General features: G+C 43.7%; 3 protein-coding genes across 3 annotated transcripts; all 3 read left to right on the forward strand.

Moving 5' to 3' along the window:
• Positions 1-7,914: 7,914 nt before the first annotated feature.
• On the forward strand, positions 7,915-9,227 carry LOC139646878 (E3 SUMO-protein ligase KIAA1586-like). The gene is given in 7 exon segments (XM_071522658.1): positions 7,915-8,129; positions 8,131-8,261; positions 8,264-8,537; positions 8,539-8,695; positions 8,697-8,933; positions 8,935-9,019; positions 9,022-9,227. Coding segments are annotated over 7 exon segments (1,305 nt in total).
• Positions 9,228-22,469: 13,242 nt separating this feature from the next.
• LOC139646890 (scavenger receptor cysteine-rich domain-containing protein DMBT1-like) lies at positions 22,470-38,118 on the forward strand. The gene is made up of 8 exons (XM_071522669.1): positions 22,470-22,570; positions 25,190-25,491; positions 26,529-26,892; positions 28,965-29,105; positions 29,829-29,890; positions 31,337-31,657; positions 35,381-35,704; positions 37,757-38,118. The coding sequence occupies exons 1-8, from the start codon at positions 22,470-22,472 to the stop codon at positions 38,116-38,118; spliced, it is 1,977 nt and encodes a 658-aa protein (XP_071378770.1).
• Positions 38,119-41,362: 3,244 nt separating this feature from the next.
• LOC139646899 (scavenger receptor cysteine-rich domain-containing protein DMBT1-like) lies at positions 41,363-57,065 on the forward strand. Its single transcript, XM_071522681.1, is given in 9 exon segments — positions 41,363-41,375; positions 42,193-42,513; positions 44,688-44,709; positions 49,004-49,311; positions 51,084-51,095; positions 53,964-54,026; positions 54,029-54,274; positions 55,327-55,647; positions 56,707-57,065. Coding segments are annotated over 9 exon segments (1,665 nt in total).
• Positions 57,066-58,272: the final 1,207 nt, after the last annotated feature.

Genomic DNA, 58,272 nt, shown 5'->3' on the forward strand with positions numbered 1-58,272 from the left:
ACGTTTAGTTATGAGCTGCAGCCACTACTCTACCACTTGGTGACTGCTTTCTCTGCATTGAATTGCTGTACAGGAGGGCCATGAACTGAGATGTGCAGGAGGAAGCTAAGCGTCTCGTTTGACAAGCAAGACCTCCAGTCTGACTTAATTCTCTTCATGCTGGAGAATCCATGCTCGCAGCAAGATGAACTCATGGGGAACACTTGTGTGATCTCCACTATGACCTTCATGTGCTCAAACTGGTCTTCCCTTCCAACAGCACCCTGAAGTAACCACTGCCACAGCACCTGGGATTCAAGGTGCCTGTAGTGACGCTGAACGAGGACTTTCAGGTCAAGCCACACTCTCTTAGCTGCCGCTACAGAAGTAAAGTCCCCACATGCTGCAAGGATGGATTGGAAATGCTCCATGAATTCGATGAGCTCGGCATTGCCAAATGTTGCCAGTTCAGCTGTGTCTTCTGGCCAGTTAGACAGATCAAAGAGGGTGGAGGATGCCTTCAGAATTCCCGTCTCCAGATTCCCGAAGCGTGCTGACAGAAACCTACACTGGTCGTTGATGAGGCTGAGCTTTAGTGAGTTGAAGGTGGAATTATCCGTTTCACTCCTATTGAGCTGGACATTCTGCCAGGTGTTTCCAGGTCCAACCTCATCCAGTACCTTCTGGAGCCTTGGGCCTGGGTCTCTCTAGGTTTGTAATACAAGGAAAAAAAGAACATTTTACTCATTGTAATCCATAAAAATGAAAAACTTTTAAAGTATGTTATATTGTGATTATAATAATAAATATTTGAAATGTGTATTATATATGAAATTTGGAATATTTACTATGATGTTGAAAATGTGTAACCTTCCATATTGCATAGGCTTACATTATTCACATTTAAAATATTTCTTATATAATCACAGCACAATATACTTGTATAGTTTTTCAATAATATAATCACAAAATAATAATAACAATTACAAAATATAGTTTTTCATATTTAGGGCTTATATAAATACCAGTTTTAGCAATTCAAATACAAAATAATAATGTTCAACAGTTAAACAAAATAAATGTTACTGACCTGCATGGCTACAAGTGACAGTGTTGTCGTTTGTAGTCCATCAGAGACCATCTGCAAGGTCAGTCCATCCCTCTGGAACAGCAGGCTGAGCTGCTTCAGCTCCTGAAAAATGTCCAACACCAAGTGAATGAACATCACCATCTTGTACTGTGTCAGGGACCGATGAATGGAACGTGCTCTCCCTTTCATAACTGCACTGGCCTCCCTGTCATTTGGATCACTAGCATGGTTCTCAAAGTGAACCAGGGTAACTTTGAAGTTCTTCACCAAACCTTCAAGGGCCCTGGACATATGTGGAAGCCATCTTGTCCCATCGATGTTGCCTGGTTTGACCACATCTATTCCCATGGCTTTTCCCAGTGCATGGAGCTCACGGGATGCTTTTGCAGAGTGGGAGTAGTGCTTAAACATACTGTTACGCCCGGCCTAGGGGAAACCCGGGCGCAACATAAAAGGATGGCTCCCCTCTTTCCCCGCTCCCAAACACAACCAGCAAACACGTAGTTTGAGCCCCAAACAGTTTATTGTTTCAGGGAGAACAGACGTCAGGGTGGGTAAAAGGCCAAAATAACAACCCAAAAGAAAACTAACACAGATTCCCTAATCTTACCTGCTTAAAGAAAAGAAACAAAATGACATGAGGCTTACCTACACTCCTAACCAAGGAAACACAGGAGAAAAAGGATCTCAAACAAAAAAGGCCACCCACCCCTACAACTCCCAGGGCTGTAACAAAGCAATGAACAGAACTAACACAGAGAACTAAGATGCTGGCAGGTTGGAGGCTGGCAAAGAAAGGAGGCGATCTCTTGACAGGTGGCAGCAGCTTTATACTTTGGTGTCTCAGCAGGAACCAATCACCGGCCAGGACACACCTACACAATCACACAGCACAACCAATCATAGCACACCACCTGCTGCTCATCAGACACACATGAGAGAGGGAGAGAAAGCACAGAGCAGAAGAACACAACAGTACATGGAAAACCACACATATGACCAAGGGTCATAACACCTCCCCTCCTGAATATCAAACATCCCACCCCTAAAGAAATGTTTGATACTCAGGGATCATACGAACGAGATAAAGCGTCGGCCATGACATTATCTTTACCTCTCTTATAACGGATTTCCATACAAAAATCCTGCAACAGCAAAGACCAACGCATGAGTCGCTGGTTGCTATTGCGCATCTGTGATAGAAAAACCAAGGGGTTGTGGTCTGAGAACACTACAACTGGGTCAGCGCTGGAACCGACATACACTTCAAAGTGTTGCAGGGCAAGTAACAAAGCTAAGGCTTCTTTCTCAATGGTACTGTAATTTACCTGATGTACATTGAATTTTTTTGAGAAGTAGCAGATTGGGTGGTCAATACCGCCGTCATCCTCCTGCAGCAACACCGCACCCGCGCCTCGGGCACTCGCGTCAACCTCCAACTTGAACGGGCGCGCAAAGTCCGGGGCGGCAAGCACTGGCGCGCTGCAGAGGAGAGCCTTAGCAGAGTTAAAAGCATCCTGACAACAAGGGGTCCACACAAATGCCTTGGTGGGACTGGACAAACTAGTTAGGGGAGCCACAACATCAGCAAAATTTTTACAAAAGCCACGGTAGTAGCCACTCATCCCCAGAAAACGGCGAAGTCCACGTCTGGTTCGTGGCACCGGAAAATCAATTATTGCCTGTACTTTTGCAGCAACAGGACGCACTTGACCTTGGCCCACCTGTTTCCCTAGGTAGGTGACAACCGCCTTCCCAAACTCACACTTGGCCAAGTTCAGTGTGAGGGAAGCTTCTTTCAAACGACCAAATATCTCAGACAAAGTTGCAACATGATCTGACCAGGAAGAGGAGTAGGCCACCACATCGTCCAGATACGCCTCACAGTTTTTGACACCTGCTAAAACCTTATTCATTAATCTCTGGAATGTGGCTGGGGCATTCCGGAGACCAAAAGGCATGACAGTATATTGCAAAAAGTGATCTGGAGTGACAAAAGCTGAAATGTCTGAAGCACGAGGGGTCAGGGGCACTTGCCAATATCCCTTCAACAAGTCAAGTTTGGTTACATACGTAGCTGACCCTACACGATCAACGCAATCCTCCATCCGAGGAAGAGGGAAGGAATCAGGCTTGGTTATGGCATTCACTTTTCTGAAATCGTTGCAAAAACGAGGCGTCTGGTCAGGCTTCGGAACGAGGAGCGAAGGTGAGCTCCAGGGACTGGAGCTGGGGACGGCAAAACCATGTTGGAGGAGATACTCAACTTCCTGTTTTATCACAGCCCTCTTCGTAGGATTAACCCGGTAAGGATGCTGTTTTATGGGCTGATGATCACCTATATCTACATCATGAGCAAGGACTGTTGTCTGAGTGGGGTTGTCACCGAACAAAACTAAATGGTTGTCAATAAGCAGGGTTATGTCACCTCGGGCTGAAACAGGTAAATGAGACAAGTGAGCATCTAAGTTGGACAGAATCTCGGAATTTTTCAAACGTGCGCAGGGCACCGAACCACGTTTGTTGCGCAACCCATCCACCTCAGGGCTGTACAACGGCGGCGAATCCGAAACAACGGCAGCGGGGGCCACCAACGAGGGTGAGGCATCGGGGCTGTCACGAGTGAAATAGCTCTTTAGCATATTAATGTGACATACACGGAATTTCTTTGCACGATCAGGTGTTTTTATCTCATAATCAGTTTCACTGAGCCTACGCTCAACAAAATATGGGCCATGAAACTTGGCCTGCAAACACGAACCGGCAATTGGCAACAGGACCAACACTTGATCTCCAGGCTGAAAATCTCTTACAGCTGATTTTCGGTCATAGTTACTTTTCATTTTGGACTGTGCGGTTGAGAGAGCACTACGAGCCAACTCACATGCTGAATGTAACCTCTCCCTGAAGGAACTCACATAGTCCAAAATATTATGGCCGGGCCTGGGTTTCTCTGCAAGCCACCTCTCTTGCAGCAGGCGCAACGGACCACGCACGGTATGGCCGAAAACCAGCTCCGCTGGGCTGAAACCCAGCGACTCCTGTGTGGTTTCTCGAACAGCAAACAACAGAAGAGGTAAACCCTCATCCCACTCACGACCGGACTCTAGGCAGAATTTACGGAGCATAGACTTCAAAGTTTGATGAAACCTCTCCAGTGCGCCTTGACTCTCCGGATGATACGCACTGGAGGTGTGGTGCTTAACAGACAGTTCTGACATTACCTGGGCAAATACTTTCGACATGAAGTTGGATCCTTGATCACTCTGCACACGTTTAGGCAACCCAAAAGTGGTGAAGAATTTCACTAATGCCTTCACTATTGCACGGGCCTTTATTGTGCGTAATGGCACAGCCTCTGGATAACGCGTCGCGGCGCACATGACGGTGAGGATATACTGATTACCCGACTTTGTTTTTGGCAAAGGCCCGACACAATCAATGATGACATGCTCAAACGGTTCTCCCACAACAGGAATTGGTTTCAACGGAGCGGGTGGAATTACTTGGTTGGGTTTACCCACCATTTGGCAACGATGGCAAGTGCGGCAGAATTTGGCAACATCTGATTTTAACCCAGGCCAAAAGAAATAGCGGAGGATGCGATGGTACGTCTTTCTAATCCCCAGATGACCAGAGAGACTGTGATCATGGGCCAAACTCAACACTTGGGAACGGAACTGTACGGGCACAACAACTTGTTGAACAGCTTCACCTTTCAAACCAGATACAGGAGACCAGTTACGCCTGAGGACACCACCATCCAACCAGTAAGTAACAGGGTTTTCATCAACTGTCTGCGCAAGGGCGGTAGACAAGCAAGTAGCCAGAGTGCTGTCAGATTGCTGAGCCTGAATAAGTTGGGCTTTATCCACTGATAAAGTCAACTCTGCATCCTCTAATTTCGGGCTAGCAGAAACAAACACCTTCGAATCAGTTACCACAGGGGTACTTTCTGAAGAGGTAGTGAGTGGATCCAACATAAACGAATCACTGAGATCCACTACATTACCAAATTTGGTAGTCTGCGCTCGCGTAACGGCGCATGCAGGAAAAATAGGGGGCGAATTTGGCACAGTGGGGGCAACGTCACACAGATCCAAAACAGGATTTTCGATTACCTCGGGAGGAGGAAACACTTTTCCTCCTGCCAGGTCGTTCCCGAGGATAAGATCCACTCCCGACATGGGTAGTTGAGGGCGCACGCCAACTCGCACACGGCCCGACACTAAAGGGGAGGAGAGATAGACAGTGTGTAATGGCACGCGTAAAACACTCATTTTAATTCCCCACACCAAGATGTCGGAACCACCATAGGTTTCGGGCGAGAACGGCAAGACACCACCACGGATAAATGAGTATTTTGCACCGGTATCCCGCAGGATAGTGATCGGAACTCGGTCAGCCTCATTGTCAGTCAAAGCCAAAAACCCCTCAGAAAGGAATGGTCTGAACTCATCATCCAGCTTATCTGGAGCTTCTACCGTTTGGTCATGCTGACTAGGTTTCGCTTGAACGAGACCAACGGCAGATGGCCCTTTGCCAGGTTTGATTTGCTCTTTCCTCTTGAGTGCAGGACAGACTGCAATGAGGTGACCGGTTTCATGGCAATAGAAACACTCGCGGTCTCCGTTCGAGGCGGGCGCGTTACGCCGAGTCATTTTGGGGGATTTTCTTCTCTCTGTGGAGGCAGAGTAGTCACGGTGCGCCGGCGGGGAAAAAACATTTTTGTGTGTTAAAGCAAATTCATCGGCCAGCACCGCGCCTTCCGAGAGAGTTGTGACTTTTTGTTCATTCAGATACAACACAATTTTATCTGGTAGGCGATTTTTTGCACAGCTGCTCCCGCAGCTGTGCAAAATCTAGGGCCTTACTGGCCTGACACCATTTATCAAACAGGATCCCCTTCTCCCGCGCAAACTCTACATAGGTCTGGTTGACAGTTTTTTCACACATTCTAAATTTTTGCCTATAAGCCTCAGGAACTAACTCATACGCACGTAAAACAGTGGCCTTCACAATCTCATAATTTAAACTTTGTTCGATTGTAAGGCTGGCACACACCTCCTGTGCTTTTCCCACTAGTTTACAGTGCAATAGGAGAGGCCACACATCCTTTGGCCAATTCAAGGTGGCTGCAATGCGTTCAAAAGCATTGAAATATGAGTCTACCTCAGCCTCCCTGAATTGAGGAACAAGTGCAATATGCCGGCTTACATCAAAACTGTTGTGGCGGCTGGAAAGAGGTGCTTGGTGGTGACTGGAGGATAGGTTGCTGGATTGACCCCGCTCTAGCTCTAGAGCCCGCAGCCGCAGATGCATGGTCTCAGTTTCCAGCTCCCGGTTCCTCACCTCTGCCTCTTTAATCTGAAGCACCAACCTGAGCTCCTCGGCATTCATGCCTTGGAAACCCAGGGGGTCTCCGCGAGGCGATGGAACACGGTTCTCTGCATGGTGCTTCTCCTCACCACCTACAGCCATTGGAGGCATAGAAAGCAGACCTCCTTCCCCCAGCCGCTCACACAGGATCAGCTTGATTTCAGCCTTCTTGGCATTTAATGGCACCTGTACATCAAAAAAGTTAGCAATAATGAGTAGATCAGCTTTCTTACATCTATCCAATTTCTCTGCAGTTGGATTTGTAGTGAAATCATCCAGCTGGAACTCCATACTGCCACACTCACGAAAGAAAAAACTGCCAACCAGAAACAAGAAAGTAGAGACATACGTTACCGTACCCAACAAACTTACCGAACGAGCTACCACCGGAAACGGACGGACGAGCCCCCAATTCATGTTACGCCCGGCCTAGGGGAAACCCGGGCGCAACATAAAAGGATGGCTCCCCTCTTTCCCCGCTCCCAAACACAACCAGCAAACACGTAGTTTGAGCCCCAAACAGTTTATTGTTTCAGGGAGAACAGACGTCAGGGTGGGTAAAAGGCCAAAATAACAACCCAAAAGAAAACTAACACAGATTCCCTAATCTTACCTGCTTAAAGAAAAGAAACAAAATGACATGAGGCTTACCTACACTCCTAACCAAGGAAACACAGGAGAAAAAGGATCTCAAACAAAAAAGGCCACCCACCCCTACAACTCCCAGGGCTGTAACAAAGCAATGAACAGAACTAACACAGAGAACTAAGATGCTGGCAGGTTGGAGGCTGGCAAAGAAAGGAGGCGATCTCTTGACAGGTGGCAGCAGCTTTATACTTTGGTGTCTCAGCAGGAACCAATCACCGGCCAGGACACACCTACACAATCACACAGCACAACCAATCATAGCACACCACCTGCTGCTCATCAGACACACATGAGAGAGGGAGAGAAAGCACAGAGCAGAAGAACACAACAGTACATGGAAAACCACACATATGACCAAGGGTCATAACACATACGTACAACGTAAACACCATTTAGTGTCTCCTTCAATTCAGCCAGCAGAGGCACTGATTTGATGTTGTCAAGCGCTGACAGCTCCAGTCTGTGAGCCACACATCAGATTGGTACAAGTGAAGGACACAGTTGTTTCAGCTTGGCTGCCACTCCATTGTGAACTCCCATCATCACAGATGCGCCATCACAGCCGATGCCAACCATCCGGGATTTCAAGTCTTGCTCCGTCAGGCCCACATTCCTCAAACCAACAAGTGTGGCGTCAATGATGCCTTGGCTGTGGGCATGCTCCAATGAAACAATGTCCACAAAATGATTGACGGGTTTGCCATCTTCCACAGACAGTATGTCATGTAGACCATCTCCAGACACTGGAATCGGACATGACAGAGAAGAAGCGTGTGTTTTTTAGTTTCTCCACCAGGTCATCCTTCATAGATTGACCTATGGCCTATCGGCCCCGGGACGACGGGAGGTCCTTAAGCTCGAGCCCTGATCACATGATTCACCAGAGAAGACAGGACAACAAACACCTCATTGCTGGACAAGAGAGCAGTGGCATGGCTGGAAGGACAGGAACCCCTTGGCTGTACACAAAGAATGGTAAAATGGGATGCAGCTCATGCAGAGATGCAAAGACTTTGTTACTGTCCGACCTGGAATGCACTTTCTGATGAATGGATCAATGGAGTAGTGGGCGGTAGTTGTAAAAAGACACTGGCAAAGAAACTTTACAAACACAGAAATAGTGCATCACATCAGAGGGCTACTGAAATAGCCAGCCAGAAACAGAAACGCTGCCCAAAAAAGTGATGGAAATGAATGCAAGTTTAATCCAGGAAACAGCAACCTCATTCAGAACTGCATATGCAATTGCAAAAGAAAGACTGGCATTTAGAAAGATGCAAGAACTGCAAGAACTGAATGGAACTGTAGTGGGAAATGTGCACCGCTCAGACCACTCCTGTGCTGAAACTTTGGACCACATAGCAAATAAAATGAAGAAAAAAGTGGTGTCAAATATAAAAGAAAAGAACTCCCGCATTAGCTTAACAATTGATGAGAGCAGTGTTTGGTCTAGCATACATGATCATATTCCTCGGATGCGATGTAACTGGAGATGGTGACATTTTTATAGATCTGGTTGAATTGAAAGAGGGCACTGATGCTAATTCCATTTATAATGCATTTAGAAGAAGTTTACAGGAAGCTGGCTTCGATGATGATTTTTTTGCACAGAAATCTCATTAGCATTGCAGCTGATGGAGCTTCAGTTTTGACGGGCTACAAAAATGGAGTCATCGCTAAACTAAAACGTGACTTTCCCAACGTAAAATACATTCACTGCTTAGCTCACCGATTGGAGTTAGCTGTACATGACTCATTGAAATCTGTGTCTGGCTGCAATCATTTCGAAATGTTCATCTCAAATCTATACAGCTTGTTTCATCAGTCCCATAAAAACTGCACGGTTGTTAGAAGCAGCAAATGACCCAAACATTCAAATTCTGAAGATTGACCAGGTCTTCACCATAAGATGGGTTGCCAGTAGTTAGCAGTGTGGAAGAGTTTCCCTGCTCTGGCAAAACATTTTAAAACTGAAAGTGAGGACCAATCTCATTCTGACAGTGTCAGGAAGAAGTACACTGGGCTGTTGAAGTACCTCACCAATGCAAGTTTTTTGTGTGATTTGGCTTGCATGAAAGATGTTTTAAAGGAACTGCCCGCCTGCCAAGTCACAACCTTGTTCAGTTACTGAGGCCACGTGAGTCCAGCTGGCCACAAACGCGTGAAGAGCTTGTCTTGTTTGGTGAAACTGAGGTGCACAAGATGGCCAAACTCCTTGGTGAACCAACCAGAGAAGCAATCGAGGACTTCAGAGAGTTTAAACTACAAGGGACACAGTAGGGAGAGACTCTGAAGAGACTTCTGATTGCCAGTAAGACCTACTTGGCTACCTCTGCCGAATGTGAGAGGGAATTTTCGGCAGTTAATGACACGGACAGGAAATCTCGCAACAGGCTCTGTGCAAAACGTCTGTCCTGTCTTCTTTTTGTGAACATCAATGGACCACCTTTGGAGATCTTTGACCCTACTCCATTTGTGACGTCCTGGGTGAAAGCTGGCCATCGTCTTTCAACATTGTGGGTGACAGGGAGGAAAGCCCAGGAGAGTCAACCCAAACCTCTGTGGTCAATTTTTTAAAGTAAGACTAAATTGATAGAATCTTTTGCATTAGGCTACTTTGAAAACTGAAACATTAGCCTAGCTACTACTTAAAGGTATCGACCACCCAAAAATCTAACTTTGTTAGCTGTTTTCTTACCTTGAAAATAGTCTATTAGAAAAAATAAATCCATATTCTACAGGATCTTTTCCATAGGAACCATATGTTTCTCACTTCTGAATGAATGGAAAGATGGGAGTCACTCTAGCTTAGGCTTTTGAGCCTATAGACTGAGTCCTATCTTATCCATTCATTTTGGTATTGGGACCAGTACAGGATCTACAATGAGGAATGTTGATTTATTTTTTCTATTAGACTATTTTCAAAGTAAGAAAACAGCTGACAAATTTAGATTATTGGGTGGTCTATGCCTTTAATGTTAGTCAGACACAGGCCTAGATGCTGTATGGTAGTAACACATCTGCCCACCTCTTTGGCATGTTGATAGTGTCTTTGGTTCTGGTACAGCATTGTATAGGTCTGTGGTTGAGTGGAAATGATGGTCTGCTGTTGTGTGTGTGTGTGTGTGTGTGGGTCTGACTTGCTGGCAGTTTTGCTCTAGAATACTTTGTTGGTGACCCCTGACTACAAAAGTTGTTGTGTGGTACGTGCTCCATGAGCTGGTGTAATGGATTTGATTTATCATCATCTACAGACTGCAGACATTACGTTAAACAAGCGAGATACTGTAAGGATTGTAAGACTTCAGTTCACTGAAGCACGCGCCTGCGCTGTAAAGGGTTCTCTTTACGCCCTGGAGAAAAAGTTGACCCCCCCGATTGTCATTGTATAATTCGCACTGTGGAGGAACGTATATCTGTTCTCCTGTTATTGTACCAGAGTAACCATCACCATAGCAGTACAGACTCCAGGACTTTTCATTCCCTCCAAGCCCGCAGTCTTCACCCTCTCCTCTCCTGATTCCTCTGTAAGTCACTCCTATATAAACCCCTCTTTCCCACTCAACCTCCCAGTAACAGCGACCAGTCAGACCATTTGTACACAGCAGCTGATGCCAGAAGTCAAATCTCTCTGGGTGATCAGGATATGGCTGCTTCTCTCTCACCTCTCACCTTTCTGTTGTCTTCAAACAGGAAAAGGTTTCTGTGTGCTGTGTTTGGGTCCAGTGTGAGTTCACAGGCATCTGATGGAGAGAACAAGACATAATACAGCAGCAGTTTCTGATCTAATAGACCTGTTGTATTTATTTATTTATTACAGCTTGGCTGTTAAATTGCTAAACAGTTTCAAAATAATGCATCAGCCATCATCTTTTCTCACAGTAAGATTTAAAAGAATGGCTGTCACATACTGCTGTGTAAATGGGGTTTCATTAGTTGATTGTGTGCTGCTCTGTTTTCATGATTCAAGCTAAACACACGCTTGCACTTCCTCAGACCTGGTTTCAACCTCTGCACTCCACCATGGTCCACACTGGGCGAGTGAACACACAAGAGTCACAAGAGCATATTCTCTTTGATGATGGAAACATGGAAATTGAATAACCTTCCCTATGAATGATTTTCAAAGATTGTCATAACTGCTGCTAGACATTAATCAATATTCCTCAGCTTCTCAGTGTGACAGAGAAAATGTGTGTGACTCTCAGCCTTCTAGCAGACATTGCCTCTCCATACCTGAGAGAGTCTCCAACATTTAATGTATTTACCTACAAAGGTACCTATTACCTACAAAGATTTATTGGAGGCTTTGACCACTGGCAGCAGCTTCAGAAGAGCCTCCTCTGAAGCAGAGTATTTATTCAGGTCAAACACATCCGGCTTCACTTCTGATGACAGTAAGATGAAGACCAGAGCCGACCACTGAGCAGGGGAGAGTTTGGCTGTGGAGAGACTTCCTGAACTCAGGTACTGTTGGATCTCCTCCACTAGAGAACGGTCATTCAGCTCATTCAGACAGTGGAACAGATCTCTGGAGATGGATTCTCCCTGATCTTCTTCATGATGTACTGCACTGTTTTCTGATTGGTCTGTGAGCTGTCTTTTTCAGCAGACCTCGTAGGAGAGTCTGATTGGTCTGCAGTGAAAGACCCAGGAGGAAGCGGAGGAACAAGTCCAGGTGTCCATTTGGACTCTGTAAGGCTTTGTCCACAGCACACTCGTAGAGGTATGCTACTGTCGATTTGACTCTGAATAGTGTAAACAACCTGGAGGCTTCTGACAGCAGATTGACACCAGAGTCGATGAATGAGACGATGACATAAACAGCAGCCAGAAACTCCTGAATGCTCAGATGGACAAAGCAGAAGACCTTGTCCTGGTACATCCCACACTCCTCTTTAAAGATCTGTGTGAACACTCCTGAGTACACTGAGGCTGCTCTGATATCAATGCCACACTCTGTCAGGTCTGCTTCATAGAAGATCAGGTTGCCTTTCTCCAGCTGCTCAAAAGCCAGTTTTCCCAGAGAGAGAATCATCTTCTTGCTCTCTGTATTCCAGTGTGGATCTGTCTCATCTCTCCTATGATACTTGACGTTCACCTGTTTGGACTGAACCACCAGGAAGTGGATGTACATCTCAGTCAGGGTCTTGGGCAGGTCTTCTCTCTCACTGGTTTTCAACAGATCCTCCAGAACTCCAGCAGTGATCCAGCAGAAGACTGGGATGTGGCACATGATGTGGAGGCTTCGTGAAGTCTTGATGTGGGAGATGATTCTGCTGGCCTGCTCCTCATCTCTGAATCTCTTCATGAAGTACTCCTCCTTCTGTGGGTCAGTGAACCCTCTCACCTCTGTCACCATGTCAACAAACTCTCCAGGGATCTGATTGGCTGCTGCAGGTCGTGTGGTTATCCAGAGGCGAGCAGAGGGAAGCAGTTTCCCCTTGATGAGGTTTGTCAGCAGCACATCTACTGAGGTTGACTCTGTAACATCAGTCAGGATCTCGTTGTTGTGGAAGTCTAGTGGAAGTCGACACTCATCCAGACCGTCAAAGATGAACACAACCTGGAACTTGTCAAACCTGCAGATTTCTGCTTCTTTGGTCTCAGTAAAGAAGTGATGAAGAAGTTTAACCAAGCTGTACTTTTTCCCTTTCAGCAGATTCAGCTCTCTGAAAGTAAATGGAAATGTGAACTGTATATCCTGGCTGGCTTTGTCTTCAGCCCAGTCCAGAGTGAACTTCTGTGTTAAGACTGTTTTCCCAATGCCAGCCACTCCCTTTGTCATCAATAGTCTGGTTGATTCATCTTCTCCAGGTACGAGTTAAAAGATATCTTCACTTTTGATTGTGTTTTCTGGTCTCACTGATGTCCTGGATGCAGTTTCAATCTGTCTGACTTCATGTTCATTGTCGGCCTCTCCAGTCTCTTCCTCTGTGATGTAGAGCTCTGTGTAGATCTCGTTCAGAAGTGTCGACTTTCCTGATTTTGTGATTCTCTCAAACAAACGCTGAAACTTCTTCTTCGGGTTGGATTTGAGTCTACGCTGGCACTCTGCAAGAGTCTCTGAATGAATAAACAAAAGATGACATCAGTGAGAGGATGTTATAGTAAATATGAGTAATGCAAACACTTCCTGATTCCTTAAAGACACCTTCACACTGCTCTCTGCTGATAATTCCCACAAAGCTCAGCTCAAGCAGGTAGCTGCAGTCATTCTCACTTTCTGCTTTTTATTGTGGTTCTGTACAGTATGTAAACAACTCTGGAGAAAACTTTTCAGACAATACACATGCATTAGTAAAGATTGTATAAAAACCCTGATACTCTTAAGGACCTTCATCACTGGGATTTTGGATAAAGTGGTGACATAACATGTACAAGGCTGTCTCATACTTGTCTTAAGGAAGGCACTGTCAGCTATTATTGTTATATTGTGCACAACTATGACCAGCCTTTGAGAAAGATACTTAATCCCAACCTGCTGCAGGGGCTTCGAACTACCTGGCACACTCTGCACCCCAACTATGTAGAACTGAAATGAAAAACTGAAATGAGAATTTCCCCACTGGTGGATCAGTAAAGTGTATTAAAATGTCCAAATATTAGATAATTGCAAACTTACAATGAACACAATCCCTAAAAAGGCAGAAAATACATATAAAAATGACAAATCTTGTAATCCACAGCCGAAGTTTGGAGGGGAGCAGGGGGGGCACTATATATTAATATGGTGTGATTCTCTTGCTGAAAGTGTTTCAGGAAGAGAATCACAATCTGTTTAAAAAAAAAAACAATAACACAAAACTTCAGCTCTTCAGTGCTGCCCCTGCTCCCCCCCAAACTCCGCCTATGTTAAAGCAGTCCAAAAAAAGCATGCCCCTGACCACTTTCCATTTTTTGTTTCCCACTGAAGTAGATTGCCATTTTTTCAAAAAGTAAATCAAAACGGCCTTTGTTCTTCTTTGTTTCACGTGTGAAAAACCAAAGATAAATATCTGTTTACTGAAACTCTCCAAAGGCCAAAACATGATAACAGTGTTCCCAGTGCTCCAAATAAGGCCAATAACTAGGACATTGGAAAAAAACTGTGAAATATAGTCTGTCTCAGTGACTGGAAAGGACAATAATTGCCTGAGAGAGAGAGAGAGAGAGAGATCCCTGCCTCTAATGGTGCTAGAAACTCACGACTGAAACAGTGCAGGAATATTACCAGAATATTGCAGTTATTATTCGTCTCACCTTCCCGGCTGCCCAGTGCGCTCAGCAGACCTCTCTCCCTTCACCCAGCTCAGTGTAGGTGAATTAAACAGACTGTCAGACATGCAGACAGCCTTTCAATAAATTCCTGGGAAATTCACTTGTTGGCAGCTCAGGTTTTCCCTCAGGACCAAGACGGATGATTGGATGATCCAATTCAATTCAGTTCAATACTTTATTTGCCATTTCAACAGAGTTGATTGGAAATTAGTGCAGTGCGGCTCACAGTACCATACAATACAATCTTGCACACACATGATTTACATTCATACAAAAAGATAAAATGATAAAAAAGGCTAATAAAAATGAACACAAGAGGACTCAATATACAATAGTAAGTTGAAAATATAAAAATAAGTGAGGTAGGATGTCACAGAGCTGTAAAACGCGGTGCAACGGTATTTAATAAAAGTACAAGATAAAAAGGATGTACAAGTACATATTTGAAGCAGGACAACAAAACAGGACACATTCATCATACACATTCAAAATAGAAATTAGATAAGTAAGTGAAATGAATAAATACATAAAAAATATAAGAGAATCTAATACTTCTTAAAACCAAGTTAATAAATTGGAGGTAGAATCAGTTAGAGTTAAGCACAGGTGCATGTGTGTTGCATAAACTGGTCTAAGTACTGACTCAGGTGAGCATCTCTTTAACATTTGGGTGTTGAATGAGGGAACAATCCCTTTTACATTTACTGTTTACCAGTCTAATTGCTTCAGGGATAAAACCAAATGTTCTCCTATTTGTACTGCAAGGCATCTCTGTGTTTCACCAATAATTTTTGAACTAATATTGACAACTCGTTGCAGTTGGTTCCTGTCTTTTTGACTGAGGATGTAAACCAACAAATAGAAGAAAATGTTAAAATACTTTCAATAAATGATGTATAGTATGTTTTCAGTATTGTCCTATCAACTCCAAAAGAGTTACGTTTGCGTAGACTATACAAACGTTGCTGGGCTTTTTTTTTTATAATAACTTCTGTATTCTCATTAAATCTCAATCTATTATCAAAGAAGAATTGTTTGTGGACTATTGTTACTTTTTGGAGAAATTATCATTTCCTTTGTCTTTGACACGTTTAAAACCAGGAATGAATCACACCAATCTACAAATTCTCCCAGTACAGGCCCATGTGACTGATTTGCCAGAGTATCAAAACACTGTCATCTGCACATTTTACTATATGGTGGTTTTTATAGTTACTACGAATATCATCTGCATATAAAATAAAGAGTAGGGGAGAGAGAACACAACCCTGTGGAGAGCCAGTGGATAGTACAGTACAGATAGCCGGTACAGAGAGATCCAGATAACGCCATTTATGACTACTGTCTGTGTTCTGTTTGTGAGAAAACTAATGTAGTGGTGGTAGGTATTGATGGTGTCTGATATCAATATAATTTAGAGTTAGCTGCAATGAGAATTAAAGCCTCTGGCAAGGCAATTCTGTGATTTTTTTGTAAATATGTAATTTGTGGTCTTGAATGCATATAAAAACTGTATACAAAATATGAAAATTCAATTATACTCCGATCTTCAAAAAATCGATTTAACCGTTTGGCATTTTTCTGATACTTGACGTAAAGTGGGCAGAGTTATCTCAGGAGGTAGCCGACGTCGGCAGTTTCCAACCAATCATAATTAGGAGAAAGCTGGCGTCATATACCGCATTCCCGCTCTAATAAAGTAACTTCTTCTCTTTGCATCTGAGCAAATTTACCCTGCGTTTTGGTGTGTGACTATCTATCTATCTATCTGTCTATCTGTCTGTCTGCCTGTCTGTCTATCTGTCTCTCCTTGATCTCTACACCTGCCTCTCTGTTTCCCTCTACCTGTTCCTCCTCTCCTTCCCCTCTCACTTGTTCACCCCTCGTTAGCCTCATCTCGCCCTCATCAGTTGTCTGTGCTGTCTGTCTCTGATGCCCATCCTCGGATAAATTGAAACAAATGTCATTCGTTCATATCCCAATGAAAGAAGTGGAGCGATGGACTGCATTTCTGGTGAGTTGCGGCAACACCGGAGATATATATGAAAAACCCACGTATGCAGCGCTCATTTCCCCAAAGACCACTTCAAAAACTTCAGGGCGAAAGCTCTTGGTTTTGCCAAGCAGGTTTGCTCTGGTGGACGGAGCAGTTCCTTCTCTCCCTCCGCTTCAGTCTCTCCCTCTCCCGACATCAGACAGCGCTGGTCGGAGCCTGAAGCTAGAACATGTAAGTTGATAACTTAGCCGGTATCAAAATCCAATGCATTGTACTTTCAATCTAGCTCGCTAGTTAGCCTGCCTTACGTTTTGCTCAGCTTACCAACGTTAATTTTGCTAAAATGTTCCATGTGTCCTCACGGGTGGGGGGCATTTACATATTTGGGCAGATAATTGATAGCGCTACCTAAGTTGCTGTTGAATATGATTGTTCTATAATACTAGCTGAAATCTAGCTTTCCAGTGAGGCTAGTTAGCTAGCTTGCTATATAGCCTTTTGGTGACGACAAGCTAATCAAATTGTTATTTTTAGGTGGGCAGTTGTATTTCACCAATGTCTTTCACACACAGGACAGAAGTGCGGTCCGGCCCCCCCATTGAAATCCCGACCAACATAATATACCACATAACACTTTCTTATTTTCACTTATCACTTCAATTGCTTTGATGCAGTCATGCCTGAAAATTAGGCAACTTAATGCTAATTGTGAACTGTTACCAAGGACCTTTATAATGCATGCTATCTGTGAAGGGGCACCAGATAACAGACAACAGGCTGAAGCACGCAGGCTGCTGGACCTGGGTTGTGGGTTTCTCAAGGCGAACGCCGACCCACTCCGGAGGTTGCGATGATTCTTCAGATTTAAACTCAGCAGGATAGCTGATAGCGGTTGTAGCACAGACACACGTGCTGGCGTGTGTGTGTATTTGTCAGGCAGGCAGGCAGGCAAGGCAGCAAGGCTCTCTTCACTGTTTCAGATGAAACAGGTTTTCTACTTGGCTTGTAGTGATGATGATGCAGTTGAGTCTCTTTGGAGACAAACTTTGGAACAAAGTTGTTGTCAGACTCCGTTAGCACACGTGTCGCGACCTCGTAAAGTGAATGAAATCTGCATTGGACTCGTGTGTATTTGGTTTTGTTGTGATCAGTTGAGGGGTGTGTGCATGGGCTGGCATGTCTAGAGTTACGGCTCATTACATATGCATAAAACATTGATTTTGGCTCTCAGATCTATCCAATATGATTGACCATTGTAACACTGACGTTATTAAATGCAACACAACTTCCTGAACACATTAATATCAAACATGGCTATCTACGCCCCATGTAAAGATAAAGAAATTGAATAATGAAAATAACTATTATATAAAACATCACAGTTGCACATAAAATTAGACATATACATTAGAGTCCACCACAATGCGATACCCAAGGTTTCATGAGTCTGTATTAAAGATTTCTCCTGATTTTGGACACATTCCACTGTGTCTCATCTCAGACTCTCTGTCTCTTTGGGGATTACCAAAGACAGGGCTGAGTGTTGGAGTTTTATGGTTATTTACCAGGTCTGTTCCTTGATACAGAGGTCAGTGCCCTTTCCTTTCGATCTCACAGTCTTCCCCCACCATAATGATCTGTTATCAGGGAGGAGGCTCACACAAAACACACAGGGCCTTTCCAGATGTGAGATGACAATGATGATGTGGGTGCAGTTACTACACTAATAACCCATCATATGAGTTGATGGGAAATCAACTTTTCAACCAGAATGTGGGGCTGCATTGTGTTGAATGCTAACAAAAAGTCTACAAAGAGTAATCTGACAAGTGAGCTTTTGTGTTCTAGGTGTTTGCATACAGTGTCTAGAATAAATAATTTAGCATCTTCTACACTCCTCAGTCAGTCCTAGGCATGTCTGTCCTAAAATTAGGACTGACATGCCCATTATTTTTAGGAGTTTCTCCTAAAACAGCAACTTGGGAGCTACTTTTAGCCTTAAGATGTTTTGTGAATACGGCCCCAGCTTAGCACCACCCACTTTTTGCTCTAATATTTTATGAAACCTGTGAAACAGGAAGCAGAAAGCAGAGCTCAGATGACTGAAACAAGGACTAGCTTGACTTATAGTAAGTAAAATACTGACAATAATAGTTTGAGTAACTTAAACCTGCACTTAGCGATTTCAGACCCTATAACCTTGAAACGTGTGCTATGTGGAGATTTCTTTGAGACGTATTGATATAAACCAGTAGCTACACATGCGGGCCAGCTGTGTTGCTGTTTTCACCTCTTTCCTAAAGCTTGTTGTCAAAACCTGGACCGACTCAAAGCTTCTACCTTGTTTCCTCCCTCGCTGTTTAAAAGCGCGTGGAAGGAGGGCAGTGGAGGCACAAACACAGACCTGAATAGAGGCAATATGATCTTCACCCAAACAAGAACATGGTTTTGTTCGTTTACAATCCAGTTCTCGCTTTGATTACACTTCAAAATGCCACCCAGGGAAATAATCTAAGAAGATCCTTCCAACAAACAAAAACCCTGACAGAATCAACCCACACAACAATAAAGTTTTTCTAAACTTGATCCTCAAATATTGTGGAAAAGATAAAAAGAATCAAACATAATGCTGGTCGGCATTAAACTGGGTCTGGAAACTGTCCCATGTTCCAAATTCACATGAATATCATGTTATTAAGACTGACTTGTTCAACCAAGCACACTTCACTGTGTGCGTGTGCGTGTGAGTACATGTCTATCCATATATAAAGCAGGAATAGACAAAGCTAGATGTTCCCGGTCATTTTCACATGAACAGCTTCACTATTCATCACAAGGAAAACTACCAAGGTAGGTTCACATTAGAAATATTCATAAATATTCCTTTGATTCCTTTGAGACTTTCAGTCTGCCAGTAAACAGGACCAGGGGCCGTATCCACAAAGCTTCCTAGTACTGAGAGTTGGTCCTAGTGGTGAAATTCTAAGAAAATTCTGTAAGTGATGACATTTTCTAAGAATTTCCCCTTAAAAGTAAGATTAAATCCTAGTAAAGATAAAAACTATTCACAAAGCATCTTAGCCCTTAAGAGAGCTCCTAAGGTGGAAAACTGTTAAGAGTAGAGAGGAGGACTTTTAGGAGGTGAGGAGTTTCTTAAGGAGAGGAGAAAATGGCTGAAAGACTCATTAATGCTATTGTTATAAAGTCATCACAATGTAAAGATATTTAGCAACAGGCAAACAGTGCAGCAGTGATAATTTAGGTTTATGCAGCCATATAGTAGAACAATCACACAAACAATCACAGCTCCTTCACAGGCTCATATTGTGACACAACCTATTTAATTCCCACTGGACGTGCAGCAACACAACAGCAGCTATGGATACAGTGAGTTTTCTCTGTATTGTCTGGTAACTGATGGGACACACGTCCGCATCATCGGCAATATACTCATGTTCAGAAATCCTTTTTATATAGGCTTGCAAATATAGTCTATAAATTATACTAATACTACTGAGTCTTGAGCCATTTTCACCAAATCGTAACATCAAATTAGTAAAGTATAATTACATTACTGCAGTCGCCCAAATAAAGGCAGAATGCGGCAACCTGTGAGGACCGGACAAGTATTAAAATGTACCCTTCGTATGGCTTCGTAAGATTTTGTCCAATGAGCTCTATTTTTATTTTATTTTTGATAGTATAAGCAAACCACACGTTATATATTGAGTTCAGAGTCGCTCTGAGAACTTTCCTAAATCACTCCTAAGCTAGAACTGCTTGCTAGGAAGTTTTAGGCGAAGATAAGACTCTCAGAGAGGATTCTCGGAATGTTTGTGGATACGGGCCCAGGTTTTTTTAGCTTTAAGTTTTTGTTTTTTTCTATTCCAAAACACTATATATCTATTTTGGTTAAAACTCCCAAGGCAAAACAGGGTCAAAATCCGTGCTTGTAACCTGGATGTCACATGAACAGACTTAAACTTTGAGCAACACTTTTCACACATAGTTTGCTGCTCTGAATCTTTCATTATACATTCACAAAGCTATTTTTTGCAACCTCACATTTGAAATCATTTGTCCACAAATGTTATTTACACATTTACAAAATGTTGTTTACTACTACAAATCTTTTCTACACATTTACAAATTATTTTTCTCAAGCATAAATATTGCAATAGAGCAGCTAAATGTTGCCACCACCTGGGATGAACCGGTATGGTCCAGTGTCAGAGGCTTTAAATAATCCCATACAGTAAACAAGAAATAAATACAAAATATCCACTTTCTTTAAATATTCAACTCATATATAAGCCAAGGGGAGCAAGAAGAGGATGTGGCTACCAGGAGAGCAGGTTATGGCCTATAGGGCCTGAGAACAGAATTGTTTCAGCATAAACACCAAAGATACCAATACCAATACCAAATACCAAAGAGCTAGATATAAAGACTAGCTTAACCACTGCCACACGACTGAGAACAGCCCACAGCACGCTAATGCACAACACACTACAAACTTCACTGCAAGCTTACTCAAAGCCCCTGACCTAAATAGGAAGAAACCACATAAATAGCCGACTCCCCCTGCAGCTTTTCCCCTACAGGCTCCTCATGCAAATTAAAAATGCTAAAACTAATACAGACAACGAACATAGAATGTGTACTAGGCCGTGTGAATGTATTAAAGATGAACATGTTACCTAGGCTAACTTATTTATTTCAAATGCTCCCTATACAGGTCCCTGAGTATGTTTTTAAGAACATCCAATCTTTATTCTCCTCTTTTATTTGGAGTGGTAAAGTCCTGAGAGTCCGTATAAGTGTACTGTATCTCCCAGGTGTCAGGTGGGCTTGGTCTACCTAATATGAAACTATACTACTGGGCAGCACAACTAAGACCGCTGAAGCAATGGTTTAAAAAATCCTGTGCGTGGGCTAGAATAGAAAACAATGATGTACTACCTTTGAATTTAAATTATGCTCTTTACTGTGGAATGAAAAATCCTAGAAAAATAACAAGCAACCCAATTATACTTCACTCTGTGAGAATATGGGACTGTGCTCATAAGTTTGTGAACTGGAATAAGCCTCTATCACCCTATTCTCCTATATGGAAGAACCCAGCACTGCTTTCTATATTTAGTGACAATGTTTTCAAACAGTGGGCAGAAAAAGGCATTCTAACTTTTGCTAGCCTGTATGACAATGGTGCACTTATGATGACAATATGATGTACCTAGCTCACAATTCTTTCGATTTTTGCAATTAAGAAACGTTATTCAGTCGACACAGCAAACATTGGAGGAACCAAAGTCCTCTGTAATAGAGAAAACCCTAAGACAGTCAGAGAAATCAACTAAATTACTGTCTAAACTTTACCAAGGCTTGATAGAGGCTTTTCCAGACGATACTCTTTCTACCAAAAGAAAATGGGAAGTTGATCTTGAGGAAAACATTGATGAGGAGGAGTGGTTACAGATTTGTTCAAATGTACACTCTGGCTCATACAATTGGAGGCACAAGCTCTTACAATTCAAGACTCTGCATAGAACATACTATACTCCAGCAAAACTGAATGCCATGCATTCAGGAATTGTCTTTTTTGTGTTGGAGGTGCAAGAGACAAAAGGGGTCCTTTTTGCATATGCTATGTTGTAAACGTACCCCCTTTTGGGAGGAAATATGTTCTGTTATTTCATCAAGCTTGGAACTCAATCTAATACCCACTCCTCGTCTCTGTCTACTTGGTAACTTTAATGTTGGTGATTGCCACCAAAGGAAATTCTGTAATCTTGCATTTATTGCTGCAAAAAAAATGTATTGCTGTCGGCTGGAAGGCCCCTTACCCCCCAACACTGTCTCAGTGGAAGGCGGAGATGTCAAGCTATATCCCACTTGATTACTTGTATTACAAAATGAAAGGAAAGCTGGACATACATGACAAAATATGGACACATATGTAACCTTTATCGATAACTTTTAAATAACTGTTGGTGAGGTTACCTGCCAATACTGAGGTGCTGTATATAGTGAATGTTGGTGTTGTGGTAGACTTGCTTGTGGAGTGACCCACACCGTAGGGATCCGAGTCTCTTCTCCCATCTATGGGTTGGGGGTATGGGGTTGGTGGTGTGGGCTGGGCCCCTCTGCCCGCTCCCGGGCTCTAGGGGTGGGCGGGGGGTTCTGGCTCGCATCATGGACCCGATGAGTGCTATCCAGTGGGTGGGGAGAGGGACTGCGGATTGTTGCCGGGTGTTGGGTCATTCTGAACCAGCTTTCCCCCCTACCTAGCTGTCTTCGTCACCGGCAGCTCTAAACGACCGCCTCCCCTCCCAAGACAGTACCAAGCCGCACAGACACACAGAAGGCTGCCCCAGCCAACACTGCAGCCCAAGACTGTCTTTCTTTTCTTTGTCAGTTCTCAGCGTCTCTCTCCCACTTGTCAGTCACAGGCAATCAGTCTCTAATTACTCTGCCCATTGCAGGGAGACAGCATCCCCTGCTGCCTCATTACAATATGTAATAACTTTTACTGGGACTATTTCAACAATGGGGACAATGGGAACTGGCAAAAACAGACTTAAGTGTGATTTACGTAGGCAAATCTGATTATTCTCTTCTCTTCAGCCACAGATGGTGCACTGCTCTCCCCCTCGTCTCCTGCGTTCTCTTTCTTGGCACGCCATGAGGGGGACGGGCTGAGGGTGGCAGCGGTGAACGGTTAATAAACTTTCAAACTTAAAATAAGCCAAGTTATTCGTTGCAATTGAAAGGGGAAGTTTTACATCCAATCACAGTAAAAAAAAAAGAGATACACATACAGACATATAGATCAGACAATGCAGAGGCAGGTAATGATGTTACTGCAGTTGTGGTCTCGACCGGTCTTGAACTAAAATTCAGAGTCCTCTTTGTCCCAAGACCGAGTCAAGAAGAATGAAGTCGATTATAGTCGATTCTGAGACAAGACCAAGACCTTCAAATGGGCCTGTCCCATTACCCACACTTGCGGTTTTTGTACTTAGTAGCAAGTGCTGAGTATTTTCAATGCACATTGGGGCATTCTTGTCCACCCTAAGATGTTCCCAGTTGCGGTGGCAGTAGCTATTTGTTATTGTCCTCAGCTTGCTGGTGAGAAGTTATAATGACATGTACAATAATGACAAAAAGCGATACCAACAGGCAACTAACCTTTGTCCGAATAATTCAAAAACATTCCACATTCAAATTTATACTGGACATATGGACATAGGCTATATATGGACACATAATGTATGATGATAAACTGTGGGATACACTTAGCTCCAAATACCGCTCCAAAGCGGTGTTTAGCTGTATTTAGTATTATAGTGTGGGTAGTGGGACAGAAGGCCGATCTCAAGTACTACAACACCACTCCACGTACAAGCTTAATACAGAATAAGATCATGCCCCTTCTCTAGGTGTTGTTGAAAGGCATTGTGGGAAATGTAGGAAATCTCTAACTGAAGTAGAAGTAGACCAGGCAGGTTGAAGTGGGTTCACCAAAAAAGTAAAAACAAACTGTGTTTTCAGGTTTCAAGTGGGACAGACGCACCTCTGATCCAACAGTCAGGTGAGTATTAGCGTGTGTGTGTGTGTTATTAATTCTATATTCTTATCACCAGACAGGTAGAAAGGAAGACAAAAACAACAGGAAGAGGCACCACATCAGAGCCGCAGACAGTTTGGTTTTCAGACTGAGTCGAGAGCTGCATCAGCATGTTTACAGATTCAGTTTTGAGGCTCATAGCAAGTAAACATTTATGTAGCAAATATGTTTACAGATACCTATAGCCTATACCATATTCACTTATTTTACCTGATTATTGAGTGTGCTTTCGTCTAGTGTTTTAGTTTGTTGATACTGTTATCTAGTGCCCTGGTCTTTATCATTGAAGCTAACTCTAAATTGTATTGATCAGATCCCATCAATAACTACTTATACTAAAGTCATAAACAAAGTAAAATATAAAGAAAGCTGAGAGATTAATCAGCATTTATCTTTATTTGTGATTTGAAATTGGGATCTAAACCTTCCCAAATAATCATTATAATGATATAATTATAATATATAATATAGATTATAATAATATAATATAATCTCTCATGTAGCAAATGCAGTGGAGTTGCCTGGCGGAAAACTGATGTGGTCCACATAACAGTGTGTAGTCCATGGAAGTATTATTTATGTAGCCTCACACACACACACAGATTATTGCACTGGCCTTAATCTTTGTGTATGCAAAAACAGGGTAAGAATGTAAAAAATAACTTTGTTACAATAGACTAGTGCAGTGCCCATTCAACCCGCTGCTGCACAAAGCGCTGTTTGCTTGTTTATTCAAAGTTTATTAATATTGAATGTGTCGCGTGTCCAAATTGCACCAAATCCGACACTGCACGTCCTTGGGTCCCCAGCAATACACCCGCCAAGTGTGAAGTAGATCGGACGAGCGGTTCTCGAGATATGCGACGGACAGGCAGACAGACAGACAGAGATTCCTTGCTTTATAGTATGATGTACTAACACAGCCCCCGCCCCCACCCACACACACACCCCACTTACAGATCTCACTCCTTGCAATCCCTGAAAGTTGGCAGCCCTTGTACTACGAGCCTACTACTACTTAAGCTACTGCTACTACTGCTGCCCCTGCTACTACTTATGCAACTACTATTATCGATACTATTACTATACTAACAGTGCTAGTAGCTGCAAGTCATATAATAATAGTAATACCACTACTACAATTACTACTACTACTACTGCTACTAATAATAATATCTTATTTTATTGCAGTTGCTCCTCTGGTCAGGCTGGTTGGCGGCTCCAATGACTCCTGCTCTGGCAGGGTGGAGTTTTACCATGATAACCAGTGGGGGTCGGTGTGTGACGACCGGTGGGGGCTGACCGACGCCCAGGTGGTGTGCAGGGAGCTGGGCTGTGGCAGGGCTCTGTCGGCCCCCGGTGGAGCCCACTTCGGTCGGGGAGAAGGACCCATCTGGCTGGACGACGTCGACTGTACAGGATCTGAGTCGACGCTGAGGGAGTGCAGACATGCGGGGTTGGGATCACATAACTGTGGCCACAGTGAAGACGCTGGCGTGGTGTGTGAAGGTAAAACACAAACTCAGGCTCAGGTTAACGTCTCTGCATTTTAATCTGGAGATGTTGTAGTGACTGATAATGACATAACTGCTGGATAATTTGATAATTTTTGTGAAAATGTAACAAAATGTTCCTCTAAATGAGTCAAAAATGTAATCAAACCTGTCAATGTAATAAATTGCTGGATAAGGTAACAGGTAAACATGCCGTTCCCCATGAATGATGCAGGCATCCCTTGGGACAATCAGCAACAAGATTCATCATCTCCAAGTTTCATCAAAATCGGACCGGTGGTGTAGCAGTTATATTTTAACCGATTCTCATAATTTAGGCTATTGCATATGTGTCTTTTGTCTTTTTAGCCCCGCGACAGCAGGAGCTCTGAGGATCACAATGTCAGTCGTTTGGTCGCTCGCACTGTTGAAAGTCTGCCGCAGATAGTTAGATTGCAGACTGTCAATCGGGAGGCGTGTGTTCGATTCCCAGCAGGGACGATTCCACAAAATTCAATGTCGCGGGGCTGTTAGACTCTTAGTCTTGTTTTCTTGCACACTGGTGGTTCAGCATGAGATTGTAAAGGGCACATAGCCTTTGTGTTGCCGATATTTAAGGTGTCATAAAAAATGTGTTTGCACATTTTCTAATTGAATGAAATAATGTTTTGCACAATAGCAGACCCGGTTGAGAATTTTAGGCAAACACCAAATCTTCACAGTGGGAACGACCACAAGAAAGAAGGGGCCATCGCACCTAAGTGCTTAGGTCCAGACTAAATTAAGTCCTGATACGCCTATAAGCCTTGATAGGCTGTTGGTGGGAATAAAATCAAAGACGAATGTCTTAGTACTGCTAATAAAAATACTACTACTGCTGCTACTCATAAAACTACTAACTTACTACTGCTACTACTCCGTATGCTACTGCTCCAACTAATGCAACTACTGCTACTATTATTAATACTACTATTACTATACTAGCACTGGTAGTAGCTGATAAATGATATAATAATATTAATACAACTACTATAATATCTTTTTTTATTGCAGGTCCTCCAGTGGTCAGGCTGGTTAACGGCTCCTCCAGTGACTCCTGCTCCGGCAGAGTGGAGGTTTACCATGATAACCAGTGGGGGTCGGTGTGTGACAACCGGTGGGAGCTGGCTGATGCCCAGGTGGTGTGCAGGGAGCTGGGCTGTGGCAGGGCTATGTCCGCCCCCGGTGGAGCCCACTTCGGTCGGGGAGAAGGACCCATCTGGCTGGACAACGTCACCTGTACAGGATCTGAGTCGACGCTGAGGGAGTGCAGACATGCGGGGTTGGGATCACATGACTGTGACCACAGTGAAGAGGCTGGAGTGGTGTGTGAAGGTAAATCACAAACTCGGGGTGGGGAGGAGGGGGGGGTGCAACGGTAAAAAATTGTTAGTCAGTTCAGTGTAAAGTTAATACAGAGACAGATGGATATGAGGCCCAACATTCACCATGTCACTGGATGGAAGTCCTTATCACTATGACACTTGCAGTGAGTGTCAAAACCTAATGTGTGAACATGCCCATACAGCCTGGCCCCTCACAGCATTTCTACCTGGTTTGAAATCAGAAACCAGTTAAACTCAGTCCCAGTTGTAATTATGACCTGGTGATGAAGTCTCCTTTAAACAGACACCGTTAACTCTGGAAATCTCATCTGTTGCTTTTCTCCACCAAGTCCTTGTTCCATTATGGAGGAAGAGGACTGAAAAACACCATGTCAGCATTCCTCATTAAAAACCATTGAGTTAGTTAACTTGTAGCTAGCAGCACTAATTGGCTTTAATGAGGAATGCTACAGAAGCTAACGAGCTGGTTTACAGGTGACTGAAATACCACTGGAGAGACTATGTTGTGATAATATGAGGAGAGCGAGCTGAAGATGAGTGACAGGCAGATTCCTAAAGTCAGTTAAGCTGTGTCTCCCATCAGTAACATGTTGCATTGTTACAGAAATTTTAAACCCTTTGTTAAAAAAAGGTGTTATATAAATATAGTACACTGCTACTGCTACTACTACCGCTGCTACTACTGCTGTTACCACTACTACTACTACTACTACTACTGCTACTACTACTACTACTACTAGTATTGCTACTACTACTTAAAATCAGAATTCTTTATTATGCCAAGTATGTTTGCACATACAAGGAAAGTGACTTGGTGTGGTTGGTGCATAAGGTCCATAGACACGATAAGCAAAGAAGTTTACAATATAAGCAATACATTAACAAAATATAGCAAAATACAAAAAATAGCAAAAAATTTACAAAATATATACAAAATACAAAAATAGCAAAATATTAACAAAATATATATGTTGTATTGCACATGTTAATTGTAAATTGTATGGTGAGGTAGGAGATGTTGGTGTTGCAGGAACAACAGTACATTTGTGTGTGTGTGTGTGTGTGTGTGTGTGTGTGAGTGTTTGTGTATGTGTGCAATGTTGTTTAGGATGGCTATTCTGTGGGTGAGTATGGGGCAGGAGTAGGAGGAAATCCCTGATCTGGGCCTTTCACTCCTGCTTTTTTCCTTACCCTTTGGGATGTGGAGACCTACGTTAATGTAGCGTGTAGTGACTATGGGGGGAGGGGATAAGGGGCCGTGACAGTGGGGGGTCGCGGGCCTTGTTGATGAGGGCAGCTGCAGATGGGAGGAACTGTTCTTGTGGAGTGAGGTTTTGGTCCTGATGGACCTCAGTCTCCTGCCAGAGGGGAATGTTTCAAAAAATTTGTGTCCAGGGTGGGAGGGGTCAGCCACAATCTTTCCTGCTCGCCTCAGGGTCCTGGAGGCGTACCGGTCCTGGAGAGAAGGCAGATTGCAGCCAATCACCTTCTCAGCAGAGCGAATGATATGCTGCAGTTTGCCCTTGTCCTTGGCAGTAGCAGAAGCGTACCAGATGGTGATGGAGGAGGTGAGGATGGACTCAATGATGGAGGTGTAGAAGTGCACCATCATTGTCTTTGGCAGGTTGAACTTCCTCAGCTGCCGCAGGAAGTACATCCTCTGTTGTGCTTTTTTGGTGAGGGAGCGATGTTCAGCTCCCACTTGAGGTCCTGGGTAATGATGGAGCCCAGGGATCGGAAGGACTCCACAGTGTCGACGGGGGAGTCTCTCAGGGTGATGGGGGTGAGTGGGGCTGGGTTCTTCCTGAAGTCCACAACCATCTCCACTGTCTTTACAGCGTTGAGCTCTAGGTTGTTGAGTCCGCACCAGGACACCAGGCGGTCGATCTCCTGCCTGTAGGCTGACGCATCCCCACCAGAGATGAGCCCAATGAGGGTGGTGTCGTCCGCGAACTTCAGGAGCTTGACAGACTGATGACTGGAGGTGCAGCTGTTGGTGTACAGGGAGAAGAGTAGAGGGGAAAGAACGCAGCCTTGAGGGGAACCGGTGCTGATGGTCCGGAAGTCAGAGACTCAGCGTCACGTGCTGCTTCCTGTCTGACAGAAAGTCTGTGATCCACCTGCAGGTGGAGTCAGGCACACTCAGCTGGGACAGCTTGTCCTGTAGCAGAGCCGGGATGATTGTGTTAAAGGCAGAGCTGAAGTCCACAAACAGGATCCTGGCGTATGTTCCTGAGAAGTCCAGGTGCTGGAGGATGAAGTGGAGGGCCATGTTTACTGCATCGTCTACAGACCTGTTGGCTCTGTAGGCGAACTGCAGGGGGTCCAGGAGTGGGTCAGTGATGTTTTTGAGGTGTGACAGCACAAGGCACTCAAATTACTTCATCACCACAGAGGTCAGGGCGACGGGTCTGTAGTCGTTAAGTCCTGTGGTCCTTGGCTTTTTGGGGACAGGGATGATGGTGGAGGTCTTGAAACGTGGCATGTCTCCAGTGAGGTGTTGAAAACGTCTGAACACCGGAGACAGCTGATCAGCACAGTGCTTCAGGGTGGATGGAGAGACAGAGTCTGGACCGGCTGCTTTGCGGGGGTTCTGTCTCTTGAAAAGCCTGTTAACGTCCCTGTCCAGGATGGACAAAGTCATCACTGTGGTAGGGGGGGGGGGGGGGGCTCTGAGGTGGGCAGCTGTGGAGAGGTGTCAGGACTGTCCCATTGTCTTTCAAAGCAGCAGTAAAACTCATTCAAGTTGTTGGCCAGGTACAAGTCGTTAGCAGAGTGGGGGGCTCTAGGTTTGTCGGTGATCTGTCTGAGCCCTTTCCAGACAGAAGCAGTTGGCTGAGAACTGGTGTTGGAGTTTCTCAGAGTAAAGTCGTTTAGCTTCTCTCACCGCCTTGCTAAACCTGTACTTTGACTCTATAAACCTGTCTCTGTCCCCACTCCTAAACGCCTCTTCCTTCTCCGACCTTAGCTGTCTGAGTTTGGCTGTGAACCAGGGTTTGTCGTTGTTGTACCTCACCGTAGTGCGTGATGGTACACAACTGTCCTCACAGAAGCTAATGTAAGATGTCACAGCCTCTGTGTACTCGTCCAGACTGTTGGTAGCAGTCCTGAAAACCTCCCAGTCAGTGCAGTCCAAGCACGCCTGAAGAGCTTCCACAGCTTCCCTGGTCCACTTTTTTGATGTCCTCACCACAGGTTTGCAGAGCTTTAATTTCTGCCTGTAAGCAGGAATCAGGTGGATCATGACGTGGTCAGAGTGTCCCAGTGCAGCGCGGGGGACGGCGTGATAGGCACTGCTTACTGTGGTGTAACAGTGATCCAGAATGTTCTCCTCTCTGGTCGGGCATTTAATAAACTGTCTGTATTTGGGGAGTTCATGGGTGAGATTTCCTTTGTTAAAGTCACTGATGACAATAACTAAGGAATCCGGGTTTGTCCGCTCCACACACAGGATCTGGTCGGCGAGCATGCGCTGTGCCTCCTGCACGTTGGCCTGCGGTGGAATGTAAACACCGACCAAAATTAATGAAACAAATTCACGAGGGGAGTAGAAGGGTTTACAGTTTATGAAAAGTGATTCCAGATCAGGAGAACAATGCTGTAGAATCACTGTCACATCCTTACACCATCCACTGTTAGTATAAAAACAGATACCTCCACCTTTCGTCTTGCCGGAAAGCTCCGTGTGGCGATCCGCTCTGAAGAGTTGGAATCCTGCCAGCTGCAGCGCAGAGTCCGGTATCGATCCACACAGCCACGTGTCCGTGAAGCACAGAATGGAAGATGAACAAAAGTCTCTGTTCTTCCCCAACAGTAGCTGAAGTTCGTCCAGTTTGTTTCCTAGTGAACGCACGTTAGAGAGAAATATTCCTGGTAACGGTGTGCGAAGTCCGCGCCGGCGGAGACGCACAAGCGCATCGGCACGTTTTCCTCCCCTCCGGCGTTTCACTGTGTTTACAAAGGTGGACCTTTGACCAGAATGTCCAGTAATTCCACAGATGGGGCGATGAAAGTGGGAAATAAATCCTCAGGGGTTGAATCCCTGATGTTCATGAGCTCTTTTCTGGTGAAAGAGCTCCCTGTACTGTAGCAAAACACTGAGTTTACGAACGAAACAAGACAAAACAATGCGCACCAACACACTGAGGCAGCCATCCGTGGCGCCATGTACTACTACTACTGCTACTACTGCTGTTACTACTACTACTACTAGTGCTACTACAACTACTACTGCTACTTCTACTGCTACTAATACTGCTACTACGACTACCACTGCTGCTGATATTCCTACTGCTACTGGTACTAACAAAACTACAGCTATTGCTGCTACTACTGCTGTTACTGCTACTACTTATGCAACTGCTACTATTATTTATACTACTATTACTATACTACCAGTGCTAGTAGCTGCAAGTGCTATGATAATATTAATACCATCACTACAATTAATAAAAATAATATCTTATTTTATTGCAGTTGCTCCTCTGGTCAGGCTGGTTGGCGGCTCCTCCAACGACCACTGCTCCGGCAGAGTGGAGTTTTACCATAATAACCAGTGGGGGTCGGTGTGTGATGACCGGTGGGGGCTGACCGACGCCCAGGTGGTGTGCAGGGAGCTGGGCTGTGGCAGGGCTCTGTCGGCCCCCGGTGGAGCCCACTTCGGTCGGGGAGAAGGACCCATCTGGCTGGACAACGTCGAATGTACAGGATCTGAGTCGACGCTGAGGGAGTGCAGACATGCGGGGTTGGGATCACATGACTGTGGCCACTGGGAAGACGCTGCCGTGGTGTGTGAAGGTAAAAGATCAGGGGAGCAGGTGGGGAGGAGGGGGGGTGCAACAGTAACAATTTGTTAGTCAGGCGGGGACTGAAAAACACCATGTCAGCATTCCTCATTAACAAGACTAAGGAGTCTAACAGCCCTGTGACGTTGAATTTTGTGGAAGTGACTCTGCCGGGAATCAAACTTGGGTCTCCCGCTTGAGAGTCTGCAGTCTAACTCCCTGTGAGTCACGTGACCCATAAAGTGCCGAACAGCGTGGCTAGGAGCACCGATTGGCTAACTAGAAAAGGTTAAATTTTCTGAAGAAAATTTGTGGGCTTGCTTCAGCAAGACAGGTTGAAGACAGTTGAATTCATAACAAAGTGTTTAGATGTCTGTACATTTTGAGTATTTTGATCTGGGCTGGGTTGCACCAACTGGTCTTTACTCTCTCTTATAAGGAAAAAAAGGCTGTGTGGAGACTGAGTTTGTAATGAAAGTGGAATACTCTGAAACAAATGTCCACATGCTATCACTTAGATATTTACATTGTCAGAGAGAGGAGAAGTAAGAGATCATTTTGGTGTGTGACATGTCTATGTAGTGTTAAATTTGTGGAAATGACTACAGTTAAAAGGAAAAAATATGTTCAAAATCGACACAAATACTATTGCATCAATGTTGAACAAACATCATAGCTCATAAAATACATATGCCATCACTTAGATATTTTCATATTCGGAGAGAGAAGAAGTATGTGAACATTTTGATGTATTATATGTCCATGTATTGTGAAAATTATGGGAACAATTACAGATCAAATATTGTATTTGCAGAATGAAAAATCGGCAGAAACAAGGCAAAATGACTGTAAAGCACTAGTGTTGAACAAACGTCCCTAGCTCAAAAACTACAAATGCTACCACTTAGATATTAACATTGTGAGAGAGAGAAGAAGCGTGTGAACAGTTTGATGTAAAATATATGTAGCCTTTGTGTTGTGAAAATCGTGGGAATAGTGACAGTTTCAAAATGTGTTCAGGACACAGCTGCTGAAATGAGAGAGGAGGGCTCTAAAAAACAGTTTTGCACTAGTGTTAAACGTTTGTCACTCAAAAACTATAAATGCTATGACTTAGATACTGGCATTTTGAGTGGCACAAGAAGTAGCAGAACAGTTTGATGTGTGATATGTGTTTGTAGGGTGAAATGTGGGAGCTACCACAGTTTCAAAACGTTAGTATTTTTAGTATATGTAGTAAAAATCACAGCCTCTAGAGTTCCTAGAGTGTGCCACTCTGGCAGGCTGAACATTCTCCATTCATTTCTATGGGGAAAAATATCATGTCTAAACATAAATTGTGAAAAAACTATAAATCCGAACGCTTAGAAAAGTAATAGCGCACTATTCCCGAACATGCTGAACGTTTGAGAGTTGGAACCGCGTGGATAGCTCCAACGTTCGAGCCGCATTAAAGTAAAAAAAAACGCAATGGAAGGAAAAAAATAAAAAAGTATGAACAATAGTTGAGCTTGCTGAAGCAAGCCCAACTAATGAGGAATGCTACAGAAGCTAACGAGCTGGTTTACAGGTGGCTGAAATACCACTGGAGAGACTATGTTCCGATAATATGAGGAGAGGGAGCTGAAGATGAGTGACAGGCAGATTGCTAAAGTCAGTTAAGCTGTGTCTCCCATCAGTAACATGTTGCATTGTTATAGTAATTGTAATGCCTTTGTAAAAAACAAAGGGTGTTATACTGTACTCTATGACATCTACAACTATTACTGTTACTACTACTACTACTAATACTGCTACTGCTACTACTGCTTCTACTTTTTTTTTTTTTTTTTTTATTTCTCCTTTATTTAACCAGGTGAGTCCCATTGAGATGTTCATCTCTTTTGCAAGGGAGCGCTGGCCAAAAGAGCAGCAAACAGATGTTACAAAAATACAACACAAAACCACAATATAAAATTACAAGGAATACATACAAATATACAAATTACACAGTATACAATCTCAAGTAAAACAGCTTCAAACTTCAGTTTTTAAAGACTGCAACAAATTTTTAAAATCACCCAGAGGGATGAAGTGATCCAGGTTTGCATCTTTCTGGAGCTGATTCCAGGATCATGGAGCATAATAACTAAAAGCCATCTTCCCAAATTCTGTGGAAGGGCGAGGGACAGTGACAAGTTCAGTTCTTAGAGCGCAAGTTGTAAGAACTTGAGATACGATTAAAAAGGCGGGGGTTGCCCTATGATGGCTTTGTAGATAAAAATGTGCCAATGAAGCCATGTGCGGTAATATAATGAGGTCAGACCTGTCCTTTCATACAAGTGACAACGATGAGTGAGTCATTTAGCATTCAGAATGAAACGTAAAGCTCCATGATAAACTGTGTCTATAGCCTGAATTGAGGTAGCAGAGGCATGCATATAAAGAATATCACCATAATCAGTCATAGGGAGAAATGTAGCTATGACAAGTCTTTTCCTTGTAGCAAAATTAAAACATGTCTTGTTTCTAAAATAGAAACCCAGTTTAATCTTGAGCTTTTTAACAAGGTTGTCTGTGTGTTTTAAACGTAAGCTTTGCATCAAGCCAGACGGTATTTATAAGATGACACTTGGTCAATACACTTCCCATCAAGGGTTGAGATGTTGGGAACAACAAGCTGGGAGTGTGAGCTAGAAAAATACATACATTTTGTTTTATCAGAATTTAGGACCAATTTGAGATTGTTAAAACTGCTAATACTACTACTACTGCTATGACTGGTAATACTAATATTACTACTACTACTACTACTGCTAAAATCAATACTACTGCTAGTATGTCTACTACTGTTGCTAAAAAAAATATTACTACTACTAGTACTGCTAGTAGTGATATTCCTACTGCAACTGGTACTACTAATAAAACTACTAAAGCTACTACTTCTCATTAGAGGTCTGCAACCCAACCCAAACCGGACGGGACCCGAGACTGTATGTCGGGTATTGGCCGGGTCGGGCTTGGTTTTTAAATAAATAATTCGGGCTCGGGTCGGGTCAGGCTCGGTTGTATTTTTTTCAAGCCTGGAAAAAAGCAGTGTTTTATGCTCCTCCCTTTCTCCTGAAGCTCTGTGTCAGGCTGAGCACACAGCCCCCCTCCCTCTGCTGAGCGCTGCTCTCTCTCTCTCTCTCTCTCTCTCTCTCTCTCTCTCTCTCTCTCTCTCTCTCTCTCTCTCTCTCTCTCTCTCTCTCTCTCTCTCTCTTCACTGATGCTGAAAGACGCACAGTGGCTACAGTACCAAAATGGGCTTTTTTCATTTGTGTTTAACTATTTCATTTTCTGTTTTACAAATGATAAAGGGAAAATGCCTTCTATTTCCGTTTTTCATTTGTGGATTTTGATGTGGATTTTTTAATTTCTGTTTCTGAAAAGAAAATGGAATGACCAAAAAATACACGGACCACGAGGCTATGACATTTAAATAGGAATGTTTTGATTTCGGGTTTCGGCTTCAAATGTTGCATTACAGTCGGCTTAGTTTCTGGTCACGCCTGAACGTCGCAGACTCAGGCTTAATTTCCAGGCCCGTGCAGACCTCTACTTCTCATGCTGCTGCTGCTACTGCAACTACTTATGCGACTACTGCTGCTATTATTAATACTACTACTACTATATTTACTACTACTACTACTACTACTACTACTACTACTACTACTACTACTACTACTAATAATAATAATATCTTATTTTATTGCAGCTGCTCCTCTGGTCAGGCTGGTTGGCGGCTCCTCCAATGACTCCTGCTCCGGCAGAGTGGAGTTTTACCATAATAACCAGTGGGGGTCGGTGTGTGATGACCGGTGGGGGCTGGCTGATGCCCAGGTGGTGTGCAGGGAGCTGGGCTGTGGCACGGCTCTGTCGGCCCCCGGTGTAGCCCACTTCGGTCGGGGAGAAGGACCCATCTGGCTGGACGACGTCGACTGTACAGGATCTGAGTCGACGCTGAGGGAGTGCAGACATGCGGGGTTGGGATCACATTATTACTGTAGCCACAGGGAAGACGCTGGCGTGGTGTGTGAAGGTAAAACACAAACTCAGACTCAGGTTAACGTCTCTGCATTTTATTCAGGAGATGTTGTAGTGACTGATAATGAGATAACTGCTGGTTAATTTGATAACTTGTCAAAATGTAACAAATTTTCCCTTTTAAAAATAATGTAATAAAACCTGTTAATGTAATACGCATCGGTAACACTCATCAACATTCCTAAATTGTACCATTGTTGTTCCTACAGGATCAACACTGGGCCCAATTTTGTTTATCTTGTACATCAATGATCTACCTCTCGTCTGCACATCTGTCAGCATACAAATGTATGCAGATGATACGGTCCTTTATATACATGCTAAGAACAAACAGCAAGCTGCATACAAACTAACTGCAGCCATGGTCCGTGTATCTGATTGGTTAAGCAATTCATTTTTACATCTGAACATAAACAAAACTGTATGTTTTTCTCACACAGACCCACAGAAACTCACCAACTTGATGTTTTTGTTAAAGGAGAAAAGCTCAAAGTGGTGCCCGATCTTAAATACCTTGGAACAGAGGTGTGACCAAGTCAACTTTGTTCAAGTCCCAAGTCCCAAGTCAGTCTTAAGTCTTGAGGCATAAGTCTCAAGTCAAGTCCCAAGTCTAAATGTAGAACACAAAGTCAAGTCCAAGTCAAGTCCATGTCATTAATATCAAGTCTCAAGTCAGAACAAATCACCAGTCCAGTATCAATTTTATATCTTAAAGAAAACTAAATATTTAGGACTTTTCAATGCAATATCGTTTTAATCGGATAAAAGCTTGGTAAGAGCATCATGAGTTTGATTTCTATAATCAGTTTCAACTTCAATAAATTCAATCATTCCATACAAATTCAGAAAACAGAATTGAAATTCAGTCGTCTGCTGGAACAAATCTCATCACTTTCAATCTAAGTCATTTACACAAACACAAGATCTCAAGTCAAGACTTTAGAAACCTTTTCAAGTCATCAGAGTACAAGTCAAAATCAAGTCCCAAGTCACCAGAACCCAAGTCAAGTCAAGTCTTAAGTCTTCACTTCATGCATCAAGTCAAGTCTCAAGCAATTAATAATGTCAAATTCAACCTGGCTAATTTTAGACATATTAGATCTTACCTGACAACAGAGGCAGCTAAGCTCTTTATGCATCTAATTATTTTCTCCCACATAGCATACTGCTTCATGAGTTGGTCAAACAGACAATAAAAACATTAGACAGAAAAGCCAACAGCTATCACCATTGTCATATTATACAAAAATAGAATTTATGGAATGTATTTATTTATTGTATTGTATGTTCGTTTGCTACAACCTGCCCAGGGACTACGAATGAAAATTAGCTCCTTAGCTAACTCCAGCACATTTACATTGATGTGGAAACTGAAATGTTGATTAAATTGCATTGTCCCTGTTAGTTAAATAAATAAATAAATAAATAAATAAAAGGTAGTGAGTGGGTTATGTGGGGGTGGTGGGTATGGTGGGGGGTGACAAAGGTAACAAATTGTTAGTCAGTTCAGTGTAAAGTTAATACAGAGACAGATGGATATGAGGCCCAATATTCACCATGTCACTGGATGGAAGTCCTTATCACTACGACACTTGCAGTGACTGTCAAAACCAAGCGGTCAAAACCACGGGTGAATTTTGAAGCCAATAAGGAAGTGGCTGAAAGCTGCAATTCCTCTAACATCCGCTAGATGCTGGTTCCAAAAAGACTCAAAATCCCTACCAACTCCATGCAAGTCAGTGGGACCACAACCCAACTTCTCACTCAAAATGTAAAGTCAATAATTTTTTTCGATGAGGGGGTATGGTCTCAGTACCTAATTTCACTTCTTCTAATATGTGTCCATATGGTGATTTTCAAAATAATTGCATCATTAACGGGATATAATGTTTATAAAACGGGGTTGTTTTCCAAGTGAACTACTACTACTACTACTACTACTACTACTACTACTACTACTACTACTACTACTACTACTACTACTACTACTACTACTACTACTACTACTATTACTCCTACTAATAATAATAATGATAATTTATTGCAGTTCCTCCAGTGGTCAGGCTGGTTAACGGCTACTCCAATGACTCCTGCTTTGGCAGAGTGGAGGTTTACCATGATAACCAGTGGGGGTCGGTGTGTGACAACCGGTGGGAGCTGGCTGATGCCCAGGTGGTGTGCAGGGAGCTGGGCTGTGGCAGGGCTCTGTCAGCCCCCGGTGGAGCCCACTTCGGTCGGGGAGAAGGACCCATCTTGCTGGACGACGTCGACTGTACAGGATCTGAGTCGACGCTGAGGGAGTGCAGACATGCGGGGTTGGGATCACATTATTACTGTGGCCACAGTGAAGACGCTGGCGTGGTGTGTGAAGGTAAAACACAAACTCAGGTGAACGTCTTGGTATTTTAATCTGGAGATTTTGTAATAACTGATGAGATAAGTGCTGGATAATTTGATAACTTGTCAAAATGTAACAAAATGTCCCTCTAAATGAGTCAAAAATGTAATCAAACCTTAAATTAAGATTAAGATTAAAATTGCACTTTATTGATCCCCTGAGGGAAATTCGGTTGTCACAGCAGCGGTGTACAGTACAATGGCAGAACAAAGTACAGGAAAAAAGGTAATAGAAAACAATAAGGTAAATAAGAATAAAATTGTGCAGCAAAAATATATAGCAATATAGATAAATATAACAAATATAACAAAGTATATAGTGTCTCAAAGTCTCCAAAGTCCAGTGTAATAATAATAAAAAACTCCAATAACACTGGAGCATTAGCTCCAGTGTTATTGTGCAGGTTAGGGTGATGGGTGAGGGGCAGAGACTGAGGCTGCAGGCCTGGTGGTTACAGCTGACTGGTGCAGGGGATGCAGATGGTGTTGAACAGATGGCCGCTGGCATAAAGGAACGTCTGAGGCGCTCTGTCCAGCGTGGGAGGAGGAGCCTGTGGCTGAAGGTGCTCCTCATCAGCCTCAGCTCATCGTAGAGAGGGTGAGAGTGGTTCTCCAGGATGGCGCTGATCTTTCCTCTCATCCTCCTCTCTGCCACTGCCTCCAGACTGTCCAGCTTGAGTCCCACCACACGGCTGGCGTTCTTCACCTCTTGATGCCTCCTCCCTGGCACGTTCTCAAAAATTGACCTTCTCTGTATACACCTTAGTCGCATTTCTTGAACTGTGACCAAGTTGCGCGTGTGTCCAGCTCACCATGTGAAGGTAAACGGTAATTGTAGTCTGTACTGGGCTACATTAGGGGGTTAGTCTTACCAATATCTGTCATCCACAACAGCTTGTAGGATATATTTCAGTTGATGAAATCGCTATATCCGTCCAAAGGCGGCAGGACAGTTATGTGCGTTCCATCTGCAGTCTCTGATTTGAATGATGTGATGCGCATTTTCAAAGCGCTGCGCAATTACGCACACCTGAACCAATGTAGGTACCTTGATTAAATATTGTACAACCACCATCAGGCTCTTGCAAAATAGGTACAAACTTCTGTGTTTTTGTGCAGACCAAGCTGGTTGGCTATTCCGTACAGCTTCCAAGTTACTACAGTGTAAATCATCAGGAATACAGGAGACGGATGGGGAAACTCTGGAGACGCGCTGGACACAGCGCTTCACAGCTCCATCCGAACACACCGCCACAACTTCCAGGTTTCCCAGTAGTAGAGCCTGAAGCATGCCATTTTGTAATTATAATAGAGATAGACATATGGCTGCGATGAAAAACATGATATGGTAAAGCAGAATTATGGCTGTGTTTTTTTTTTTTTTAATTAAATTTGAAAGTGGCGGGACAGGAAACAAGTTATTTTTTATCAAGAAATATATGTATATATCCCATTTCCACAGTTGTCTCTAATCAAAGTAAGTGCTTCAGTCATGTAAATGGGATTATTCTGGGGAGTTGTTGGTTTATGCAATCATGTAAACAGCTTAATCAGACTATTGCCTTAATCGCAGTACTGGCAATAGTTGCATTATTGTGCGTATGTAAACGTAGTCTAGACATGTGAAGCACTTTGAGCAGGAGAAAGGCTTATCATTTGTTACAGTCTATGCAGAGAGGCTATAGGCTTATAAAATCATGCACATAATGCTATGGAAACATATTCATTGTAAGGAAATGTCGAAGAAAGAAATGAAAGTATAAGCACCAATTCTTTATTTTAAAAAAAGTTAGGAAGGGGAAAATGTCAATAGGAGGTGCTGCCGCACCCCCCGCACCACTACTTCCAACGTCTGTGCCGCCTCCCCAGCACACCAAAGCAAAGAAGAGCGCACTGGCAGCTACAGACTGGTAGAACATCTGCAGCAGCCTGTTGCACACACTGAAGGACCTGAGCCTCCTCAGGAAGAACAGCCTGCTCTGTCCTTTCCTGTACAGCATCAGTGTTGTCCGACCAGTCCAGTTAGTCGATGAGCTGCACTCCTAGGAACCGGTAAGAGTTCACCATCTCTACCCCCTCACCCTGGATGGTGACAGGGGTTCCTGCTCCTTTGAAAGTCCACCACCAGCTCCTTGGTCTTCCCGATGTTGAGCTGGAGTTGGAGTGGAGCTGGTTATTGTTGCACCATCCAACAAAGTTCTCCACCAGGTCTCTATATTCCTCCTCCTGGTCCTCTGTGATGCAGCCGACAATGGAGGAGTCATCAGAGAACTTCTGTAGGTGGCACGTTCCTGAGTTGAAGCGGAAGTCCAAGGTGTAGAGGTTGAAGAGAAATGGTGACAGAACGGTTTCTTGGGGTGCGCCGGTGTTGCCCACCACCAGGTCTGACAGGCAGCCCTGCAGACGGACGTACTGCGGCCTGCCGGTGAGGTAGTCTGTGATCCAGGCCACAAGGTTGTGGTCTACCTGCATCTCAGAGACCTTCTCTACGAGCAGGAGGGGCCAGATGGTGTTGAAGGCATTGGAGAAGTCAAAGAACATGATTCTCACAGCGCCCCCTGGCCTCTCCAGGTGTGAATAAGCCCTGTGGAGCAGGTAGATGATGGCGTCTAGTACGCAAACTGCAGGGGGTCCAGGGAGCCACCCACCAGGGGCCTGTGCTGCAGAACCAGTCTCTCAAAGGTCTTCATGATGTGTGAGGACAGAGCGACTGGCCTGTAGTCATTGAGAGCGCTGGGACGTCCTTTCTTGGGCACCGGGACAATGCAGGAGGTCTTCCACAGCTGGGGCACCTTCTTCAGCCTCAGAGAGAGATTGAAGAGGTGCTGGAACACTCCTGCAAGCTGACCAGCACACGCCTTGAGCACCCTGGGGTTCATGTTGTCCGGACCCATTGCCTTATGTATTCTGAGCTTGGAGAGCTGCCGTCTCACCTGGCTGGATGTGATGAGTGGGCTGTGGGAGGGGAGAGGGGGTGTTGAGCTGTCCTGAGGTGTGAAAGGCAGACCGGGGCTGGGAGAAGAGGGGGAAGTGGGGTTGCTGGGCTACCTCCCCCTTCCTTGCCCTCTTTTCTCTCCTTGTAGCTGTTCTTAGACTCCCTCAGCTCCATCTTCAACTCCCTCTGGGCTGCCTTGCCCTCCTCCCTGTTTCCTGCCATAAAAGCCCTTTCCCTCCTGTTGAGGAGGGCTTTAATGTCCTTAGTAATCCACAGCTTGTTATTTGGAAAGCAGCGCACTCTCCTGGTGGATATATCCCCATGAATGATGCAGGCATCCCTTGGGACAATCAGCAACAAGATTCATCATCTCCAAGTTTCATCAAAATCTGACCGGTGGTGTAGCAGTTATATTTTAACCGATTCTCATAATTTAGGCTATTGCATATGTGTCTTTTGTCTTTTTAGCCCCGCGACAGCAGGAGCTCTGAGGATCACAATGTCAGTCGTTTGGTCGCTCGCTCTGTTGAAAGTCTGCCGCAGATAGTTAGATTGCAGACTGTCAATCGGGAGGCGTGTGTTCGATTCCCAGCAGGGACGATTCCACAAAATTCAATGTCGCGGGGCTGTTAGACTCTTAGTCTTGTTTTCTTGCACACTGGTGGTTCAGCATGAGATTGTAAAGGGCACATAGCCTTTGTGTTGCTGATATTTAAGGTGTCGTAAAAAATGTGTTTGCACATTTTCTAATTGAATGAAATAATGTTTTGCACAATAGCAGACCCTGTTGAGAATTTTAGGCAAACACCAAATCTTCACAGTGGGAACGACCACAAGAAAGAAGGGGCCATCGCACCTAAGTGCTTAGGTCCAGACTAAATTAAGTCCTGATACGCCTATAAGCCTTGATAGGCTGTTGGTGGGAATAAAATGAAAGATGAATGTCTTAGTACTGCTAATAAAAATACTACTACTGCTGCTACTCATAAAACAACTAACCTACTACTGCTACTACTCCGTATGCTACTGCTCCAACTAATGCAACTACTGCTACTATTATTAATACTACTATTACTATACTAGCACTGGTCGTATCTGCAAATGATATAATAATATTAATACAACTACTATAATATCTTTTTTTATTGCAGGTCCTCCAGTGCTCAGGCTGGTTAACGGCTCTTCCAATGACTCCTGCTCCGGCAGAGTGGAGGTTTACCATGATAACCAGTGGGGGTCGGTGTGTGACAACCGGTGGGAGCTGGCTGATGCCCAGGTGGTGTGCAGGGAGCTGGGCTGTGGCAGGGCTATGTCCGCCCCCGGTGGAGCCCACTTCGGTCGGGGAGAAGGACCCATCTGGCTGGACGACGTCACCTGTACAGGATCTGAGTCGACGCTGAGGGAGTGCAGACATGCGGGGTTGGGATCACATGACTGTGACCACAGTGAAGAGGCTGGCGTGGTGTGTGAAGGTAAAAGATCAGGGGAGCAGGTGGGGAGGAGGGGAGGTGCAACGGTAACAAATTGTTAGTCAGTTCACTGTAAAGTTAATACAGAGACAGATGGATATGAGGCCCAACATTCACCATGTCATTGGATGGAAGTCCTTATCACTATGACACTTGCAGTGAGTGTCAAAACCTAATCTGTGAACATGCCCATACAGCCTGGCCCCTCACAGCATTTCTAACTGGTTTGAAATCAGAAACCAGTTAAACTCTGTCCCAGTTGTAATCATGACCTGGTGATGAAGCCTCCTTTAAACAGACACCGTTAACTCTGGAAATCTCATCTGTTGCTTTTCTCCACCAAGTCCTTGTTCCATTATGGAGAAAATGTTTCTTTAAGGGGACTGAAAAACACCATGTCAGCATTCCTCAGTAACAAGACTAAGGAGTCTAACAGCCCTGTGACGTTGAATTTTGTGGAAGTGACTCTGCTGGGAATCGAACTCGGGTCTCCCACTTGAGAGTCTGCAGTCTAACTCCCTGTGGGTCACATGACCCATAAAGTGCCGAACAGCGTGGGGCTAAAAAACAGTGAGTTAGTTAACGTGTGGCTAGGAGCACCAATTGGCTAACTAGAAAAGGTTACATTTTCTGAAGAAAATTTGTGGGCTTGCTTCAGCAAGACAGGTTGAAGACAGTTGAATTGACAGTTGAAAGACAGTGTGTGTGTGTGTCTGTCTGTCTGTCTCTCTCTGCAGTAGAGAAGTAGAAGTAACACAATCAGCAGTAGTATTTGGACTATCAGTATTAAAAAGCTTCAAGCTTGGTAGTATGAGGAGACAGTGTTACCCATGGGATTTAAACCCACAGTCTTTTGCATTGCAGACCTTTTCACTAACCACTAGGCTACTGAGTCCACTGGATGGCAATGGAGGAAGTGCTCTCTCTCTCTGCCTCTCCTCTGTCTCCCACCAGTCACCAGGTGTTCTGGATCCTAATCATACACTCTACTGAAGGAAAAAAAGGCTATGTGGAGACTGAGTTTGTTTTGAAAGTGGAATACTCTGAAACAAACGTTCATAGCTCAAAAACTACACATGCTATCACTTAGATATTTGCATTGTCAGAGAGAGAGGAGAAGTAGGAGATCATTTTGGTGTGTGACATGTCTATGTAGTGTTAAATTTGTGGAAATGACTACAGTTCGACACAAATCGACACAAATACTATTGCATCAATGTTGAACAAACATCATAGCTCATAAAATACATATGCCATCACTTAGATATTTACATATTGGGAGAGAGAAGAAGTATGGGAACATTTTGATGTATAATATGTCCATGTAGTGTGAAAACTGTGGGAACTATTACAGATCAAATATTGTATTTGCAGAATGAAAAATCGGCAGAAACAAGGCAAAATGACTGTAAAGCACTAGTGTTGAACAAACGTCCCTAACTCAAAAACTACAAATGCTACCGCTTAGATATTAAGTTTGTGAGAGAGAGAAAAAGCGTGTGAACAGTTTGATGTAAAATATATGTAGCCTTTGTGTTGTGAAAATCGTGGGAATAGTGACAGTTTCAAAATGTGTTCAGGACACAGCTGCTGAAATGAGAGAGGAGGGCTCTAAAAAACAGTTTTGCACTAGTGTTAAACAAACGTTTGTCACTCAAAAACTATAAATGCTATGACTTAGATACTGGCATTTTGAGTGGCACAAGAAGTAGCAGAACAGTTTGATGTGTGATATGTGTTTGTAGGCTGAAAAATGTGGGCACTACCACAGTTTCAAAACTTTAGTATTTTAGTATAATATGTAGTAAAAATCACAGCCTCTAGAGTTCCTAGAGTGTGCCACTCTGGCAGGCTGAACATTCTCCATTCATTTCTATGGGGAAAAATATCATGTCTAAACATAAATTGTGAAAAAACTATAAATCCGAACGCTTAGAAAAGTAATAGCGCACTATTCCCGAACATGCTGAACGTTTGAGAGTTGGAACCGCGCCGATAGCTCCAACGTTCGAGCCGCATTAAAGTAAAAAAAAACGCAATAAAAGGAAAAAAAGAAAAAAGGAAGAATGATGAGGAATGCTACAGAAGCTAACGAGCTGGTTTACAGGTGACTGAAATACCACTGGAGAGACTCTGTTCTGATAATATGAGGAGAGCGAGCTGAAGATGAGTGACAGGCAGATTCCCAATGTCAGTTAAGCTGTGTCTCCCATCAGTAACATGTTGCATTGTTATAGTAATTGTAATGCCTTTGTAAAAAACAAAAGGCGGTATATTGTACTCTACGACATCTACAACTACTACTATTACTACTACTACTACTAGTACTGCAACTGCTACTGCTACTACTCCTTCTACTTTTTTATTTATTTTTTTTATTTCTCCTTTATTTAACCAGGTGAGTCCCATTGAGATGTTCATCTCTTTTGCAAGGGAGCGCTGGCCAAAAGAGCAGCAAACAGATGTTACAAAAATACAACACAAAACCACAATATGAAACTAGAAAAGGTTAAGTTTTCTGAAGAAAATGTGTGGGCTTGCTTCAGCAAGACAGGTTGAAGACAGTTGAATTCATGACAACGTGTTTAAATGTGTGTACATTTTGAGTATTTTGATCTGGTGTTTGCAGTAGTAGCTCTTATAGTTATAGTTGTAGTAGTAGCAGTAGAAACAGTAAAAGACTGAAAGCCAGTGCAAGTCTATAAACTGGCTAGAGTGTAGTAGAGAGACTGCTGAAACTGTAGTAGCTGCAGCAGTAGTAGTACTACAGCACTAGACGTTTCACTGTTTGAAGTAGTTAAAATATGTAACTGAACAGTAGTAGGAACGCTACTACTGGGTAATACTACTAGTAGTAGTAGTTGTAGCAGTTGTAGCAGTCGTAGTAGTAGTAGTAGTAGTAGTAGCAGCAGGAGTAGCAGTAGCAGTACCAGTAGTAGCAGTAGAAGCAGCAGTAGTTGTAATGGAAGTACAATCAGTCATTGTACATGTAATGGTAATTACACGTGTGTGTGTGTGTCTGCCTTTTTAAAGGTTGTAGTATTATGGGTTGTAGTAAAAGCAGCAGTTGTAGTATCAGGAGTAGAAGTAATACAATTAGCAGTAGTAGTAGTATTTGGACTATCAGTATTAAAAAGCTTCAAGCTTGGTGGTGTCAGAAGATAATGTTATTCACTGGATTTGAACCCCCAATCTTCTGTGCTGCAAACCTTTTCACTGACCCCCAGGCTACTGAGTCCAGTGGGGGAAACTGGAGGGAGCACTCTGTCTGTCTGTCTCTCTCCCCTGTCTCCCACCAGTCACCAGGTGTTCTGGATCATTAATCACGCACAGGAAAAAAAGGCTGTGTGGAGACTAAAGTGGAAAACTCTGAAACAAACGTCCATAGCTCAAAAACTACACATGCTATCACTTAGATATTTACATTGTCATAGAGAGGAGAATTGTGTGAACAGTTTGATATGTATGTCTTTTGGGATGACCGATATCACGGCCTCTTTCCATGATGGCGGTGCCACAGCTTTGTTGAGTGTCCAATTTAAGGATTCGAGCAATACAGGGGCGAGGTCTTCTTTAAAGATTTTATACCATTAATTCGGAAAACCGACAATCCCTGGGCATTTATTGGTTTTCAATTTACTAATCGCTGTGTCCAATTCTTCTTTTGTGATCAGGGCGGTTAATTCGTCGTTTTGTATTTTTCCTATAGAGGGAAGGTCTAACGATAAAAAGAATTGTTTAATGTTATCTTCATCGGCCATCTCAGGCTGTGAGTATAAGGTTTCGTAGTAATCTTTGAAGATTTTATGGATTTCTTCTGGTTCATTGGCTGTTTTGTTTGGGTCTCTGATCTTGTGTATTGAATTTATAATTTGTTGAGCCCTGAGACGTCTTGCTAAAATTTTTGTTGCCTTCGGGCCCGATTCATAAAAGGTTTATTTTGTGAATCTCAATTTCTTTTATAATTCGTCATTCAAGATGTTTTCTATTTGGTTTTTTAGTTCTTTTATCTGGTTTATCAATCCTTTGTCCTCATCTTTTTGTTGTTGTTTCTCTAGTTTTCTCAATGCTTTCTCTAATTCATCATATTTTGTCCTCTTCATCTTATTTAAATATGCCGTCCTTGAAATTAGTCTCCCTCTCATTATTGCTTTAACTTTGTTTTTTTGTCTTTTTGTACTTGTCGTATCTAAAGAGTAGTTTAGAATTGTGTTCCAATCTCCGGCACAGACTAGAATTCCTTCACCTTCGGAAATTATTGTATCAAATAGAAATTTAAAGAATTTTTTATCACTTTCTGGAGGGGCGTATATATTAGCAAAGGTGACCAGAACGTTATCTATCCTTCCTTTGATAATTATATATCTGCCCTCTTTGTCTCCCTTTTCCTTAATTAGTTCAAAGTTTAGAGAGTTGGAAATCAGAGTAGCCTATTTTTCGACTATTTTTACAAGAACTGAAAAAAGAGTTTAAGTACCTAAACGTTTTCAACTTATCATGTTCTTGTTTCGACATGTGTGTCTCTTGTAAAACTATAACTTGTGTCTTATCCTTTTTCATTTTTGCTAGCACTCTACTCCTCTTGACTGGATTACTCAGGCCATTCACATTTAAGGAAGCAATTCTCAAGTTATGTGACCCCATCATTCATATTCCAAATAATAAATGAGCTTGTAGCCCCCAAAAACAAAATCTGAACAAAAACAGCAACTATGGAACACCTAAGTGAACAGACCTCCAAACGAGGAGGAGGCTCTCGCTCCTCCTCAACTGTGACCCCGTTGGTGGGTCGAGGGTGAAGCCTCTCAATAGGAGAGGGCCCTGTGTTAAGGGTGGCTGATGAGTCAAAAAGCAGTGACTCTACCCTCCTATGAGTCCAACGTATCCCATATAAAAAATGAGCCCGCCTCTCCCAGGCACATAGTGATCAATACAAGGCCAAAATGCAAAACTATCAGTAATTTTAGAGTCTCGGAATTGTAACAATCATACCGGATCGTGTAGTTTAAATCCTCGTTCATATTTGCTCGGTGCGTTTATCCCTCACCCTCTGGGCCGGGGCTGGCCCTCTCTCACGGCGACCCGCTCCCTGCTGCCATCCCAACAGCTCACGCAGCCGTGTTTCCAAGCTGCTCTCTCCCTCGGCTGGCTCCGCCTCTTCCACGGGGAATCCGCGTCTCTTCAGCTCCCGCTGCGCCTCCTGTGCACTGATGAATGTTCGGACTCCCGTATCTCAGTGGATCCGCATATTCGTGTATGGTGTTTGGAAGCGAATCCCCTTTTCCTTTAGGGCTTTCTTTATCCCATTGTATTCCCTGCGCCTCTTGACTATCTCAGTCGCACAATCATGGTCGAAATAGAGAGATCTGTTGCCCAGCTGGATTTTTCCCTTTTTCCAATCTTCTCTCAGTACGAACTCCTTGGTTGTGAACTCCTGGAAGTTGATAATGATAGGTCTCGGTGGGGCTTCGGGTCGGGGTTCGTGCGCCAGGGACCGATGAGCCTGCTGTATTTTCAGATCCAAGTCTTGTGGTAATGGCAACTCGCTTCTGAAGAGTTTCTCAATAAACTGTGGTACCGAGTTTTCCTCCTCTCCCTCTGCCACTCCAAAGATGCGTATGTTGTTTCTCCTAGACCGGGACTCTAAGTACGTTAGTTTTTGCTGCAGGACTCTTTGCTGTTCCGGGCAGGTGCAGAATGCCTCGGTCGCCTCCACCGCCCATCCCTCCACCCGCTCCACACGGGACTCCGCTTCTCCAACTCGGTCGGACAGACTCTGCACTTCCGTCACAAGGTTGTCAAGTTAGCCATTGATTTCTTGTCCCAGGTGATTAATTTCCTGTCTCAGGCAGTCGTTGTCCCCCTTGAGATCAGTTTTTAGCTCCTTCATCGCCCTAATTATGTATTCGGAATCTATACTCGTTCCGGGGCTTCTCTGACCTTCAGCAGCCTCACTTCCATTGCTAGCTTGATCCTCTTTGATGTTGCTAGCTTTTGCCGCCAAGGCGCTTTTATCTTGAGTTTTCAGCATTTTTTCTTCTCTTTTATGACCTTTGATGATTCTTTTCCCACTCATCTATCCCTTTAACGAATAAATGTCAAGTTTTCCAGTTATTCGGTGGGTAAATTGCGATAGGTCTGGGAGCGCGGTTTCACTATGCGTCTAACTACTCCATCAGCAAACCGGAAGCCCACAAGGCTATGACTTTTAAATAGGAATAGGTTTTGGGTCGGGTTTGTGCTTAAAATGTTGCATTACAGTCGGCTTAGTTTCTGGGCGGGCCTGAACATCGCAGGCTTGGGCTTAATTTCCAGGCCCGTGCAGATCTCTACTTCTCGTGCTACTACTGCTACTGCAGCTACTGCAGCTACTTATGCAACTACTGCTGCTATTATTAATACTACTATTACTATACTTACTACTACTACTACTGCTACCACTACTACTAATAATAATAATATCTAATTTTATTGCAGCTGCTCCTCTGGTCAGGCTGGTTAACGGCTCCTCCAATGACTCCTGCTCTGGCAGAGTGGAGTTTTACCATGATAACCAGTGGGGGTCGGTGTGTGATGACCGGTGGGGGCTGGCCGATGCCCAGGTGGTGTGCAGGGAGCTGGGCTGTGGCAGGGCTCTGTCTGCCCCTGGTAGAGCCTTCTTCGGTCGGGGAGAAGGACCCATCTGGCTGGACAACGTCGATTGTACAGGATCTGAGTCGACGCTGAGGGAGTGCAGACATGCGGGGTTGGGATCACATCATTACTGTTACAACAGTGAAAACGCTGGCGTGGTGTGTGAAGGTAAAGCACAAACTCAGGTGAACGTCTTGGTATTTTAATCTGGAGATGTGCTGGATAATTTGATAACTTGTCAAAATGTAACAAAATGTCCCTCTAAATGAGTCAAAAATGTAATCAAACCTTAAATTAGCCCTTTACCTGATTCAGGGAAAGGGAAGGGAAGTGGGGTAGGAGAGGATATAAATGAGACACACCTGTGAGCCGGGGGAAGGGAGAAAACTGACAAGCAGCATGGAGGAGAGCAGAGAGGAGTGAGAGTGCAAAGGAAGAGATCACTAAAAGCTTAAACCAGTTTCTAGACAATATATCTAAACTCTTAAAGAAAAACAGTGAACAGTGAAAGAAAAACAGTGAACTACATAAAAGTAAAAAAGAGTGGCAGTAGTACAGAAGAACCGGCTGGATTTTCCTGGATCTCTCTGAACAATCCTGGGCTGAGAAAATGTGCTGAACCCCGGAGCGTGTTTGGACGGAACGTTGTATGATTTCCCTCGTATACTGTATGCTTGGAAGCTGTTCCCTGCCTGGGTCTCCAGAAAGTGAAGCTAAGTGCTAAGTCTTCCTGCCTCTAACTCTCCAGGCTTCTCTTACTCTCTCCCCTTTATCTCTCACCCGCCCCCCCTGTCTGTAACCGTCTGTACTGGGCTACATTAGGGGGTTATTCTTACCAATATCTGTCATCCACAACAGCTTGTAGGATATATTTCAGTTGATGAAATCGCTATATCCGTCCAAAGGCAGCAGGACAGTTATGTGCGTTCCATCTGCAGTCTCTGATTTGAATGATGTGATGCGCATTTTCAAAGCGCTGCACAATTATGCACACCTGAACCAATGTAGGTACCTTGATTAAATATTGTACAACCAGCATCAGGCTCTTGCAAAATAGGTACAAACGTCTGTGTTTTTGTGCAGACCAAGCTGGTTGGCTATTCTGTACAGCTTCCAAGTTACTACAGTGCAAATCATCAGGAATACAGGATTTGGACACTCTGGAGACACGCTGGACACAGCGCCTCACAGCTCCATCCGAACACACCGCCACAACTTCCAGGTTTCCCAGTAGTAGAGCCTGAAGCATGCCATTTTAATAGAGATAGGCATATGGCATAGGCATATGTAATAGAGATAGGCATATGGCTGTGACGAATTTATCAAGAAATAAATGTATATATCCCATTTCCACAGTTGTCTCTAATCAAAGTAAGTGCTTCAGTCATGTAAATGGGATTATTCTGGGGAGTTGTTGGTTTATGCAATCATGTAAACAGCTTAATCAGACTATTGCCTTAATCGCAGTACTGGCAATAGTTGCATTATTGTGCGTATGTAAACGTAGTCTAGACATGTGAAGCACTTTGAGCAGGAGAAAGGCTTATCATTTGTTACAGTCTATGCAGAGAGGCTATAGGCTTATAAAATCATGCACATAATGCTATGGAAACATATTCATTGTAAGGAAATGTCGAAGAAAGAAATGAAAGTATAAGCACCAATTCTTTATTTAAAAAAAAGTTAGGAAGGGGAAAATGTCAATAGGAGGTGCTGCCGCACCCCCCGCACCACTACTTCCAACGTCTGTGCCGCCTCCCCAGCACACCAAAGCAAAGAAGAGCGCACTGGCAGCTACAGACTGGTAGAACATCTGCAGCAGCCTGTTGCACACACTGAAGGACCTGAGCCTCCTCAGGAAGAACAGCCTGCTCTGTCCTTTCCTGTACAGCATCAGTGTTGTCCGACCAGTCCAGTTAGTCGTTGAGCTGCACTCCTAGGAACCGGTAAGAGTTCACCATCTCTACCCCCTCACCCTGGATGGTGACAGGGGTTCCTGCTCCTTTGAAAGTCCACCACCAGCTCCTTGGTCTTCCCAACCAACAAAGTTCTCCACCAGGTCTCTATATTCCTCCTCCTGGTCCTCTGTGATGCAGCCGACAATGGAGGAGTCATCAGAGAACTTCTGTAGGTGGCACGTTCCTGAGTTGAAGCGGAAGTGTGAGGTTTAGAGGTTGAAAAGAAATGGTGACAGAACGGTTTCTTGGGGTGCGCCGGTGTTGCCCACCACCACGTCTGACAGGCAGCCCTGCAGACGGACGTACTGCGGCCTGCCGGTGAGGTAGTCTGTGATCCAGGCCACAAGGTTGTGGTCTACCTGCATCTCAGAGACCTTCTCTACCAGCAGGAGGGGCCGGATGGTGTTGAAGGTAATGGAGAAGTCAAAGAACATGATTCTCACAGCTAGGGCTGGGGCGACTCATCGATGTAATCGACGCCATCGATTACAGAAATACGTTGATTTGCATAACGTGCGTCGGCGCGTCGCAATGAAGTAAGATGGCTGCGGCCGGTCAAGGCATGGATTCCCCCGGAGAACAAGCTGCAGCTAAAAAACCTCACCCACGATCATCTAAAGTGTGGGAGTATTTTAGACAGAGACCCAATGGTTACATGGGACTTTTCATTCTGAATGAAATCATTCCGAAGGAAGATTGCCACGCAAGTGTTTATATGAGCACAAAATATAACGATCGCGTTAAGATGTGCGTTTACATGCTCCACAGTATGGAATCAGAATACAATTTCTGACATGCGCAAAACACTGAATCCAGCACTCTAACATGGGCTTACGTTTTTAAAAGATGGACCTGCGTCGGTTATTTCTTTACTGCTGTTCTTTCCGATGAAGCAACAGTTTTATCAATACGACTCCATAAGTGTCAGAAAAAGACATTTTGTTTTGCCCCTGCAATGATTGGGTCCATTTGTAATTTCCACCGCTGTAAACCGAAACTGGCCCGGAGAGTCGGAGTCACTGACACTGACTCACAGACTTGATGATATAAAAACGGGCTGTATCGGGCTACATCAAGCCTGAGCCTAATTGCAGTCAGACGCAAAACAGGGGCAAATTGCACTCAGCTGCAACACGTTTGCGCTGGCATATTATTAGCGCAATATCTTTTGTGAATCGGTCCTTGAGACGGAGCAAATAGCGGTTGCAAATGATATGCAATTCATGGGGTGCATCCCAAGTCTCTTAAATTGCATCCACGTTTCCCTCACTTGTGTCTTTTCCTTGCGTCTTAGTCCCTCCCACTGAGGATGCATGGAGAGACGCAAGGAAACCATGTGAGGAGAGAGGAAACAAGGAAACCATGCGAGGAGAGAGGAAACAAGGAAATATGTTTTTAGAGAAATGAGACGTCCTTTCCTCTGAAGCGTCATGTGAAGCGACGTCCGTTTCTGCATGACAAAACGGGTTCTGGATGAAATAAACGTAATTTAGGTTCCCCATGTCCTTGCATTAACATTATATATCAAAAAGCATAAAATAACAGGCATTTACACTTGTACTGTTTCTCTGCCATCTCGTTCAAATTTGCCAGATGTAGAGGCGGAGTACTTTGACGTCATGGCGTTCAGCTGAAAGTCTTCTGGGAAGGCTGCTCTCCTGTCTCCTCGCTCATAGCTCCTCAGAGATCCCTCCTCGCTCCTCGATCCTCGCTCCTCGGAGCAGAAATAAGAGCTTTGGGACGACCTTCAAAATGACGGACCAGAACGACTTCCGGTTCAAATGAGGAGCGAGGAGCGAGGAAATATCAAATAAGAGACTTGGGATGCACCCATGGTGCTTTTAGCGGCCACAATCCTAGCCTCAACTGAGACTAAGATTGATTCTCAATCTTAGTCTCAGTCGCGCGGGGGCTAAAACCACTGGGAGCTCCCTTTATAGCGACCCTACTTCTCCATACATGTAACAATTAAACATATGTACAGTACTTGCCTTAAAGCCATGGTTGTTGTCCGTCACACCGCAGTGGTTGTGTTCTTAAGCATTCCGTAGTTTTGAATACAGCAGGGTTTTTGTCATGTCCGAGCCTGTCATTTCTCTCAAAAACAGCCTTCGGCTGTGTAATTGCGGGGTTCAACTGTTCCACAGCGCCATCTATCGGTTCGGAGGGTGTAGCGCATTGGTCACATAGTAATGGATTAGCCATTGCTATGGTTCTCCGAGGCTAAACAGGTAGGATGCCAAAGCAAAAGGATAGCGTTAGAGATGATAAAATAACTATGATATTCAAAATTAATTAATAATGTTTTTATGTCATTTTGTGCAGTATAGCCTATGAATTATGTTAGTTTCCAAAAAAATAAATGAAGCCTTTGCATAGTCAAACTCCTCTCCTGTGTTTATAGCATCTCTTTAAATGAATTGGGTTCTTTAATGTAGCATTGAGAATCAAGAATCACAGTACAAACCAAATACTGTATATAAAAATATATATGTTAAATTTCGGGAAATGGTGTATTAAAAAAAAAAAAAATACAATGCCACCCTGTTCAGATTTTGCCCCCCAACATTTACACAAAGTTAGGCGCCCATGACTGCAGCTACTACTGCTACTATTTCAGCTACTACTGCTACTACTACTACTCATAAAACTACTAACCTAGTACTGCTGCTATTCCGTATGCTACTGCTACTACTAATGCAACTACTGCTACTATTATTAATACTACTATTACTCTACTAGCACTGGTAGTAGCTGCAAGTGATGTAATAAAATTAATACAACTACTACAATTACTACTACTACCACTACTACTAATAATAATCATAATAATAATATTTTATTTTAATGCAGTTCCTCCAGTGGTCAGGCTGGTTAACGGCTCCTCCAATGACTCCTGCTCCGGCAGAGTGGAGTTTTACCATGATAAAAGTGGGGGTCGGTCTGTGACAACCGGTGGGAGCTGGCCGATGCCCAGGTGGTGTGCAGGGAGCTGGGCTGTGGCAGGGCTCTGTCCGCCCCCGGTGGAGCCCACTTCGGTCGGGGAGAAGGACCCATCTGGCTGGACGACGTCACCTGCACAGGATCTGAGTCGACGCTGAGGGAGTGCAGACATGCGGGGTTGGGATCACATGACTGTGACCACAGTGAAGAGGCTGGCGTGGTGTGTGAAGGTAAAACACAAACTCAGCGGGTGGGGAGGAGGGGGGGGTGCAATGGTAACAAATTGTTAGTCAGTTCACTGTAAAGTTAATACAGAGACAGATGGATATGAGGTCCAACATTCACCATGTCACTGGACTGGAAGTCCTTATCACTATGACACTTGCAGTGAGTGTCAAAACCTAATCTGTGAACATGCCCATACAGCCTGGCCCCTCACAGCATTTCTAACTGGTTTGAAATCAGAAACCAGTTAAACTCTGTCCCAGTTGTAATTATGACCTGGTGATGAAGTCTCCTTTAAACAGACACCGTTAACTCTGGAAATCTCATCTGTTGCTTTTCTCCACCAAGTCCTTGTTCCATTATGGAGGAAATGTTTCTTTTAGAGGACTGAAAAACACCATGTCAGCATTCCTCATTAAAAACCATTGAGTTAGTTAACTTGTAGCTAGCAGCACTAATTGGCTTTAATGAGGAATGCTACAGAAGCTAACGAGCTGGTTTACAGGTGACTGAAATACCACTGGAGAGACTATGTTGTGATAATATGAGGAGAGCGAGCTGAAGATGAGTGACAGGCAGATTCCTAAAGTCAGTTAAGCTGTGTCTCCCATCAGTAACATGTTGCATTGTTACAGAAATTTTGAACCCTTTGTGAAAAGTGTTACATAAATATAGTATTCTAATACTGCTTCTGCTATTACTGCTGCTACTGAAACTACTGCTAGTACTACTACTGCTACTACTAACATTATTACTATTAGTACTACTGCTAATACAAATACAACTATTGCTACTACTACTACTGCTTCTCCCGGTTCTGCTACTACGGCTACTACTATTGCTACTACTATTTAATCCTACTGCTACTACTAATAAAACTACTTTCCTTCTACTACTACTGCTACTTATGCTGCTGTTGTTACTTTTGCAACTACTGCTACTATTATTAATACTACTATTACTATACTAGTAGTACTAGTAGCTGCAAGTGATATGATAATATTAAAAACACTACTACAATTACTACTACTACTAATAATATTTTATTTTATTGCAGTTCCTCCAGTGGTCAGGCTGGTTGGCGGCTCCTCCAGTGACTCCTGCTCCGGCAGAGTGGAGTTTTACCATAATAACCAGTGGGGGTCGGTGTGTGATGACCGGTGGGAGCTGGCCGATGCCCAGGTGGTGTGCAGGGAGCTGGGCTGTGGCAGGGCTCTGTCCGCCCCCGGTAGAGCCCACTTCGGTCGGGGAGAAGGACCCATCTGGCTGGACGACGTCGACTGTACAGGATCTGAGTCGACGCTGAGGGAGTGCAGACATGCAGGGTTGGGATCACATGACTGTGACCACAGTGAAGACGCTGGCGTGGTGTGTGAAGGTAAAACACAAACTCAGGATCTGCCTGATACTCTGCCTGGGTTAGTTAATGCTTAATTAATTAACAGTTAACTAATGTGTAATTTACTAATGATGTTCATGTTAACTAAGGTATTTATACTTTTAATAGTTTATATAATGACTATTAAATAATGTATAAATTCATACCTTAGTTAACATGAACACCATTAGTAAATGATTACCAGACACATTAGTTAACTGTTAATTAAGGGTTAGTTAATGCTTATGAAGCATTAACTAACCCTTAATTTAGTGACCCTTATTGTAAAGTGTTACCAAATATTCCTCTAAGTGACAAGGCCCAACATTCACATTTCACTGGATGGATTTACTTATCACTGTGACACACTGAGATGAGTGACAGGCAGATTGCTAAAGTTGGTTAAGGTGTGTCTCCCATCAGTAACATGTTACGTTGTTACAGCAATTTTCACCTTTTCTACCCTAAGGTCCCTCATGCGGAATCATCATTACAAACACAGGTTTTGCGGCCAAGCTTTGTTCAAGCCCACAGAACTTTATTTTAAATTCTAGTCAAGATCCCAAGGTTTCCAAAGATACCAAATCTGTTATGCTGATTTACATTGAAATTTGTATAAAGTGCTACACAAGATATTTGGATTTTTCCATTTGATGTAATGGGTCAGCGGTGTCTTGGGTTTGAATATTTCACTCAATATAAGCGTGCTATAGGTTCATTGAAGTGGAAAGAGCAGATACAGAATATGTATATGACATTGTCTTGCAATATGGAAAAAGTATTTTTTGTAACTTTGAAGCCACTTAAGGGGAAATTGAAATATAAATATATTATAAATATAGTATACTACTACTTCTACTATTACTGCTAATACTACTGCTGCTACTACTACTCATGTTACTACTACTACTACTACTACTACTGCTACTGCTACTGCTACTATTTATGCAACTACTGCTACTTTTATTAATGCTACTATTACTATACTAGCAGTGCTAGTAGCTGCATATGAACATTAATACCACTACTACAATTACTAATAATAATATTTTATTGCAGTTCCCCCCGTGGTCAGACTGGTTAACGGCTCCTCCAGTGACTCCTGCTCCGGCAGAGTGGAGTTTTACCATAATAACCAGTGGGGGTCGGTGTGTGACGACCAGTGGGAGCTGGCTGATGCCCAGGTGGTGTGCAGGGAGCTGGGCTGTGGCAGGGCTCTGTCGGCCCCCGGTGGAGCCCACTTCGGTCTGGGAGAAGGACCCATCTGGCTGGACAACGTCACCTGTACAGGATCTGAGTCGACACTGAGGGAGTGCAGACATGCGGAGTTGGGATCACATGACTGTAGCCACAGTGACGAGGCTGGAGTGGTGTGTGAAGGTAAAACTCAGGCTCAGATGAACGTCTTGGCATTTTAGTCCAGAGATGTTGTAGTGACTGATAATTAAGTAACTACTGTATAATTTAGCTAAAGGTTGGCTAACGGTTACGTTTCGGCAAGTAAAACAACATTGGTTAAGGTTTGGGTTAAGGTTAGGAAATGGCTTTGGTCATGGTTAAATAACAAAAACTTTGTGTAAAAATTCATACATCCATTCATACATAGAAAGCAACTCAAGTGCTTTACATAAAATAAATGGATTAAAACAATTACAAGCAAAAGAAACAAAATCAAGAATACAAGCAAAAACAAGCACAGATCCTATATAGACCCACGGCGCATGTGTTCAATTCAAGGGCAGAGGCAGAAGTAAGGTTTACAGTCTTTAATGGAGACAGGCAGGCTCACAATCCAGTAAACAAGCAAAAAGGTCAAAACACTGTAAGGCAGTCAAACAAGTAAAGGTACCAGGAAAACTAGAGACTACAAGGCAGTCAGGAAAACAGACAGATATCAAAAACTGGCAGACAAGAAAACAAGCTGAACAGAAAGGCAGGATACAGAGCAGTGACTGAGCAGCTACAACAATCTGGCAGAGAACAAAGGGAAACTGACTGATATAAATACTACGGGGGTAATGAGGGAATGAGGTGCAGCTGGGAAGGGCGGAGACAGGTGATGCAGGAGGCGGGATGGTGAGTAGGCAGACAACTACTGGAGCATGAACTGGAATTAGACTGGGATCTGAAAGCACAACATAAAACACAGAAAAGAAACAAGAGGGAAGGGGTGGTGGAAAACAAAACCAAGATGGACAACACACAGAGAGAAAGAGCTCAAAGAGATGTGCTGGCTGAATTCCTGACAAATTGAATTCTATGCACTGACAAACTGTGACAGTTATTGGTTAAATTACCAAATTCCACTAACATTACTTAATGTTAGTGGAATTTGATGTGTGATGTGCACATCAGGTGCATTAGAGATAGATTTAGATCAATTTCTATACACTGACCAACTCTTGATTTTATGCCTCTGTATGGGAAACACTGCATCTCGCAATCAAAGACACCCTCTAGAGGCCATCTCACGAAGCACATCATCTCATAAAGCGACAGATGACTGACTGACTGCCTGACCTGAATTTGCCTTGTGATGCCCTCGGCTGTGCCATGGGAAAAAGGAATAAAGAAAGATAAAAATGAATAAGTAAGGATAATAACAAACATTTACACCTATAATTT

This window comes from Centroberyx affinis, unplaced genomic scaffold (assembly GCF_046629955.1).
Source record: "Centroberyx affinis isolate AG114_WGS23_722 - 3 ecotype Tasmania unplaced genomic scaffold, CSIRO-AGI_Caff_v1 ptg000098l_1, whole genome shotgun sequence".
Taxonomy (NCBI): Eukaryota; Metazoa; Chordata; class Actinopteri; order Beryciformes; family Berycidae; genus Centroberyx; species Centroberyx affinis.

Bases quoted from the DNA above. Each gene is read 5' to 3' on its own strand.
- LOC139646890 (XM_071522669.1), top strand. From the start codon at position 22,470: ATGGGGTTGGTGGTGTGGGCTGGGCCCCTCTGCCCGCTCCCGGGCTCT. The intron at 22,571-25,189 runs GTGGGTGGGGAG...TCCTCTGGTCAG, and splicing joins GACCCGATGAGTGCTATCCA to GCTGGTTGGCGGCTCCAATG. The intron at 25,492-26,528 runs GTAAAACACAAA...TTTTTATTGCAG, and splicing joins CGCTGGCGTGGTGTGTGAAG to GTCCTCCAGTGGTCAGGCTG.